This window comes from Pygocentrus nattereri, chromosome 29 (assembly GCF_015220715.1).
Source record: "Pygocentrus nattereri isolate fPygNat1 chromosome 29, fPygNat1.pri, whole genome shotgun sequence".
Classification (NCBI taxonomy): domain Eukaryota; kingdom Metazoa; phylum Chordata; class Actinopteri; order Characiformes; family Serrasalmidae; genus Pygocentrus; species Pygocentrus nattereri.
The window spans coordinates 9,493,100-9,555,213 of NC_051239.1; the positions used below are offsets into that span (position 1 = coordinate 9,493,100).

The 62,114-nt window shown below is 40.9% G+C and overlaps 2 protein-coding genes, 1 long non-coding RNA gene and 1 pseudogene across 5 annotated transcripts; 3 read left to right on the forward strand and 1 right to left on the reverse strand.

Annotated features, from left to right (window-relative positions):
- Positions 1 to 1,830: 1,830 nt before the first annotated feature.
- Positions 1,831 to 5,136, reverse strand: LOC108426627 (beta-microseminoprotein). Its single transcript, XM_017696264.1, has 4 exons — positions 5,060 to 5,136; positions 4,270 to 4,354; positions 4,048 to 4,165; positions 1,831 to 2,277 (listed from the first exon to the last, which is right to left on the reverse strand). The coding sequence occupies exons 1-4, from the start codon at positions 5,060 to 5,062 to the stop codon at positions 2,151 to 2,153; spliced, it is 333 nt and encodes a 110-aa protein (XP_017551753.1). The 5' UTR covers positions 5,063 to 5,136; the 3' UTR covers positions 1,831 to 2,150.
- Positions 5,137 to 8,229: 3,093 nt separating this feature from the next.
- On the forward strand, positions 8,230 to 9,940 carry LOC119262799. Its single transcript, XR_005129902.1, has 4 exons — positions 8,230 to 8,288; positions 8,460 to 8,550; positions 9,149 to 9,266; positions 9,520 to 9,940. It is a non-coding gene; the product is annotated as an uncharacterized LOC119262799 (long non-coding RNA).
- Positions 9,941 to 13,074: 3,134 nt separating this feature from the next.
- kansl3 (KAT8 regulatory NSL complex subunit 3) lies at positions 13,075 to 35,465 on the forward strand. 3 transcript variants are annotated; one of them, XM_017696336.2, is made up of 22 exons: positions 13,075 to 13,167; positions 14,885 to 15,178; positions 15,836 to 16,006; positions 16,126 to 16,216; positions 16,541 to 16,726; positions 16,983 to 17,114; positions 17,455 to 17,571; positions 17,807 to 17,905; positions 18,480 to 18,551; positions 18,630 to 18,704; positions 19,256 to 19,413; positions 20,168 to 20,231; positions 20,410 to 20,598; positions 21,832 to 21,988; positions 23,159 to 23,236; positions 25,016 to 25,195; positions 26,559 to 26,646; positions 26,980 to 27,107; positions 27,378 to 27,466; positions 28,541 to 28,748; positions 30,737 to 30,849; positions 34,763 to 35,465. In XM_017696336.2, exons 2-22 carry the CDS (start codon positions 14,964 to 14,966, stop codon positions 34,763 to 34,765), a joined length of 2,613 nt encoding a protein of 870 aa, XP_017551825.1. In that variant the 5' UTR covers positions 13,075 to 13,167; positions 14,885 to 14,963; the 3' UTR covers positions 34,766 to 35,465. The 3 variants fall into 3 exon arrangements, with proteins under 3 accessions (XP_017551825.1, XP_017551824.1, XP_017551826.1); XM_017696335.2 differs by having other exon boundaries at positions 13,097 to 13,308; XM_017696337.2 differs by lacking the exon at positions 23,159 to 23,236 and having other exon boundaries at positions 13,098 to 13,308.
- Positions 35,466 to 46,774: 11,309 nt separating this feature from the next.
- On the forward strand, positions 46,775 to 46,898 carry LOC119262865 (annotated as a pseudogene).
- The last annotated feature ends 15,216 nt before the right edge of the window (positions 46,899 to 62,114 follow it).

Consider the following 62,114-nt stretch of genomic DNA (forward strand, 5'->3'; position numbering starts at 1 on the left):
GAACAGCATGATAACCGCACCTCCTCCAAATGAACAGGTACTGTGTTTGTCCACTGGTGATGTGCGGAGAACTCTGCACAGAGTCAACCCACGAAAAGCACCAGGATCTGACAGCATACCAGGCAGAGTGCTCAGAGAATGCACCGAGCAGCTGGCTGATGTTCTCAAGGACATATTCATCTCTCTGAGCACTGCAGTCGTTCCAATGTGCTTCAAGTCCACCATCATCATCCCTGTGCCGAAGAAGTCTCCAGTGTCCTGCCTCAATGACTATCGCCCCCCGTCGCACTTACTCCCACAATCGTGAAGTGCTTCGAGAGTCTTGTCATGAGACACATCAAAGACCACCTTCCTCCTTCACTCGACCCACTGTAATTTGCATATCGCCCCCACCGCTCAACAGATAATGCCATCTCCACCACACTCCACCTGACTCTCACCCACCTGGACAATAAAGTCTCCTACATCAGAATGTTGTTCATAGACTTCAGTTCAGCATTCAAGACAATCATCACTCAGCAGTTCATTGGTAACTGAGCCTGCTGGGCCTGAACACCTCCCTCTGAAACTGGGTCCTGGATTTCCTATCTGAGAGATCTCAGTTAGTCAGGATAGGTAATAACATCTGTAATAACACCACCACACTGAGCACCGGTGCCCCTCAGGGCTGTGTGCTTAGTCCACCGCTGTTCACTCTACTGACTCACGACTGTACCTCAAAGTACAGCTCAAATCACATCATCAAGTTCGCTGATGACACGACTGTGGTGGGACTGATCAGCAAGAACAACGAGTCAGCGTACAGAGAGGCTAACGGCAGTGGCTAACGGACTGGTGTGGAACCAACAACCTGTCTCTGAATGTGGACAAAACTAAAGAGATGGTTGTTGACTTCCAAAGAGTGCGAGGTGTCAACCCTCCACTGAACATCACTGGCTCTGCTGTGGAAATCGTCAGGAGCACCAAGTTCCTCTGTGTCCACATCACAGATAAACTCACCTGGTCCCTCAACACCAACTCCATAGCCAAGAGAGCCCAGCAGCACCTCTACTTCCTGCAGAGACTGAAGAAGGCTCATCTCCCCCCTCCCATCCTCACCATGTTCTACAGGGAGACTGTGGAAAGCATCCTGAGCATCATCGCCTGGTTTGGGAATTGCACCGCCTCTGACCACAAGACCCTACAGCGTATAGTGAGGACAGCTGAGATCATTGGGGTCTCTCTTCCCTCCATCATGGACATCTATTCCACACGCATCTGCAAAGCCACCAGCATTGTGGACGAGCCCATCCATCCCTAACATGGACTTTTCTCACTGCTGCCGTCTGGCAGAAGGTAATGGAGCACCCGTGCTATCACTGCCAGACTCTACAACAGCTTTGTTCCTCAAACAATCACGTTTTTGACCGAACTGTAAGCCCCCTCACACACACATATTCTACACTCACACACACTCACACATGCACACACACACACACACACACACACTCCTGTTTTAATGCTTTTTTGCACTAATACAGTGTAGTTGCACCAAGTACTGTGTATATCCCACCTCAGGAACTGCTGAGCTCATGTATGTTATCTAAGTGTTTTTACTCACAGATCACAGCATGTTAAATAATCTGATCATTCTGATATAAAATACCTGCATATCTGTTTTTACAGTGAACCCACATTATTCTTTATTGATCGTCCTCCCACATCCATTTTAAACTAAAGTCCAAAACAGGTTTTCTATTGGTTCCTATATGAAAAAAATAGCACCGTAAATGAACTATACAGCACTTATACACAAGACGGGATCATTGAAGGAATGACAGCACAATGGAGCAGAGAGGAAATTGATTCATTTTAATGTGTCAAAAATCTGCAATACTATTAGTGTTCAAGGCTGTAATGCATTTTCTTTAAGCAAGATTAGCTATGCAGTATTTAAAGTGTCCATGTTTCTGTATGTGAATGAGTTCTTATATCCTGTATCAGGACTAATTGGCTTAAATTACTTATTCAGTTATACTTGCATACTTTTGCAGATATTTTATGAATATAGATATCTGAGTACTTGTACTTCGCTTGAGCTTGATTTCTAAGAATGCTTCGGTCAGAATGACCTGGTGTACAGCACTACTGAATGCTGCATTTCTTGATGATCACTTAAGAACAGCAGCGTGAGGGCACTCAATTGTTGGATCACTCTTTTTGAACACTTTATATGTGCAGGTGTCATAATTGTACTCCACGGTGCAGTCGTCTGCAAATTTCCCAACTCTTGGCATTCTGTGAAACAAATAAATTCAGAAATGAAAATAGAGCTTCAGAGAACATGATGTATAAGAAATAGGTTTTATCTGACTACTTCAGAGCAGCTGGTCTTGTGTTTTGATGATCTGAACTGAAACTAAATAAAGAAAGTCTGAAAAAAGCAATCATTTGTAATGCACTATGCATTTATTTTCTAGAATGGACATTTTAACATTTACCTCTTCTGAGAACAACACCGTGTTACTTGCTATACATACAGAACGGTGGCAAAGTCAGAGGGCAACCACTCATTTATTTTTCATATGTATATTGTAGCACTCATTGCTATTAAAAGAGACTTTCTGCTGCTGGCAAGTAGTGCTGCTTTATCCTCCAGCTGTTGTTGGCCACAGCCATGCCATACACAAGCCAAACTTTTCCCTGTCTAATACCTTGTACACTACCCACCTCACATCTCTCACGCCCCCTCTCTCTCTGCTCACATACACATATACAAACACCCCTGGGGAGGTTCCTAGCTCCGCTCTCTGCCATAAGAATCCATAGCAAAATGAACCAAGTGCTAGAGAACACATCTTCTAAGCCGTTTCCACCTCAGGGTCATGGTGAGGGGTACTGGAGCCTACACCAGCTGTCATCAGGCAGAAGGCAGGATACACCCTGGACAGGTCACCGGTCCATCGCAAGGCAGACATACACTTTCGCTCACACACACACACCTAGGGGCAATTTACCATGTCCAATTGGCCTAACAGCATGTCTCTGGACTGTGGGAGGAAACCCACACAGACACGGGGAGAACATGCAAACTCCACACAGAAAGGACCCTGGTCACCCAGCCGGGGACTTGAACCCAGGCCCTCCTTGCTGTGAGGTGACAGCGCTTTATCTGATGGGGACAGTGTTGGAGGTCTACCAGGTGTTGTAGGTGGTTTTTAGGAGTCCCATTTTCTCTGTAGCCTTTAATCATTTTCCTTCAACACTAGTTTTGGGAACTCCTGATTTTTCACTTATTTTCCTTTGACTTTTTCTTTTATTGGGTAAGTGGATTACATTTAATCTAATAGCCTCAAAAATATCTCCACTACCCATTTCAGGTACACATGAGAAAGAAATCTGCAAGGCAGCTGAGGTGAGTTTGTGTAGTTGTTTGTGTGAATATCAATGCCGATTTGATGTCAGTGATGTCATAATGTCAGCGACACTTTTAAGAAGCTTTTGTTGGAGAGATGCAGCTGATTTAAGTACAGAACTTGGTAACTTAAGTACAGAAAGTGGCAGTAAGTGTACGAATGTAAAAAGTGGACAAATTAAGTATTAATAGATTCAAAAGTATACATTGCGTTGGAGGCTTTAGTGTAGACATATGTTTCCTGCTTTTCTCGCTGATGTCTGGAATACCATGAACTTTTCTGGACTGTAAATTCAGTAAATGAAAGGGTCACTGACTTTTGCACAGTCCTGCATGATAGATTCTCTGAAAAAAGCAGTCAATTCACTTAATTTCCTTCCTGCATGACTAAATATGTGGAGCAGAACAAGCATGAATCCTTCACCGATTCAGGTTGTTTATGTTGTTTAACCTTGACACAGATGTGAAACTGAAAAGTGCTGTTGGATTGGAGTAATATGAAAGACGTGACAGTAGATTAAACATGTCTGAAGTCTAAACGGAGACTGAAAATGTACTGTGTTGTAAACAGCACATCGCTTTATTTGAATGAATTGAATTTTCTATAGAACTGCTGTATGTTATATGCGCTGTGCAATCTTTTCCACATTTACCCATAACAGCAGGTCAATGAAGCACTGTCACAGTCACACTGGACACATCTGCTGTTGGTCCAGGATGATCCCACAGGGTGCCAGGTCTTATCCACACCATCCTGACAATGAGTCGCACCTATCAAAGGTCAAATTTCCACACAAAAACCAGAGTTTAGTGAAAAAAACATACAACCATATTATGGCATAGCTGTGTCTTTGTATGTGTTCATGCGCAAATACCCTTTTTAAGCACGCCGTGCCAGCAGCCGGCCTCACTCAGAGGAATGAGAGCAAACAGGGCAAACTCCACAAACACTGACCTCTTCTACACGGACAGTGAGACAACAAGCAAACAAGCACATTTGGCAGATAACGGTTTCAAACCTCCAGCCTAAGCCTGGACTGAAAAGACATTTAAATGGTGAAACACAAACAAAACACAGGTCTTCAGATTGACGGCGAATGTGCTGTTGATGGTTCTATATAGAAGGTTTTACAATAGGGTTCTCCTATTGTTAAAAGACTGACATCGAAACAATAGAAGAACCCTCTTTGGCGCTATATAGAACCATTCTTAAAAAGGTTCTATACAGAACTGTTTCGGCACCTTTCATCATCAATCTGAAAAAACCCCTTTAATGAAACAAAGAATTTGATCATGCAAAGAGTTCTTTGGGGGTTCGTCGTTCTGTATAGAACCGTTTTCTTTACTAAAGAACACACACACACACACACACACTCACCCATTTAAAAACCTTTTAAATTACATAGAAAATAAATGATTACTTATCTGATTTAACAAGAAAATCTCTGGATTCTACAAATACACTGGACAACATGTTTAAAGTAGATCATTAGAGCCCCCCGGTAGTTTGGGGGTTCCGAGCGATTGCTTATATAACCTTTTGGCCAGAAGCAACAGTTTAACAACTGCATGGAGATTTCTAAACGCGACATCATCAAACTGCCCCTGTAGAGATGAACAGATGCCAGCTGACTGAAACAGATGTCAGTAATAACGTGCACTCACCATGGTCCCAGTGATACAGTGAGCGCGTCCTTTATTCCTCTCCCTCGTCTTTTCCACTCCGCTCCTACCTCCCTTCCTCTTATAGGCGGGTCGAAGTGTCACTCTTCACGGTCTCCTTTCGCCCAATCAGAGAGCACGATATGACCAGGAGGGGCGGGACTTCGACTTTAAAAACTGCGCCTCAGCCCCGCCGCTCGCTCGCTTGTCTGGCTGAGGCTCTGCGGCTCTGTTTACTGGAGAACGCGGACTTGTTCAGTTATTTAGTCTGTTATACACAGTAACTCTACTGTTCTAACACTGTTAATTCCTTTACTTGGCGAAGTCACTGTCTGTTCTAACTGTTTTGGGGTGGGTTCCTCCGGGAGGAAGAACAGCTTAGAACGTGCGCGCGCTTACGTTGCCACGCCTAGTTTACCAGTTTAGCCGTTTGGTTTCTGTTAGCTAGATAAATGACCAAAAATACAGCCTAGCGAAGTTCCTTTTCTTCTCTTTGGGGCCGTCTAAGTTCTCTCCCAGGCTGGTTCAGCCCACTGACCCCCTGGTTTTCTTGTTTACCTTTGTTTTGTGTTGTTATGGTGCCTTCTGGGGGTATGACTAGCTAGCATGAACCCAAAGTCAAGCCTGTCCAATAGGAGAAGAGCTGTGGGACATTCCCATTGGACTGTCCTCATCTTTGGACTTATATTATCCGGCTAATTGAGATCCTGCGTTGTGGTCTACCTGTCTGGTTTTATGACTGTGTTTATGAATAACTGCATGATTATAGTAACTGGTTGGTTACTTCACTGGTTCGCCGTTACTGCCCCCACACTGAACTGTAGCCTGTAGCCTTTTGTGGGGACGTGAAACCAGGTTTAGTAGATGTTCTAAAATCAGAGACCACTGGTAGATGTTTCCTTTTAACTGGTGCAGAGGGGGCTGGGCTGGTGACAGCAGATACATATTTACATTTACGACAGATGCTCTCATCAAGAGCGACTTACGAATTGAGCATTTTTACACAGGAAGGCGAATGTAATGTTAGGAGTCTTGCCCAAGGACTCCTTCTGGTATAGTGCAGGGGGCGTTTGCCCAGGTGACAGTTTGAACCACAGACTGCAGCATATTTAGTGCTGCTGTTGCTTCCAGAGGTAATTTGGAACTCTGTAGTGAGTGATGCAGCAGAGGACGGGCGATTTTTAAGCACTATGCCCTTCAGCATTTGTGTTGACGTGACTTAAAATAGTGAAAATAGCAATACTTTTCATGGAATTAAATCATAGCCATCTTTCTTTTACTCCACTTTATTTCTTACGAAGTAAACAATGTAATAATAAATTACATTTATTTAGCTGGCTACTGTTCTTTCAGCATGTTATTTTATTATAATTTAATAACAGCCATGTTAGCTTTGTTGTTATTTTTGGTGAATTTAGCTAATGTAAGCTAATGTGTCTGCTACAAGTGTCTGTTTGCTAATTTATCAAATGTTGAAGGTAAGCTAATGCTAAGGAGCTGAGCCAGTAAACCCTGTGAATCTCTGGTGCATTTGAGCTGCACTTGAGCTTTAGGTCACAAACTTATGGGCAGATATTCTCCTTGAGGATTTTCTGATAGGCAGCAGAATTCATGGTTCCATTGATTATGGAAAGTCATCCAGGTCCTGCAGAACCAAAGCAGCTCCAGACCATCACACTACCACCACCAGTTTTGACTGTTGGTATGATGTTCTTATGATGGAATGCTTTGTTAGCTCTGCGTCAATTCTAATGGGACCAATATGTTCCAAAATTGTCCACTGTTCACTCATCAGTCCACAGAAAATGATCCCAAAACTCTTGTGGGCATCTCGATATTTTGGGGAAAGTGTGAGACGAGGGAAGTGAGCTCTGCGCTTCTTTAGATGTTTGTCTGGTTTCTTTTTCGGCCTCTTCTTTTGTTGATGCACTCGGTGAAATTTGGGTAGGCCAGCCTCTCCTTAGAACATTCACCACTGCTCCAAGTCTTCTCCATTTGTGGATAATGGCTCTCATTGTGGTTTTGCTGGAATCCCAGAGCTTTAGGAATGGCTTTGTAACCCTGTCCAGACTGGTAGATTTCATCTATATCTGAATCTCTTTAGAACTCTTTAGTTTTTTGAGACTTTCTAGCCTGCTTCACGTTGCCGTTGCCAGACAGGTTCTATTTAAATGATGCTTATATTCAACTAGTCTGGCAGTGATCAGGTGTGGCTGGTGAAATTCAATCCAATAATCAATTGAATTTGGTTAACTTGTTGATTTAATAACTAAGGGGGCGATGACTTTTTTTCACACAGGGCCAGGTAATAATATATAATATGTAATGTTATATATGCAATGTTTATAATCAAATCATCATTTAAAAAGAGCATTCTGCGTTTACTTGGTTTTGTCTTATATTGAAAGTAGTCTGATGATCTGAAACATTCCATTGTGACAAATATGCAGAAATAGAAGAAAGAGGCAAATACTTTTTCACAGTGCTGTACTTTTGTCTAAGTATACTTCAGTATGTTAAGAAATACATTTGAGTTCATCACAGAATAATAAAGTATAATTTAAAATGTGTTACTTCAAAAATATACGATTGGTATAAAAGTATATTTTGAGTGTTTTTTCCACAAAATACATGACGTGAAAATGTATTTTTTGTTTTCTCTGTGTGAGTCAAGTGTACTTTTGATGTACTTAAAACTACGTCTTTTTTTTGCAAGGGTTAACGTCCATTTACAACCCAATATGTAATAAATGAAGGGTGGTGACTTTTGTATAGTACTCTATGTTAAAGTCCGGCCTGGCCGTCATTGTTCTTCTGAACAACTTGAATATTGTGCCCTCAGTCTGAATGCAAACCAAACCACAATTCAGGTCATTGAAATTGATATATTATCCAGCTGTCACAAATGTAGGTTAAGTTTTACCGTAGTCTATGTTTGTAGTCTAGTTGCTGTTTGTTCTCATTATATAATCAGTCCCTTTACAATGATCTTGCTCGTAATTGACATGCCTTGATTTCTTTCTCACGGTGCCACCCATGTTAGTCTTACACTGTTATCTTCTATTTATCTTTCTATAGAGTCCCGCCAAGTTTACTCGATCATTCACTCTAACTTCACAACAAAGTTATTATTTTTCTTGCTGATAATGACGAGTATAAAGGCAAGAGTTTAGGCCATTTGCATTCAGCTCACGCTTTTGAGTGTTCGATACCAAGAGCTACTGCAAACATGGTAAGACAGCAGAATTTTCTTAAGTATTTTGTCTTGTGCCTGTTTTGTTTTATAGTAGAATGCATAGCCTGATGAATGTACTGTTTAAAACTATAGTAAATTTATACATATAGTCAGATTACAAAATAAAAGTCCAGTAGATTCACGCTACAGTTTCATGTATGCTTGCAGAAGTGCTTGGTCCTGGTTTTGGTTCTGGGTTTAGTCTCTCCTCTGATCAGAGGGGAATTTCCAGACTGTGAAACTACATTTCTCAACCCAGGTAAAGAAAATAAAATAATAATAATAATAATAATAATAACTTTTTTTAATGTATCTTTGGTTATCATGATTGTATGTTCAATGTTGTACTTATTCTACAAACAACGTAGTAATATATTTAATATTATTATAAAAATACTCAGGGGACAAAACAAAATCCTAGGACTATTTCTGAAAACTTGAAATAAAAGACATGTAATACTTTTTATTGTCTATATTTCACTGTTGTGTAAATTGTTCCTCCAGTCACATTTGTTCATTTTAAAAGTAATTCTGAATTATAGCAAAATAATAAACATATGAAAGTTCAAAATGCATTGAATCAAATTGTTGTGAGTGCAGAGGTTTACGTCTTGTACCACGTTAAAAAAAATTGTGGTACCATTTGCAATAAAGTTGACTGTTATTAATAATATTAGTAAAACACCTTCTGGTGAGTCCAGACTTTTACTACCTTATATGACTTAAAGTAACTTATCCAGTCAGCACTGGTTCTATGTAGTCACATAAGCCCTGCCTTATGATGTAATAAGTCAGGATCTTTCCAGATAATTTTGTTGTCCATATATTTCTTTTTTTAAAAAACACTCCCTTTCTAGGTCAAACAAACTGTATTGATGAAACTGATGGCTCAGAGCATGGAATGGACTCCACCTGGACGAACTCACAGTGTTACAAATGTCATTGTTCCTCTACTGGCATGACATGCTGTGACACGTAAGAACCGAACTTCTCCTTTTTCCTCTCAATATTGCAGAATCATGCAGCTTCTGTTTGTAGTATCTCTGATCTGTTTCCTGCAGATGATGCTGCAACTTGAATAATCTTCGGTAGAGAAAAGAAGTATAAATCAAACCGCCGGTGTTTCTTGTAGATTCAATGTCAATGTATTTTTTGTATATATTTGAATGCGCTTCTGTTTTGAGTGCTTAGATCTACAAAATGACATTAAATGCATATTTGCTTTCAGGATTGTTCCACCAAGTAACCCAAATCCTACCACCTGCACTGTGGTGTACGACTATCAGACCTGCCAAGCCAACCTTGTGAGCAGAGATGACCCATCATTACCATGCTAACTGAAGACTGGGACTCCATCACAGCTGAAGCTCTTTAGAGATGCTGTATATTCTTGCAGCACGAAGTGAAAAACAGAACTGTACTCATACCCAGTAAAAACAACGCGAAGTGCAGTGCGATCCAAAGTTATTGGCTTAGCTAGGCCATGTGCTGGAAAACAGGCAGCCTAGTAATATAAGCTTTCAAAACTTTGATCACTTTTTAAATTTGGAATAAATAATACAACATAAATAAAACTGTACGTCCTGTATGTAACTAAATCTAATTCTAATAAAAGTCTAATAACAATATCAAATAAGCTTGACTCAGCTATTTATCTCTGTTTAACACACCTTAGATTCAGTGCACCATGAACACACCGTAGATTCAGATTCAATATTTCATGAATAGCTGCTATTAACCTACAGATTGAGTGGCCTCACAGATTTGCAGCACCTTCCTCCAGTAACCTGTTCAGGCACAGTAAATAATGCATTAATGCCATAGAGAAAAGAAAAGTGTGTCTGGTCAGAAACTTGCTAACTTACCAACCTAACTTTGTTTAATGTGGTTCAGAAATTCCTACTTTTACAGCCTATAAATCGCTTTATGTTAAAGATGAACTCCAATGTAAAATTTCTTCTCTTTTTTGTTAGATAAGAACAAGTGTAGGAGAGCATACTTAGCCTCACTCTCTGGGGGGGGTAGGATGGCCCCCAGTCTCGCCTCACCACTCACCATGATGCTAGTCAATGCAGGTGTCTATTAGCTGACATAGCAGAGCTGGCAGTTGACGCTTCCCTCTGAGCGCCTTCGGCTATTCAATGATGTTGGGTTAGTGGGTTTAGCCCCAAAAAAGCAAAGAAAGGTGAAACCTTGTCTTCAGAGAAGCAAAAACATAAAAGGCAAAACTAACTCAGGACAGGCAATGATGGAAAACCTGACCGCCATTGTAGATTCTACTACACACTTGGAAAGGGAGGGGTGAGGGAGGAAGACTCAGTTGGTTGCAATCTGCAACCTCACCACTAGATATCACTAAACCTCCTGCACTGCACATTTAAGTGTCTAAATATTAAATTCATGCAGTTATTTGTCAATTTGTTTGCAATGTCTGCGTTTGACCATTTCTGCTGTAAATAGTTGATTGCAGATTTTGTTCCTCATGTTTTGTGCATGCTGAAATCCTTGTGTATGAAATGCAACCAAATGAGGAACTGCCAGTTGAGCCTCATTGCTAGGCTCATTGAAATGATAACTAATCTATATTCTGACCTCACTAGACAAGGCCAGCGCGTAGCTAATAGGGTAACAGGCTGCTTCAGTAAAATTAGTATAATGTTATGCATCATTTGAGTATTGGCTGCTGGAATGCATCTTTGGCTAAGGCTTATATTGTGCATATTAGCCTATGAGTTACTGCTATTGTAGCCTACTATGGTGTTTTGGAGAGGAAAGATGTTCCGTTTGAGCGTTGATTAAAATAAAATAGCACAGATCAGCATGCATTTCATGCTAGCCTAAGCCGCTTTGTGCTGGTCAGCATACTGGCATCCAAAACACAACATATGCCAGTTTTGGCTGGTTTAAGCTGTTCTAGCAGGGTGTCAGGCCATGTGTCGGCGCTGATGTGGACTATGTGATAAAAGAAAACATGGACCCAGTGATGCATATGTTTTCTTTCATGCACTGTTTCCCGGACATTTAAATCAGCCAAGTTGATGGCCGTTGCTACAGATGTATCTTCATCAAGTCTATCCTAAGGTGAATTTTATCATTTAACTTTACAGACTGAAATACACACACACACACACACACACACGCACACATACATTTTCAAAGCCGCTTCTCCCTCAAGGTCACAGGGGGTGTCTGGACCCCACCCCAGCAGTCATTGGGCGAAAGGCAGGATACACCCTGGACAGATTGCCAGTCCATCACAGGGCCAAACTAAAATATTTGTTGGGAAAAGTATTTCACTGCAGATAACAGCCAGTAATTACTTTTACATGAGGTTACATAACTGAAAGTAGGGCACACACAGGATCTACTGACCTTTGTCTTTCACACACAAAAGAAGAATTCATAAAATAATCTTACAAATGATTTATGATGACATAATATATAAGTACTTCTGTGTGAATCTGTTTCCATTCATAAGAAACCTGCTATTGGAGAAAAAGCAGGAAAGCAAAAGCAGCACAAATGGATAAAACAATGTTAAGTACATTTTTCCTGTCATGTTAAAATGATGTCAGTGTTTCTATTTCACCTTTGAAATAAAAGCATGATGCTAGTAATCAAATGTATTAAACAATATGCCATATTGTATCCTCTACAGATATTTAGAAAGATTTGATTCTGTTTTACAAAATGTTTTACATAGTTAAATAACTTCTTTTGGACTGTCTCCACTCATCACCCAAACCCAAAATGTGCCAGTCCTGTTTGCCACCTTCTTCCTTAAGCCAGACATTTTTCCTAACACGCTGTAAAAAATTGCTGTGAATATACAGTATTTTTTTTTTCAAAATACTGTAAATTTACTTGTTTGTTATTTTTTATGATCATACTGTATTTGATTGATCATTTACAGCAGTGCATTGGTTCACAGTAACATACCAGACAGTGCAATTTACAGTAATGTAGTAAAACACTGTAAATTTACAGTGAATAATTGTTCATTTAATGTATATATAAAATTAACAATTATTCACTGTAAATATACAGTGCTGTACTGGCAACTCTGCTGCCAGTAAATTACTGTACATTTGATTTTTACAGTGCAGTGTTTCCCAATCCCAATCTTGTTTTCCTGCACTAACACGCAAATTTAAAACTCACTAAGCCCTTGTTAATTACCACCAGGTTGCTACAGTAGGACAGCATTAATGTGTGCAGAGCGGGGTAGTACAGAAGGATTAGGAAAGCACCTCCGAAAAGTCCAGTCCGTGTCTTATGTGATCACGTTATTAAGATAAGATAAGATGCGTTTATTGTCATTGCACAGTGTACAAAGAAATTGAGCAGCAATCCAACGGCACTTCCTACATACAAAACAATTTAAACATAAGGCTAAAATATATAACGTGCAGATTTAAACAAAAAAAGTTTCAAAAATCTTAAATATAAAGAAAAAGGACTATAATACTATATATTCTATAACAGTCAATAGACAATAGACAGGTGAGGTAGCAGTTGTAGTTGCACATTCCTTGGACAGCTTATAGCGTTATATAATATTGCACATCTAAGAATTATTGAGTGCAAATCCAATTCACCTGTAATGCAATGAAAGATGCAGTCCGTGTTTTGTAGCATCCTGCCGTTCGCGATGGATAGATCCATTCCGGAGTTTACAGTATAGACACCCCACGGTCTTTAAATATCCGGTCCGAGTTTTGAAACACCCCACCCTTTTCCTACAGAAAGGCGGGGAATCCAGTCCGGCGTCTCTTGTAACGTTGTGAGAGATCCAGTCCGTGTTTTGTTTGCTCCCGCAGAGGCGCGGTAGTGGCAAAACAAAAGAAGGCGGCCATCACGTTACGGCTAGAACATCGTGAGGTTTTTTTTTTACCTTCACTTTTTCAGCTTTCCTTTACCTTCGACACAATTTAAAGGACCCAGTTCAGATAACAATGACGTGAACATACGCAGTTTTATTACACTGGCCTGAGAAAGTGCGTAATCAAAGTGAAAAGTAAGTACGTTACACGAGCTAACCTGCTAAGTTAGCTTTCGTGCTAGCAGACGCGTAGAGGGGAGATGTGGCGTAGGCAGCCAGATAGCGCAGTAAAACGGTTTATAACAGCTGTTTCAGTAATGTCGGACTCCGGGTTATATGCGGGATGTTTGACATATTCTGCAGCAGTTGACGTGTCGATGTCTGAGCTTTGTAGCCAGCCAGCCAGCTAGTAAATACACTTGACAGTGGCGCCAGGCCAGATAACCTAGCAGCTCTACGAGGGGCTGCGTTACTGAAAGCGTCTGTTGTGCGAGACGTTATAACGTTAAGGGTTATAAATGGGATCTGAACCGGATAAATTACCGAGTTAAATAATTTGGGTAAGGTTTTAATGCGTAAATAAGTCGGTTCTGGAAGTCGAGGCTGTTGTATTCGTTGCGCATACAACCTTAGATGCTTGTTTGACTGACGTTAATAGGTAATGGATTATCTAGATCAGGATTTTATACCTCATTTTAATCCCGGAAATCAAGGACTAAAGAGTTCTGTTTACCTACTTATGTGTTGGGAACTGAAATACAGTAAAATGTTGAGTGGTTGTAAACGCTCACCTACAATCACTGAGCACTCTGTTGTGTATACCTCCTGAGTTTCATTCATTGTCCGTTTTATCAGCTCCTCTTTCTATAGTAATGTTCTGTAATTACAGACTCTGTCTGTTTCTCTTTATCCCGCTTTTATCCCGTTTGTTAACGGTCAGGACCCCCACATGAGCACTACTGAGCAGGTGTTTGGGTTGTGGATCGTTCTCAGCACTGCAATGGCTTTCATGTGGTGGTGATGGTGGTGGTGTGTTAGTGTGTGTTGTGCATGTATGAGTGGATCAGATACAGCAGTGTGGCCAAACACTGTGTACACTCACTATTAGACACACCTAACTTGTTGGTTCACCTTGTAGAGTCAGAGTCAGAGACGATAGCTCATCTGCTGCTGCGCAGTTTGTGCTGGTCATCCTCTAGTCCTTCATCGGTGGTCACAGGATGCTGCCCACAGGACGCTGATGGCTGGATATTTTTGGTTGGTGGACTATTCTCAGTCCAGCTGTGACCCTGAGATTTTTAAAAACTCCAGCAGCACTGCTGTGTCTGATCCACTCAAACCAGCACAACACACACTAACACACCACCACTAAGTCACCGTCACTGCAGTGAAGAGAATGATCCACCACTCAAATAGTACCTACTCTGTGAGGGTCCATGGTGGTCCTGACCTCTGTAGAAAAGGGTGAAAGCGGGCTAACAAAGTATGCAGAGAAACAGATGGACTACAGTCTGTAATTGTAAAACTACAGAGTGCAGTTGCGGGTTTGATCAAATTTTCACTGGGTGTAGATAGAAGGTAGATGTATCTAATAAAGCGATCATTGAGTATTGATTCCAGGTAAACATCATTCAAGTTCATTGTTTGATAACTTTACCAGCTTTCAGTTTAGAAGAACTTCATTACAGAGACTTCTCATAACATTGATCTTGGAAAAACATTTGTCATGACCAGAAGACAAGCCTTTTCACACCCTTTTCTCTCTCCCCAGTCTGACCGATCCTATGTTTGTGCTGCATGCACTCCATCCTCCTGGGATCTGCGAGGCTCCCACGAGGAGCTAGAGAACTATGTACCGCGGCAGTGGAGAGAGGGACTTCCAGACGTCAGCCCGTAGGATGGGAACGTCGCTGCTTTTCCAGCTATCTGTACACGAGAGAGAGCTTGATCTGGTCTTCCTGGACCACAGCTATGCTAAGCCATGGAACGCTCACCCAGATGCCAGCAGCGCTCGGCCCACCCGAATGCTGTTTGTCACCCCACGGCGGCAGCCCGATTCCTCTGTGTGAGTCATATTTAGTGCTTGTGTGATGTTTAAACATATTTAAAGGCCCATACAGGTTTTTAGAGGTTCTGAGGATCAGTAAATGTAGTTTTGTCTAAAACCCATTTGTCAAAGACAATCTTATGCGGCCTGCAAAATTATTCTAATTTTTTATTGATATTAGCCTGTTTCACAATGCGCTACACAATAGTCCCCAGCATGCACTGCAAGGTAATATCTGCTCTGACTCACCTACCCCTACAACAATCTATGGGTCAGCAATTACGCATCAATTCTACACAAATCTGTGCAGCTCCACACCAGTCATATCACCAAACACACTAGTTGCATTTCAGCTGCTTTTCAACCAAAATAAACACCTAATATTAGCTCAGAAACTGAGCAAGTATCAATGAACTTGACTTAGTGACGACCCAGTCTCCACAGTAACAGTGATGGGATGTTAATGCCATTTGTAAACGTGGCTGTTAAACTAAGTACTGAAGCTTATCATTTTGTAATTTCTTATTACAGGATCATATCTTGCCTAAGCCTACCTACTAAAATTCTTGACATTATCCGGGCTGATTCCAGTGAGAGCAGCACAAGGGCTACTCTAAGCCATTATAGGTCCATTGGTGGGCATAACTTATGTGTTAGTATGATTGCTTTTTCCAGGGACCTGGACTTGTCCATTGATGTGGAGACGGTCACACCGACACCCATGCCTCTCTATGACAACCACAAGGCACGTAGTGTTATGAACGAGTGTGATCGTCATGTTCTGTTTGCCCGAACTGTCGCTGACGGACCTCCACCTCCAGATGACTGGGAAGAACACATTAACAAGTAAGAAAGAAATAGATGTAAGGATATTGTTTTCTCAGAGTAGTACTGTTATGCCAGAAGACAGAATAATTGTTGATGCACTGTGTTGATGTTGCTTATCGTAATCTGTGTCTCTCTAGGACTGGGTGGAGCATGGCTCAAAATAAGCTGTTCAATAAGGTCCTGAAGGCTCTGCAGGCTGAGAGACTGGCTCGGCTGGCCAATGAATGCGTGAGTTCCCCACAAGCCTCAGTAGAAGATCTTTTAGACCTAACAGTTAACTGAACACTAGCTGTGGCATAGCTGTGTTGACAGGATAAATGGTTACTAGAGCAAAGCATAGATTAAGCTTTGTCTGCATATCTCCTTGTTGATCTCATGTTGTTCATGACATTATACACGGAAAAATTGTCTCATTTTCCTCCTATTAGTACATTAAAGTATTTTCTGCATGTGAAATATTTTGCCTTGCCAAATTTGTGGTCACACTGGGCTGTAGAATACATACATATAGATGAATTTGGATGTGCCTGACCTCTTTTTTCCTCATTTCAGGCTGTTAATGAGCCTGTCTTGCGTAGGATTGCAGTAGATAAATGCGCCCGTAAAGTTCGGCACGCGCTGGCTAGTGTGAGCTGGGACACCAAGTTGACCCAGTGGCTCCACATCACCCTTGTGGAATCTCTGAGCCTGGCTATGCTGGCAGCTTACTTGGATGTCCTGCAAACACTCAAAAGCAAGGTGAGCCACTTCCACCCCCACCTCTTTTAAATAACACGGAGTTCTGATTCTGTCTGTGTCTGAACTTTGTCATTTGCAGACTTTACTATTTGCTTAATATCAGTTGTTTTTGCTTATGTTTACTTTGTCGCTTGCCTTTATCTTTGTTATATAATGTGTGTTGTGTGTGTAAACACACATACATATATGATCATTAGTACCAGTAGGGGCTTGATTGACTATTTTCATGCTTTTCTCCTTATCTGTTTTCTGTTAGGTCCCATCTCTGATTGACCGGATGCTGCAGTCTTCGTCGGCCAAAACGGGTGCAGTGGGGTCCGAGGCGCTCTCCCTGTTGCTGAAGCGACCTTGGGACCCTGCTGTGGGTGTGCTGTCCCAGAACAAACCTGTATGTTCAGGTTGCTCTTTTTTTTTAGTCACTGGCTTTTAGATGTGAAATGAATGAAAGACTGTAGCCGCATGCTAACCTGGTGGAACTTGTGGTATGTTAATTGCTGTCTGCTGAGTTTCATTGTTAGCACCATCTATTCTTGCGATTAAATGATTCCTATCTCCAAAACCATCCGGCCATTTTTATTTTAACTGTACATATGGAAACAGTCTGGTCCGTTAGTGACTTTCATTGAGATTTTGTCATTTGTGGATAAAGTACTTTTGAAGTTTGACTGTATGAGGTTTTACAGTGTGATTACTTGTGGGTATCTCTCCTTGTTTTGCGGAATATTTAGAGTAAACTTCCTGGCTCCCCCCTAATCCTGCTTTGTCCATCCTCACCAACGATCCCCACGTTCTCTGCTTCACGACGAATGAGATTCTGGCAGTCACAGCTCTCCTGCTTAGGAAAGGCAAGTCATTAACAAACAAACTGTGCATCTCAAATATGATGATGTTTGTCATGTTGCTATGTCCCCTTGATTGACAGCCACTTAATAAGAGCTCTTCTCTTCCATTTCAACCAAAATTGGTAATTTTATTCCTTAAACTGTATGTGCACTGAATCATGATGCTGAATCTGGTGTATATTTAAAGGAAATCAGTCTCTGATTAAAATAACTTAACTCTGGCCTTCTGTTGTTTCAGGTCATCCCTATAACCACTCATGTGGGCAGTGGATCTAACCTGGGTATCACTCAGTGTCTGGAACACATGGTCGGCACAGTCCGAGGGAAGGTTATGGAGGTGAGACCTCTCTCATTTATAGGGTTAAATGGTCTTCTTTATATGAGTGGGCTTCATAGGAACTGAAGTTTTATTTTTATTTGTGTTTTTATTTATTTATTTACAAATTTTGTCAAAAACCGGAAAACTACAATAATGCAAAAGGTTTGGAGATCTAATTCCAACAGTAACGATGTGTATGGGAAAATATAAATGATATCTGTTCCAATTGGTTGTCCTGTATTGTGTGTTGTGCTTGATTGAAAAAGCAGGCTGAAACACTCCAGTCACATAGCTTGATTTGTGATTGTTTGGTGCCCAACCGTTGTAGGCTGAATAGGTAGATAAAGGTAAACATACTGGTTTTCATGACCTCACAAAAATACTGAATTTAAAAGTCTCTGCATATGGACTGTATAAACTGAGGAGGAGGGAACAGTGTGTTTCAAAACTGTAACGCTGTTTCCTGTTTAAAAAAGGAAAATTCAGTTGTTTAATATATTGTTTCATATTTGAAGTTTCCATTTATTAACCATCACATGCTCAGTGGCAGTTAATTCCACTGGTGATTAATTGGCTTTGTTACTGTGTCCAGGTTCACAGTCACTTCCCCCACAAACCCATCGTCCTGGTGGGCTGGAACGTTGGTGCACTAATCGCCTGTCATGTAAGTCTCGTAATTAATGATTTGGGCAACTCTTCATTCCTTCAACTGTAAATTATTTACTCATTTCTCTCTGTGCAGGTGTCCCTTATGGAATATGTGACTGCTGTTGTATGTCTGGGATTCCCTCTACAAACAGTCAATGGGCCCAGAGGGGTAAGACAAAGTAGACTTTGAGAAGATTCAGGTCAAGTGTGATGATCTTGGATCAAGGGTTTTATACTTTGGGATGGTTTTTTTTTTTGTACAGGGATTAAGCTTAGTCCTGGACTAAACATTTTTCAATGGGTATTCTCCACTGAAAAGGACAGGTAGTCCAGGACTAGGCGTAATCCCTGTCCAGGAAGCCGACTTATAGACAGCCTAGCTGATGTCTGAGAGGGCTCAGCTATGTATGTCCAGCCCTTAAAGGACCCGTGCATATGAAAATATAATCTAATGCGTAAGACGGGCATGAATGGTAGTTGCATATGACAACTAGTTTTACATTGTGATAAATAACACACACCCTGATAATTTAATGTGTCTTTTGGGCAAAACCAGCATGAAAGATTATTCATATCTGATTATTCATTTCATTTAGGTTCTTATGTTTGTGGTGTAGACATGTGATTTAACTTACAACCAGATGATGTTCAGAGCAATAAGTTGTGCATGTTGCTACATACATACGTGTGTGTGTTGTGTTTTGTGTGTTTTATGTGCAGGATGTGGACGACCCCTTATTGGACATGAAGACCCCTGTATTGTTTGTAGTGGGCCAGAATGCACTGCAGTGTGGCGTAGAGAACATGGAAGAGTTTAGGGAGAAGATCCGAGCAGACAATAGCATGGTGGTTGTTGGAGGGGCTGATGACAACCTCAGGTGGGTTGCTGAGTGGGTTGTTATACTAGCTGACTTGATAAGCAGTTACACACCAGTAGTTAATATACATTAGATTTTATATCAGAATATACTCACTGAGCTGCTACTTTTTTTTTTTTTTTTTCTTTCTTTCTTTTCTTTTCTTTATATATGATTTTTTGGACATTTTTCCTGGCGTAAGAGCTGCACTGTTACAGAGAAAAAGAGATTGTGCCTCATGTTAAGCATTCTATCAAAAAGAAATGGAAAACAGGAATGGTGGTATTAAAAAAAAAAAGAAAAGTGGGAGACTCATTTGTGGATAACATTCATCGTGAAGTTAGGTAATTCACATTGCAAAGTAATGTGATGTACTAGTCTTTTATACAACCCTTGTAAAAACATTCCCCTGCGCTCTGACGGAACAGATGGGAAAGTGGTGAACGTTTGTGGCAAACCTGTTCTGTTTGAATAGTTAAATTTGAACGATTTTGAAACGTTTTGTTTCAGCGGTAACCCTTCGTCCAGCTGCCCTGTATGTTCGTATAGCGCTACCTTCTTAAACTGTTACCATGTGGTGCTAAATGTGCGCAGAGAACAGAGACCCGTTTGTAATCGCTCTCCTATGTTCGCCAAATTTAAACCCGGGCAGCCTCTGCGCCAAGACAACGATGCAGTGTTTAAAACTGAGCGTTATCTGGAAAGTCAACAGTGCTAAACAACTTGTTTTTGTGTATGCAGCTCTAATTTGTTCACTGTTTTGTCCCCACTGCAGGATCAGCTCCTCTAAGATGAAGACGGAGGGCCTGACGCAGACCATGGTGGATCGCTGCATTCAGGTTCTTGCACTCAGTTGATGTCAATTATGAGGACTAGGGTTGTAAATCTCAGCGCTCACGATATTTCAATTTGAATGTAGTCCTTTAGAAAATGTATCCAGTGCAAGTCCAAAATTTCACTATGATCTGATTCTTTTGGAACAATTTGGAACTAAAAACAATGATTTGTGTCCTTCAGGATGAGATTGTGGACTTCCTGACAGGAATCTTGACACGAGCAGAAAGCCCAAGTCTCACCTCGGGAGAAACACGGGACCTTGACACAGAGAAGAAAAAGAAGCCTCGCCGTGAGTTGCCCTTTGATTCTGAGAGGTCACGACCCTCCTCACCTGCCATCAGGGTACCAATCTCGCCCTCAGGATCAGAGGTTAGATCATTTTGGATGATGAACATTGTGGAATAATTAAATGGTCATTATAACTACAGTGAAATGGCCCAAAGGATTTTGACCCAGAGTAAGGAAATGGATAAGTGGTTAAGCAACGATGTTCAACATTCAGGTTACGTGTGTCAGACTTTGCACCCTTCTGATTTTAGGTGCTTGTGAAATCTGGTAGATGATAGTGAATCTGACTAGTTTTGCATCTCTTTTTTTGATGAAGCAATATTTCAGCCCCAGTGACCAAGTATTGCTTTGTCATCTGTGGTTCTTCATACAGATCATTCTTTTGGATATAAAGCATTTAATAGGTTCCCTGCTTTCAATTGCTTCTTTTTATTGAGAGGAGCAGAAGCAGAGCCTTGAGTTTCTCCACTGCTTGTTATTCACCTTCAGTTCTTGTACAAGTCAGTGGAACTCCCTGTGGTGTTGTCTTTTCTGTAGAATGTGTGAGTGTCTTTGTGCGTGTGTGTGCACGTGTGTGCTTGCGTATGTGTCTTTCAGTTGCAGTGCTTAAAAGAAAAATATGAATCTATCATCATTTATCATCCATTATCGCTTTTACTATGGGATTCCTTTCTTCTGTCTTTCCAACGTTTTCAGTGTTTTGACAAAACAAAATAAAAACAGCTCTTGGGGTGAGCACTGCGTTTTAGTATTGCGTCCATTTTTTAGTCTGTAAAAATCGTACTTGGAGTGAACAGGCCTTTATCCTGCATGCACAACTCTTTTGACAGTGTTGTAGTTGTGATTTAATAGTGGGAACTGGGGCTATCCATGTGCTACCATGTTTTCTGTCACTATATAAGATATGCATGAGGGTTCCTTATTGGATGTACCTTGCTTCTTTTTCTGAGCGAGTGTGCAAATCCATTCAGAGTGCAGATTGAATCAGTGAGCATTTATTATTGATTGGTTTAATCAGAGTAATGATAAATTGTGACGGTTGTGTTGCGTGTATTCCTGTTAATCTGTTTTCTTGTTCAAAAAGTTAGTTTGGGTCACAAACTAATTTAATTAATTAAAAAATCTGAATTTTAATTTTAGATATTCTTGACACAGAAAATAAACGCAGCAACAGCATTCGGAAATTGTGTTTTTAATAGAAAAGAGTGGATTAAATGGCAGAACTGGTTACATTTGTGCATCAGCTTTGAAGGGTAATAGTCAGATTTAAATGCAGAAGGCAGTAAATAATGGAAGTTTTGGGTACTTGTCTAGGACATGTCCAGTGTATGCAGTAGTCCTACAGCCAGTCCCAAGCCCAAGACTACCGGTTTGTCTCCAGCCCAGAAGTCCAGCCTCATTACTGCCACCCAGCTGCTTAAGACCCACATGCAGCGCTCTGGAACTGTGCTCACACACAAACAAGCTCAAGGTGTGTACATACATACAAAACACACATTCAAGCTGTATGGAGGTGTGAACACACACACACACACGTGTGAAAAGTTTGGGGACATCTGGCTTTTCAAAATCTTTAATAAATGAACACTTTCTTCTTTAAAAAACAAAGCTTTTTAAATCTTGCCATTTCTGTGAAAACAGTGCAGATATTAAAAAGAAAAAAGCCTTAATTTTTATTCTTTGTGTGATGTTAGCTTTCATCAACACTTAAACCTTTATTTAGGTGTATTTAAAACACCTCTGGGCCAAAAAGCTAAACCGTTGCAAACTCTTTCTTAATGTACTTGATTTCAAAGCAACAGTGAAATTCAAATATTACTCTGTAAAAGGGTCAAAAGATCGCAGGATATCCCCAAACTTTTGACTGATAATCTACAACATGAGTGTGCTCTCACAGAGAAAAGATGTTTATCTTTGTTCTTCTCACACACACATCCTTAGTTTTAGTTTCACTTTGTCATTGAGTTGTTTAATTGTGATTAGTGGTAGCTTTACACCTAGTTAGCTTTAAGGGGGGGATTCCACCAGTTTTTCAACAATTTCTCCAAGTAATTTCTCCATGTAAACATCCTGAATTGTAAGGATGTAAACAAAGTTATTTAGGCTGGTTTGATGCGAAACGCTTAGCTCTAGTTCTAACTGCTGATGTGAAGAAAGGTCAGAATTATTCACAGTGGCGGTGATGGAAACCAGGCATCTGTTTAATGACATCTTGATGCCTCTGACATTGGTTTTCAATAGTTTGGGCCTAAAATGTATTTTTAAAAACATACTTATGGAGAGGTGCTTGCTGCATATTGCGAGGCAAAGAAAACGTATCTTTTCTAATTTATCTCTGGTTTACCATTGTCAACATTACATATAAAATATTAGATAAAATGGCTGCATTTGTGTTGTAGACATTGTGACCTCTGGTTGCTATTACCATTGTTAACGAACTAGAATAGAGTAAATGCGGAAATTTTGAAAAATCGGTGGAATTGCCTTTTAACCATGTTGAACATGTTTCCCTCCTCCTTAGATTTAAAGCCATTCTAGTGCATCCCAGCTCCCCCCCTCTAGTTTGCATGTGTGTTTCCTTTCTTTCCTGTCCCCTTTCCTTTTCCCCCTTCACTCTGTCCGTCTCTTCCATCCGCTCCAGCTCAGTTCGCTGCCTTTATGAAACAGAACATGCTGGTGAGGAAGAGCATTCCTCCTGGCAGTCCATCCTGTCTGTTTGGTGAGTATGTCTTCTCTCTCCCCCTCTCTCCCTCTCTTTCTATATACCACTTGTCCAACTTTTTTTCCCCCTTCTTTCTTTCTGTCTTTGCATCTCAGAAGGTGAAACACATCTGTTTGTAGATTCTTTTGAAGTCAGCATGTTCTTCACTGTGGCTAATGAAAAAGAGATGTTTCACTGAATCGCATTTGCTATTGTTTAACAATAGCAATGGATCTGAAACACATTTCCCTACAAAGTCTACCCCCTGCCAAACAAACTTGAACTTGCTTTTGTGAAGCTTTGTCGTAATTTTTAACTTGTTTAGTATTTTTAAAATGCGGATCTGTTTCTGTTAGTAAGGTTTTCACCCATTAGCTCACATCCAGTCAGGTTTTGTTATCTATGTGTTTAATACCCTATAGCAATAACCCAACATTGATAGGTTAAAGAAACGGAGCTGTGTACTCACTCACTCACGCTTGCTTTACAGTGGTGATTTTAGCAAGAATCCAAATGTAGACAAATGGACAAAAGAACATCACCTACATAAAAATAGTAGCAGCAGCATTTTGAAGCCAGAGTTGTAGCGATAACAGTATCTTCTTTTTCCATATTTGAGCATGGAGATTAACCATTTCAGTGGCGGTTCAACACAGAGCGCATGCAAGCCATGCTTAGCACGTAACTGTGCTCAGGGCTATGTGGCTATTTACTTGTTGGTGTTGTGCCACCAAAACTTAAAAGCAAACAAAATAAGTTGAGTTCACATACACAGACATCATATAAATTAAAACGTTGCACAATTTTCAATTAACCATTCGATTAATGTCAAACCTTCAGTCTAGCAACAGTTGCTAAAACGAACTGGTTAGCAGTCGTTTAGCTAGCATCCTGCCTGCTCTGCACCACTGAACAGGTTTGATTCCGTCTACAGAAAGTTTGGATTGATGCTCAAATCTGAGGGAACAAAGTAGAGTGGCTGGTGTTGAAGGGACAGAAATCTGAAATGAAACCTCTTCTGTGGTGTCTGGATGTGTAGCTTCCTAGCTAGGCTAATGCTAGTCAGCTCCTCTAGCTCAGTTTGCTTATCTAGTGCCTGACCCATCCAAACACCACAGTAGAGCTTCCGTTCTGTGTATGTGTTGCTCTGATCTTACAAGTGTAGATGATAAATATGACTGGTGGTGGAGTAACATGCTGGGCTAGACTAACACTAGCAAAGCGTTCACTAGCAGGCTAACAGTTCCACTCACTGTAGAGTTGGCTCAGCACCAGCTAACTCATGCTCATATAACACCCGATAAAGAATGTGAGAGCACAAAATTGAGTAGGTGGCATTGGAGTGCTACCTGGAAGTGAATGTGTTATAGTTATTAGCCTGTTAGCTGTTGCTGAGCCACTCTTCTGTATAGTTTTCCTGAGGATTTCCAGGTTCTGATTTAGCAGCAGAGAAGATGGAAGAAGAAACTGACCCGTTTTATGAGTCCCTTAAAGAGTAGGAGTGCTGCTGGTTTCAGATAATTCCACCAGATAATTTAGCTCTGAAAAATTCGCAAAATTGGAAAGGACTGACTACAAAAATGGTTGTCAACTACAAGCTTCCATTAATTATTAACTACATTAGCCTCATAGCACTAGTGCAGAAATCTAAGCAGCAAACTTCAGACATATCTTGACTGACTGACTACTTTTGAAATATGGGCAAAATTGTATGAATTAAATTTTTGGCCAAATTGACACTTTACAGTAGAGAAACAGCGCCGTGTTACATATTTTTTTACATATTCCGTGTGACAGTACCCGTGTCGGGCGAGCAGGCGGAGGGTTTGGATCGGGATGACCTGCGGCTTCACATGAAGAGGAGACAGACGCCCAGCCCCACACCTAGTAAATCCTCCAAACGAGCCAAGATCAAAGTCACCATAGTCTCCCACGCTGACACCGCAGGGGCCACGGCCGCCTCTGCAGCTCAAGAAGGTAAATTAAAGGCCTTTCTGGCTTCATTAAACCACTGAGCTGCTATTGTAATGAAACAGGGTTGACAACAGCCATGCACACCTAATGAAATCGAAGGTGAACCGAGGATTGCGGTACTGAGCCCTTGAATATTTTGTCCTGCCCCGACCACCCCCACCCCCTCCAACCTTAAACTGTCAAAAGTAATCTTGCTGAAGAATTCAAGAGGCCTGTTTATCTGCTGACATGAAGAAAAATATAGCTAAATATAGCTAGAGGATAACGACCTGTTTTTGATGGACTCTTTTGATGCTTTTCTTTTCATTGCATTAGTGAGTAGTGTTCTGAACCCACAGGAGCTTGCAGAAATTATTATATTAAGTTACATTTTAAAGCAGCCTTTACCAAAATGCTATATATTAGGAAAACAACAAAAAAAATACTAAGAATTGGAGAAAGAAGAATGATGAGCGGTAAAGATAATGGTCTTAGATTGAGCTTTAAAGGAAGAGACGGTAGAGCAGTTCGGTGGCAGAGTTGTAAAGTTTAGCAGCAGCAGCACTGAAAGACCTGATGCCAACTGATGAGTCTTGTATATGACACTGCAAGAAGACCAGTGCCAGAAGATAGTGTGAGAGAGGGATTTCCCAAAAAGATATTAGTTTTGTCTGCCTTGAGTTTCAGGAAGTGTAGGGAATGCAGTGCTAATGTAAATCTGAGTATCGGCATAACAGTGAAACCTAAAGGGGAATTGCACCATTTTCTTCATAAATTCTATATAATTAAATGTTTAAGCTGTAAACGGAGCCATCCAGAGTGGTTTTCTCCGTTTTGCAATTTCCGTCTGGGATCTACTCCACAATTTCCCTCTGGGGTCAATAAAGGATTCTGATTTACAGAAACGTTTTAGAGTCTGAATTGTTCACAGTGGTGGTGATGAGAACCAGCCGTCTGAAGAGTTTAAATCATCCAAAATCTCCCTCACAGAAAGTTATTACATGAAATGTTTATGATTATGCTGTCCCATCTAGTTTTACGATAGTTTAGTGGTAACCTTTTGGCCTAAAACATCTTGTTAGTCCATTTATTTTAACACATTTATGACAGAGGTGTACAGGCAGGGCACCCTGGACGGGTCACTAGATCTAAGGGCAATTTAGTTTTGACCAGGCAGGCCAACTGGTAATATTAGATTTTAAGAATTTCATTTTTTCACTTTTGTTTTAATGCACAGAAAAGTGGCACTGTGACAACTTTACTCAAGCAGGTGTTGCACATCTCTTCGAATAAACATCACTCAATGTGAGGGGGGAAAAAATAAAAAAGGAGAATGTTTTTAACATGCGCTCTAAATTTTATCTCTGTCTTGTTTTGGTCTTTAAAGTTGGAGCATCTGGAAAGCCCCTCACAGTGACCATGGGCCAGACTGTTTCAGGAGCTAAAGAACTTTCTGGACTTTTGACCGCTCAAAGGTTTGTGTGTAATTTATGTGTTTTGCTTTTTCACAAACGTTTGACAACAAGAGTAAGAGAACATATGATGTGCAGATTTGCTCTACATTTTAAAGATGATTGGTATGGTTCGTGAAGTTGTTCAGAACAGAAGAGAGGACCTGATATGGTACATGTTTGTTTTCACAACCTTTCACCGTGAATATTTCAACACTCATTTCCATCTCCACTTATTCACAAACAGAAGTCTATGAAGGAAAAAATGCAGAGTGGATCTGTAGATCTATTTCTGCAAGTTGTATGGTGGTGTTACAGTGCTGATGTGTGCTTGGTCATGTTCACGCATGTCTATAGGTCTAGTGCTCTGACAGATGTGCCTGGAGGTCTAGGCTCTAGTGGAGGTTCCTTCCACAGCCTGCAGGGGAGTGTCATATCTGGCTCGTCCTCTCCAGTGCAGGTTCAGACACCTGCAGCTGCACAAGGTAACCTCAACCCAATGCATGCTAGCCCTCTAACCCTCATCCTTCAGTACCCCTTACTGCACAATTTAAAGTTAGGAAAACTCAGACTGAGTCAGACCTAAAAGGAAAGGGCTTGTCATTGTGCTAAGTTGTTGGATCAGGTGTGTTGGAACAGGAATCACACCAAAATATGGAAGCTAGGCCCCTCCAGTATGGTTCCATATTATAGGGTTTTGAATTTCAGCATAGAATTTCTGGCACTTTCTGATTGTGTGTTTTGACTCTGTGCAGCTCCCTCTGCCAGTAGCCTGTTACAGGGCCTCAGCTTCAGCCTGCAAGAGATCAACACCAAATCCCCGGGTTTGCCCTCCAGCGCACAGGTACTGCCCCAAACCTCTATCTATATATATATATATATATATATATATATATATATATATATATATATACCCTATAAATGTAAAGTTCATTAAACAAAATAAAAATGAAAAACTTAAATTGGCTTCCACTTTTCTTTAATGGACACTTAAACAAACGGTATCATGTACCACCTCAGCAACAGCAATTATGCTCAACCTGTCATAAGTCTCTCTCTGAAGTACGCTCTTCTCACCAGGGATAAACCCTAAAGCTGTGAATTCTGCAGCTGTTAGGTTTTATGAAGATTCGTTGTTGTATGCATAATGCCCTCTAGGGGGCAGTCAAGGAGCTTGTGAAATTTTGTGATGTTTTTGGACTTGGAAGTGGTGTGTCAAGCTCATTCTCTCTCTCTCTCTCTCTCTCTCTCTCTCTCTCTCTCTCTCTCTCTCTCTCTCTCTCTCTCTCTCTCTCTCTCTCTCTCTCTCTTTGATTGATGGTGTCATTTCACATATTTGGAATTCTTTCTTCAAAAGCTTTTGATGGTAGGCAAAAAAGGCTAATATAAATATTCTATAAAGAGTTTAATATAAAGTAAATGATGGTCAGCAGTGTGGATGATCAGCCTCTTTTAAGTTTTCTTCAAAAACTGATGTAAAACATGTTGAATTTTGTCAACTTTCCTAAGTGCGAACATCAGACATGACTTATGTGTGTGCTTTTTAATGCATCTGTGTGAATTCATGTTAAAATCACTGAAATGTTCTCCTGATGGCGATGCTACGGGCCTCTTCTCAACTTTTTCCTGCTCATGAGCTTTCATGTCTGAACAGGTAGAAAGAGGAGAGAAAGAATGAAACTGCTGTTGCTTTAATCTCTGGTGATGACCCAGTTGATTAGACGCTCCTTCAGTGTGATCTCACATACATCAGAGTGCTTTAGCGTTAACACTACAATTGTTATTTGGGCATATGAGTCTCTGACCACCTCAAAAATGATCATCATATAGACGCAGTGGCCATCTGAACAGTCAGGGTGGTGCACAACACTCGTTGCGTCACTCATTGTTTCCCTCCATCACTTGCTCTTTCTTTCAGGCTCCATTAGGGAAGTTGCAGCCTCATGGACAAGTGCTGACCTCTCTCAGTGCAGCAGGGGGCACTCTAGTGCGTGCAGTCCCAGTCGTGTCCACGGGCTCTGGAGTGACCAAAACCACAGCCATCCACCAACTGCTCACCAACGGCGGCCTGGCTAAGCTGGCCAATAGCCTGCCGGGACTGGCTCACGTGTCCAATCAGAGCGCGGGTACGTCTTTGTCGTCTTCGTCGATGCAGCGCTCCAGCAAACAGAGGCGTCCACGCTGAGTAGGAGCCAGGGGGTTGTACCGTGACAACAGGGTCAATGGTCAAATTCGGGCCGCCACCACTGCATGTAGTATGAGTTAGTGTAGCACCCGGAGGTACCAGTCACGAAATGAGATGAGACTGGAGATAAAGACAGCGTGCATTGTGGTAAAATCAGTGATGATCTTATCAGTGATAAGATGTGTAACTCTGTGCTTGTACATATAATGAGGGAAACGTTTGTCCTGTTTATTCTCATGCCGTGTGATTTGTATTAATGTCAGTTAAAACAAGAGAACACCACTGTTCTCCCCTAATTTAAGTGGCAAATGAAAGTTGTAAGGACCACACGTTACTGACGAAGAGTCGTTTCTGTGCTGTCAGCTCTGTTCATTCTTTCTGCAGTGTATCCACTGTTCCCAGCTCATTATGTTTCTGTTTCTGTTGGTTTCATTTTTGTCCATTTACATTTTATCTTTATTTTTCTGTGTGATGGACAACTGCTGTTTGTTTTGGCATCTCCTTACAAATGCATTCATTAAACAACCAACAGCAAATGAGTGTCAGCGATGTCCATTTTTTTTTCTTGCCCTTTTTATTTGTGCATTTTCTGCTAAATGTCATTGCATTTCTGATATGTTTGTAATTATTACATTCAAATTTAGTTATAATTTAATGTCATTCGCTTCTCTTTGCAAACTCTTAAGTGTCTGTCTTGTAAAACTTTTTTTTGCCAATTTACGCTGCTCTGTTTTTTCTGTTTGTTGTTTTATCATGTTGCCACATTGAAGTGTGTGTGTGTGTGTGTACGTGTGTGTATGTTCTCTAGTTAGACTCATTTATTTCAGCTCATTAATGCAGCAGCTCTTTAAAGGTAGGTATATAATCCAAAAACCCAACACAATCCGGCTGCTAGTATGCAGCTCTGGTTGGTCTCTATTTGGTGAACTGAAGTGTCACCTGGACACAATAGAGAATTCCTACAGTGAAACACTTGTTAGGTGGGGGTAGTGGGAGATGGTGATTCATGGTATTGGTCAAATGATTTTTTATGTCATTTCAGAAACGGGTCATTACATTTCTGATTTAGGATAACTCCACTGTTTTTTCAAGATGTTTGTATGAGAAGGTGTGGATCTTTAGCGTGTAGTCAGGATTATAGAAAAACCTGCCGAGTGAACTGTTCGCAGTGGTGGTGAGGGCAACCAGGCTAAGCAGTTAAATGCTTTAGAAGCTAATGTAATGTACTGAATGGTATTACATTAAAATGGTTATAAGTTTACTGCCTAATGTCTCACACATTAGTTTTGAGTAAGTTTTGGCCTAAAATGTTTTCCTTGTTAAAGTGATTTATGTTGGAGAGGTTAATGCAGGGTGTTTAAAAAAAACGGTGAAAGTCACTAAAAAAATCCATTTACCACTTTTCTTCATCTGTTATGTTTAAAGGCTCCCAACATGTCTAGGTTCACTGGTGGGATTGGACAGTAAATAAAACAGCTGTGTTTGCGCTCTAAGCATCATGACGCCTGGTTCCTATCACCACTACTGTACAGAAATCGGAGTCAGGACGTTTCCAGCAAACCATTTCACATCAAACTGCTCTAATGAGTTTTCTTTCCAACAAATTGAGACATTTTGGCCATTTGAAAGTGACCACCCCTATGCTGTAAAGATTTTTAGTTCAAGCTGACTATAACACCGTTTCTGATCATGCCGTTTAATTGGGGAGTTGAAACAGTGTCATGTAGATTATTGTTTTCTGGTCATAGTTTCATGTTTTTGAGCAGAAGGAAAGTGAAAACGGTGCAGGTGGACTGTATCACTGGCACTGGGAATTTGTCTAAATATACCTCGATCTGTACATATGCTGCAGTTTTGTTTATTATTTTAGCTACAGACTTTGGCTCTACTGATGCAGACATTCTCATTTGTGTGTTTGTTGAACAACAGGACTCAAAGCCCCCACAACAATCACAGTGACCCTGAGAGGACAGCCAAATAGAGTTCCAGCTCTCGGCCACACTGGAGCCATACTGCCACCCCACAGTGCACCTGAAAACCAGGTGTGTTTTCCGAATTCGCACCAGCTCCCAGCAGAACCACAGTTTGCAGTGGTTAAAGTGAAGATTTGGACAAAATTCAGATTTGTGTTTTTTCCCCCCAGACCCCCAAATGTCGTCGGAAGTTTGTTGTCCTAAATGTTCTTCTTTAATTATACACTGAGCTACAGGGCTATTGTGGTTAGTAACCACATAAGCGGTACTTGAGATTACTTTAAAAAAAAAGGACATTCTGGTCTAACACTAGCCTCATTGTTTTGACAAGTTCATGATGTTTCCATTTTGCCTTTTTGACTGTCAGTCACAAAATCGAAACCACAAAATCTCAGTCTCGGGTGTATCAGGGGTGTTGTGGCATAGCAATGGTTAAATTTGATCTTGGCCAGTGTCCCTTAATAACCACTATTGGTTAGGTGATTTCTCAGGCTGTATGTCAGTGTTTTCAAGAAAAGTGGGCAAAAGTATGCTGCGTATCTAAAACCAGTGGGAGCACGCACCTTAAATTGTGAACTGTGTCTGTACTTGTCTCCATTTTTACAGATAACAGTCCGTGTCAGCAACCAAATACAAACCAACGTATCAGTTTGACAGAATTTACAGTTTTATATCCTTTCTTGTTTCATCAGTGTTCTACTACCATACCCAGCATGCATTTCACAAGTACATCATATTTCCTCTGACTATGCACCCACTGCCATAATGTAATCCAGACTGCTAGTATAGCCCCTTATGTAGAAGCTGATAAATACAAACCTGTTGTTTGGATTCGTTCCTCTTAACCACCTAGAAAAAGCATTTCAGACAGCTCTCAAGTATATGCACCACTGTGCGTATAAGTTTTTCAAACTTTGCTCCCACCTTCAAGACACATCATCAGAAGTGGGGGGGTTTCCTTATCTTTAAGGGAAACCTCTTTCTAGACCAAGGGTGTCAAGCTCGACCAGGAAAAGGGCCGTCTTTAAAAAAAATAAATCTCAACATCTTATCAAATCCTTTGATTAGTGTTGTGCTGTAACCCAAACTGGCAGTTGTTTATTCAAAATAAGAAAAAACTTCAACAGTAAAATACTGGCACTTACCCTAGACCTTGAAATATTACATGGACACTGCTCTGCTTGAACTGGACACCTGGCCTCCTTTCTTTGCTGCAAGACTTGGGCTCAACTTCTGAGCTGCTACGCTAATGTTAGGTGTTTATTTTGGTTGAACTGCAGCTGAAATGCGTTTTGGTGATATGACTGGTGTGGAATTGTGTAGAACTGATGTGTAACCAACGTCCCACAGACTGCTGTTGGGCTGTTGGGCGGTCTTATCCAGAGCGACTTACAATTTGATCATTTTACACAGGTAGGCCAGGTGGTGTTAGGAGTCTTACCCAAGGACTCTTATTGTTATAGTGTAGGGTGTTTGCCCTGGTGGGGGATTGAACCCCAGTCTATAGTGTAGAAGGCAGAGGTGTTACCCACTACACTAACCAACCACTGCTATGGACTGTAGTGCAGCACATTGTGAAACGGGCTAATATTAATAGAAAATTACAATACTTTTTTCGGCTGGATAGGATTGTGTGGCGGATCTGGTCCTTGGCCGTTTGTTCAAAACATGGGCTCTAGGTACCACTTTAAAAGGTGGGGAGGCATGTTTACAACAGATAAACATGTTTACGACAAATACAGCAACATGTAGTCTCATTTTGGCTGGAGTGACGCTTTGTGTAATAAGTGTACACTCTTACAAAATTATTCCACAAGGTTTCTTTAGTAAATAAAAGGTTCTACATAGAACCCTTTGCCATATTAAAAGGATCTTTTCATCATGAAATGGTTCTTCAGATTCATGGACAGTGTGTTGTATATGGTTCTATATAGCACCCAAAAGGGTTCTTCTATTGCTACAATGTCAAACTTATCAATAGAATTACACTTTTTTCAGAAAGGTTCTATATAGAACCATCTATAGAACATTCAGACACATTCTCTGTCAATCTGAAGAGCCTTTTAATCATGCAAAGGGTTCTTTGAATGTTCATGGTTCTATGTAGAACCAAAAAACGCTTGAAGAACCTTTTGAACGCTTGAAGAATCTTTTTAAAGAGTGTAGCCTAAAGACAGTAGCAGCCATCCTGAAGCCTAGTCTGTACTTTTGTCCACATTTCTAGATGACTGTGTTTCATAAAGTGTCAGAAACCACATTTAAGTGCCTTAACTTGAACCACTGCTTTAAAGCTGGTTTATTTTTCTCGTGTTGCACTTAATCTCCACGTCTCTGTGCGTGTATAGTATGTAAATGTTTATACAGTAAATGAAACGGTTAGATTTTCAGTTACGTATGAATATGAAGCCCCAGTACGGTGTGTAAGCCAGGGCGGTTGTTCTTCCACTTCTTTTATTTTCCATATTTAAGGGCTTGCGAAATCCGTTTGATGTCGCCTGTCATCCGTTATTTCGCTCAAATCAGTTAGATCGGCCGTCATTGATGGCGATGTGCTTTTTTTCCTCCCTCTTTCGAAGTTTCTGTTCCACCATTTATCACAATTATAGCCTTTTCATTTTCAGCTGTGAAATCAATTAGTTTCATCAGGCCAGTTGCCGTAGTAACAAGTCTCTGTGACGACACAGGAATGAGAGTGTAATTATTTGCTTAATTATTCTGACGAGGATAATTACACGCCTGTCACTCCCACTCCTGGATGGCTAAGGGCAGTGGTCAGGAGTTTGGGGTATTTCAGAAGGTTCTGAGTTTAGAAAAGGCTGTAATTGTTTGATATCAAGCTTTTCTTTCGCCTGGACTTTTAACCTCGCAGAGCTCGGTAGAACTGCTTGACCGTGGTGATGGTGGAATTTGTGGATCACTGAAAATGACAAGTTTTATGATGCTTTTAGACCAAAAAGTTATAAGAATTGTAGTACAAATTGCATGAAGGCCAACAATTAAATAAAGAATTACTGAAATGTAATAAACATTTGAAGCCCTGGTATTCAGTATGATGGCATTTATCAGCCAATATGAGTTGCAAGTATATACAGTACTGCGCAAAAGCTTTATGCACCTGAACACATTGTTTAAATGAATTTATCTGGGTTATAAGTGTGTTTGTGCCTGTAAAAAAAATAATAAATTAATAATGTATCATTAGAATGAATGCAAACAAACATAAATACAAGTTAGTTTCCATCCAGATTTGTACTTGATGCCTCCAGCTATCGCATGGATTTGTTCAGTTCCGTCACCAGCGCCCTTGATTTAACATAACGAAGCATTGACTATCTAAACCAAGTATTGGATGATAACTACGAATAATACAGGGCTGCCACAAGGATAGATTAGCAATGGTTAAGTGAGCCTCTTAACAGTCACTGGGGCAGTTCCCCTCTTGTCACTGGGGTGGGACCCTCAAGGGTACTCGGTACCTTTTAGTCAGGGAAAATAACTGAACCATAATCCACTGAAATTATATTTTCTGAGTTGTATTGAGTTCACACCCCGTCTCGTCCCCAGGCTTTTTATTTTATTGTTCTGTTTTAAAACATTTTGGTTATGAAAAGGTACAAATGCGTACTTTTCACCTGGAAAAACTGATTTAAAGTACACAACTGGACCTTAAAACCACTGTTGTACCTTTTGAGGGAACATGTACTATTTCCTTTTCTCAGTATAGGAATACAGTAAAAGCAACAGGAATTTCTTGGTTTCTGTAGCGATATTGATATCTTGGTTAGAAGTCTGCAGTTACAAGAACACTATTTTTCTAACCAACTTCCAGCAGGTCTGATTTAATTTAATGCAGGATTGATTTGATAAGCTAGGTTTTTTTGATGGTAACTGTTAATACTGGCTTGAGGAGAGCTTTAGATTTGGTTAAGCAGTTTGTTTATTTGTAATTATTCTGCTTTTCTCCTTCATCTCTTTCTTACAGTGACCAAAACCTCAATGGGAACCACCCATGCTGTTTGAAGCTGCAATACCATGGCTCATGCTGCCTGCTAAGGCTCTGGTAGGCTCTGTGTGGTGTCCTCACCGGTGCACGGAAAGCAGATGCACCCTCAGCTATAAAACGACTGACTCGATGGTTTTGCTGGCTAACCTGCTTATCTGCCTCAACACTCTGGAGGAGCCGAAGGAACAATTATGGACCCCATTCCTTTTATGATCACATCTTACTGACAAAGAGTAGGTGTTTCAGTGTCTTGCTGTGTGTAGGATGGTCGAAGTTTAAAGTTAGTCGTTGAAGGCTCTGGCACTCAGTACTGGTGCTGTGATACGCTGAATGTCTAAAACTGGGCTTTAGTCTAAACGCTCTCGCAGGTCTATATGTATGTGTGTGCCTCAGAGTAAGAGCCATGATCTAGGAATGTATACATTACTTTTCAAAAGTTCAGAATCACTGAATATACATTTTTTTGAGTTTTGAGTTTAAATTTCAGATGAATTAAGGCAGTTTGCTAGTCCTGGGCGATGCAGTGCAATTTTACAGCAGTGCTGCTAGGCTTTAAACACTGTGTCCACCCACTGACACTCCCACCTTGTTGGACCTCCTTGTAGATCTAAAGTCAGAGACAGTAGCTCATCTGCTGCTGCACAGTTTGTGTTGGTCATCCTCTAGTCCTTCATCAGTGGTCACAGGATGCTGTTGGCTGGATATTTTTGGTTGGTGGACTATTCCTAGACCAGCAGTGACACTGAGGTGTTTAAAAACTCCAGCAGCACTGCTGTGTCTGATCCACTCAAACCAGCGCAACACACACTAACACACCACTACATTAGTGTTACTACAGTACTGAGATTGAGAATGCAGTTATAACAGAATCTAAGTTTAAAATAAATAAATAAATAATACGTTTGGGACTAGATTGAACTGGCTTATCATTACGAAGTGTAATATTTATTAATAATAATTATTTGGCACAGGTTAAATGCACATATTGTAGCATAACAGTGTCTAAACATTCTGCTCTTCCATATTATAGTAAATCCATCCTCAAATAACATTTAGCAATATTGGTCAAATCTAAAGGATTTGCCCAGTCCAGTGTAAAGCAAATGTATGCTGATACTGATTGGATTCTCAAGTCATTTGTCACACTTAATATAGAAAAATCACACACATTCGTAATGTAAGTGAATCCAAACTTTTGAACAGTAAAGTTTTACAGTAAAAGTCCATAAATTGTGAGACACTTGATTAAATTGTTTTCCACAATCTGAGACATTCTGACCTACAGACTTGACATTTGTTTCTATGTCATTTTTTTTTTTATATAAAAACACCATTTAAACTCCAGCTGTGCTGGAATGTGTGAACATCTTGATGAATGCATGGAAATTTTCTGTTTTTTTACCACAATGTCAAAACACTTCAGCTCCCACCAAGGTCTCAGCTTATCTGTATCTTCTTCATCTCGGTTGGAAAAGCATCTCAGGCGGCTCCTCGTGAAGCTGCTTGAGAGCATGACGGAGAGTGTGTGAAAGGGGGAGGTGCTGCTTTAAAGAATCCAAAACAGAAATTTTGATTTGATTTTTGTGATGCATTTTTTGGTCCATGTGTGTTGTGTATTCACGTTTTCACCATTATTCTAAGATGTGGAGCATAACGAAAATAAGGAGAACCCTTTAGGAGCAGATGTCCACATTTTTGACTGTCACTGTTTGTTAGGATATAAAAGACGAGAGTGACCTTAGATCAGCAGTTACTGAGGATCAATACGTATGACCCCTGACTTCTTAATGAAACAAATTAATTTGTGCTTTTGTCCCTCCTAGAATTCTTAAAATGATTCATCTCTTTACGTTTTTCCCCTTACCACATGTGGGAGTGTTGCCTCATTGCGTCCTGCTTTCAGATGAGTGGACAGACATGGCGTAAATGTGTTTGCTCTGTGCGGAAGCCTGTGGGGAGCATGTACTACGTGTCCTTACTGACAAGGCAAGCTGGATATAATAAATAAAGGCAAAAGTCAAGTTATGACACAGTTGAATTATTTCCAAAAGCAGCATGAGTCAATCGACTGCAATTGCACTTACAGCTCATGTCGAAAGGAGACAATTATGTCAAGACTGGGAAAAGGCATTCACAGGTTTTGGATGGGAGGTTCCCTAGTTCCAAAAATGGTCAGCAGTATTGCGTTTGACTGTTAAAGGGGCATTCCAGGCTAAAACATGAGTGTAATGTTATTTATCCTGTAGCTCAGCATTGATCTTCATCAGAATTCCCATTTTCGATCTTCTCTGACTATAATAGATACCATGCATCATGCAAATGTCATAAAACCATTGAGAATCCCTGCTGTGTCACCCAATCGTGACTGCAAGCCACGGATCTATAGGCTAATAAATACAACCAAGCTAGCATCACTGTAACTCTTGGGCTGCTTTCAGCTGCAAGTGGGGCTGTAGTTTTTCCAGAGGAGGGACTCGTTCACCCACTATGCGTGTTTATCATTTCTGAAATGGATTTTGTAGTTTTATAGCTAGCTGACATCGGTCTTGGCCTATTTTACTGGTGCTTTAAACTCATACAACACAATTAAAATATGGCGTAACTGTTTGTATATTTAAAATTCACTTTATCGGATTTATCACTTTATGCTCCACGTGACGACTTGCTTTTATCTTCCACTGTGACAACAATAGGTCTGCCATCACAGCTCGGCCATTGTGTGCTGTTTTGCAAATGTCCATGTACCCACCTTCTAAGAGCATCCGTGTGGTACATCCTATTAGGAAATCTTTCTTACCTCAGTCCTCGGGCAAAACACGCAAAGACAGCATTGATTTCTGTCGTTATTCTGTCCAAAATAGTTACTAGTTTTTACCTTTTCAGCAGTGACATTAGATATCTGATTTCAGCTTATCCCCAAAAATCCATCCTAAAGTAGCTGTCGATTTTACAGATTTTTTCCTAGTTCCAAGAAATGTTGTCTGAAGGGAGTTTTCCTTTCCTAACCTGGGAAAAACTCACACTAGAGCAGCAGTGCCCCACTCTGGGCCTGTCCAGCCCTCCAGAAATGGAGCTGCGCACCATTTAGTTATCTTATTTCAAGATAAGCTGTTATCTTGAGAACACGTTTATTAACTTATCTCACGATAACAAAATTGTTACCCTGGGATAACGAATTATCTTGAAATCACAAGATAGTTAAAGTTGTTGTCTTGAGATTACAATTAGCTTCAATCCCTGCACAGGCCCTCAGATTGTCTTGAGATAACAATTAGCTTGTTATCTCAAGACGACAACTTTTTTTTTTTTTTTAATCTTTTTTTTTTTATCACAAGATAATTAACTAATCTCGATAACAATCCAGAAAATTATAGCAACATCTCACAGACTCTCCGGGCTTCCTTAGCCAAGACATATTTGTTAACAAACTTTTGCTTCTTTAGAACTGGAGATATGAGGCTATGGTTGCTAACAAACACTGGGAATCAGTAGTCACCCAAACAGGTGTGGACTCAAGTCACAAATTATATAACTTGCGCCTCGACTTGATAAAATCAAGAAAGGCCTGGACGCCACTGGTGTCCGGCGCAGTTTGATGATTTACCTGCTCAAACACACCTGATTACACTCATCTGTTATTTGCCAGGTTTAGTGGGTGTTTGAGAAATGGAACTACCCAACTGCACCCCTGCTGTAGACACTACTGCAGCTCCGCTGTCGGAAATAAGTAAGTAAGCATGTTCACTGGAGCAGTGGTTATGGGTTTTGGCTGAAGTGCCTCTTATGGCTTTTACATATCAAATCTGATGCATTAATATTAATATGATGATCACCAAAACCTCTCACTTGAACAAGATCAGGAATACTCCTGTGAATCCATTTAAGACAGCATTCCCTGCCCACCGCTCAAAAGAAAGAGATTTTATCTCTTATTATGCAGAAGCGGCATAGTTTTAAGTGCAAGCTGCAGTTCCATCCTGAGCTGAGCCTGCTTTTACTGTGGAGCAGAAGCTGTCCTTGAAATAATGATGATGATTACGATAAGTACTCTGATAACAGCTCTTTGTGATTGTAATGGCTCTGCTGTGATTGTAGAGTAATTAGGGATGGAGTGAGGAGAGGGTGAACTGTGTTGTTTTTTTTTTTTGGCGGAGGATGGCATTAATTCACAATTTGTAGGTACGTCAGGCACTTAACCTGCTACCTCCTGTACGTGCAGCATTAGCATGAGTAGTACTGCTTTCATTCTCAGCAGGAGCGTGATAAAAAATGACTGGCAACAACAGAGAAGGACAATCACTGCACATCTACTGTACGCAGCACGCTTTGTTTCCATAGAGGAGGAGTGAAGCCACGAGAGGGGAGAACAATGGAGTTATTGTTTGTGTGAGTGCGCTGAATTAATCCTGTCTGCATTCACCTCTTATATAATCTTGTCTTTTGTCTTCGGCCCGGCCAAGATGCTCCCTGTAGTAAAGCACGCCGAAGGAGAAGAATCGGGCGTATACTGGAGCCATTACAACATGTCTAGTGCTTCATCATTACAAATCATAGCGTACTAGCCAAGTGCTGTGGTCCAGGCCAGGGAAGGGCAGGCAAATATAAGACAATGACCCCTCAATGTCTCCTGCCTCTTTAAAGGGCCCGTACAGTTAGGCATCAGAGTAAAGGTTTGGTTGATTTTCGTTGACTTATAATAGGTATTAACTTATTTCGTATTATAAGAAATCAGGTAAGGCATGTAGTTATGGCTACTTTATGATTTTTCTGCAGATTTTTAACCACAATATTATATATTATATATAAAAGGAAACATGACCTTAAAAAAACAGCTTTTACATGATTTTACACTCATGATAACAAAAGATAACAAACGCTATCTTGCGATAACGAGTTAATTATCTTGTAATCCCAACATGACAGTTGTTATCTTGAGATAATGAGTTTATCATTTTATCTCGAGATAAGTTATCGTGAGATTACTAGTTAATTATCCTGTGATCTCAAAATAATTATTACTTTGAGACATCGAGTTAACAGTTATCTTGAGATAAAGTTATTCATCTTGTGATCTCCAGGTTAATTATTCAAGATGAATTATCTTGTGGTCTCCAACCTAGCAATGAGTTAACTGTCTTCTGATCTCAAGATTACAACTAGTTAATTATCTTTTCTCAAGATAGCAAAAGTTATCTTGAGAAGTTAATTTTTCCTGTGATCACAAGATGACAGGTGTTATCTGAAGATGATGAGAATTATTTTATCTTGAGATAACAGGTTATCTTGAGACTACTAATTATCCTGTGATCTCAAGATAAATTTATTACTTTGAGATAGTTAACTCAATATCTTGTGACCTCAAGATAAAATTGATATCTTGAGATAACTAGTTCATTATCTTTTCTCGCGATAACAAAAGTTATCTTGAGATAACGAGTTAATTTTTCCTGTGATCGCATGTTGACACTCGTTATCTTGAGATAATGAGTTAATTATTTTGTGACCTCTCTGTAGCCAAGACATATTTAGTGTCAAAATTTAGCTTCTTTATTTTACAACCGGAGCTGTGATGCTAATGTTGCTGACAAACCCTGGAAGTTAGTCATCTCCCAAACAGAGATGTGGAATCGAGGCGACTCAAGAACATTTGATAACCTGCGACTCGGCATGATAAAATCGAGAAAGACTTGTGCCTCAACTTGGACTCCATGACTCGGAAAAACTCAAGACCAGTGTGGAGAGTCTGGCTGCAGACGGACTCTTTATTGTCACTTATGTTTCGTGTGATTGGGTTCATTCCCTGTAGTTGGCAGGCCTGAACTGCTCCAATTAAAAACCGGAGACAACATCGTCAAACATCTGTCACTGTGCTTGTCTTTGCCTTATTTGATTTTGGAAGCCAGGCGAAACGTGAAAAGTTCAAATTTTCCTCAGTTAACTTGAAACAAGCAAAGCATCAATAGCATCAAATAAGCCTTAAACTCCAGTCTCCCTAGAGACCCTTAACATTTCCTCCTGGCGTTTAACCAACGGAAACAGCGAGGTTTGAGCCGATTGGCGATAGTAAGTCTAGTCTCTGATAGTTTCCATCTGTCCTGATGGCCAGTTAAGCTGAACGATTTATATGTCAGAATACAGTGTCCATGGCTTTAAGATGCACAAAGTGATTCCATTTGTCTAACAACCTTTGAATGTCAGTCCTTGTCCTGATTTGTTGTCTGGCTTTGAAGTGTTCTGTAACAGAACATGGTAGAGCACTTTGCCCATCCATTGTTGTGCTTATTGAACTGATAACGCTGTGCAGCAGCCTTCCACACCCTAAAAACATGCGAGGCTGAGCGAATTGCCATATGCAAATATGCTCGTGGTTGTGACATCACAACCATGATGAGTCAGGAGTAGGGGGTGAATGGTGTGCTTAAAACCCTAACAGTGATCTGATATCCTGATTTTAAAAAAGCAAAGTTGTTTTTTTCTGTAATATAGGCTACACATAAGCAAAACAGGACTGTTGGCTCAATATCTGGAGGATTTTGGGTCACTACTGTCCTGTGGGAGATTTCTGCCATTGTTTTATGTATGATCAGCTCAGAAGATGGACTTTCTGAATGTCCCTCTTCGCAGGGAAGCATTACCCCATATCACAGGCTCTTTGTAGGACGTTTGAACAGATTGACATGACAATTGTTCTGAGAGAAAGACAACAGGTCACACCTGAGTCAGTGAAACGGTCAGTGCTTTTGTTCAGTAGATGGTCACTGAACATGGGCTTTCAAATAAACAATAAGAAAGAAAGCACAGAGAGAAAGCAGGTGAGACTGGGACATTCTGTCTTAAAGTATCATATACAGTACTGCAAGTTAGAGACGACCCTTTAACTCCTTTACTTTCCAGTCGAAATGGTCATTAAGTACAAGTTACTTTTTTCTGTTTCAGGCAAAAAGGAGAAAATTATACCAGAGATACTTCTGAGGAGATTAGATATAAGAGGGTATGGAGAAAGAGAGGAAAGTAAGTGGAAATAACTCAAGAAATTACTGAAAGTTAGATAGAAAATTGGACTCCCAACAACCAACTGCAAGACCTGGTAGACACCAAAACTGGCCCCGTCAGAAGGGGCAGTCTTGGGCTGGAGGTTAGGGAACCAGCCCTGTGACCAGATAGTCACTGGTTCAATCCCTTCAACCGACAGTACATGACTGAAGTGCCCTTGAGCAAGGAACCTAACCCTCAATGCTCTCAGGGTGCCGTGGATAGGGCTGCCCACTGCTCTGGGCAGGTGTGCTCACTGCCCCCTAGTGTGTGTCTTCACTAGTGTGTATATGTGTGTGTATGAGGGTGTTTCACTGCGCAGATGGGTTAAATGCGGAGATCTAATTCCTTTGTGTGCAAAAAGTTGGCTGATGGTTCTGAATTCAGTTCAGTTCAATAAACAGCACTTGAAGCTTTCTTCTTTGACAGAGGGGAAAATCAAGCTGCTTCAGATCTGAAAACATCCACAGGTGTTTCTATCCATCCTTCCACCGTGAGAAGACGACTCAGTGCCATGGGTCTGAAAGGTCGTGTAGCTGCTTAAGAAGAACCTCGCTGAGAAAAAGAGAAGGACCGAAAAAAAAACGTTTGCACTAAAACGTTTGAGATGTGGATGATTTTACGAACTAATGAGTCTCATTTGTTATTGAGATTATTTGGATGGTGAGAAGCTGAAAGTTCCACCAACGTCTGAGACTGAACTTTGGAAGTGTGGAAAAATATCCCTGCGGATTTCTTTAAAAAACTAGAAGCGAGTCTCCTGATAAGAATGGAAGCTGTAATAAAGGTGAAGGTTGGATTGTAAAATCTGTTATTATATTTAGTTGTGGAAGCTTTTGTGTATTTCCTGTGATGTTTACCCTCATTGACATGCAAGTGACCCATTCAACCAAGATCCATATTGATTTTCACTAGTGTGTGTACCTTCATGTCTTCTCATATGTTAACATTTTAAGAAAGTTTATAGCACATTACTCAATTCGTTTAATAGAAGATGAGGGGAGTCAAACACTGCGGTGGAACATTGGTTTCCTGTAGGCCTCAGTGAGCTGCTTTGACTGGAAATTAAACAAATTAAAGGGTGGTCTCTTAGAAAAAGTATTGAAGATTAACTAAAAAAATGAAACTGTTCTTGTTTTACTGTGTTTGTCATATTTTCATTCAGACAGGCGTCTAATTGGCTGTTTTGTAAGGTTCTTGGCAGGGCTCCTTCAGCTGCTGGCTTATTTTTCAGTGTCATTTTAATCGGTAAAGACATGGAGGGTGATTTCCCTCTTGACTCGAGAGGAAACAGGAGGCTGACACTTGAGTTTGGACTATAAACAGACCAAACTGGGTCATTTGATTGCCCAAACGCTGAGAGACGCACATAGAATTAGTCAGAAGCAGCAACTCGGTTGCAACTTCTTTACAGACAGTTGATGATGAACTGTTTGTGATCGTTTCTGATCATTTGGATTTCTTGGTCACTACATATGACTCATCACTGACTCATTTGATGGGATGTGTTACACTTAAAGGTTTTACGTTTGGATGGGCATCTTCCAACATTTGCTGTAACAGCACTGATTCAGGAAGGATTATAGAATTATTATGAAATGATGCTTATGTGTGAAATAATACGTTGAGTTGTGTCAGAGAGGGTTTAGGAAGGAACCTGTGGTCAAGGGCGCAGTATGTGGTCATATTCTGGGAAGAATGTTCTGCACGGATGTTATGACAGTATGTTATGAGTAATATGATCAATTGCATTAGTTTTGTGATGTTTCATGAATGCCGTCAGTACTTTTAGAGCTCTGACCCACTGAATACATCATACACTGACAGATTTAGGCCAACTGTGCATGTAAACAACAGCGACCAGTATGTAGTAGCCACAAAAACTACATGCTAACAAGTAGCTGATTGGATTTCAGTCCATTTTGAAGATGATATTGATTGATTTTTCTCCTTTTCTTCTTTAATGGTTCATTTTTGCAAATATTGAATGAAACAATCATTTGAATAATAGCCTTTTCAGTAATAATCTGGGCAAAAAATCGAATTGACCAAATTTTCCCCCTAACCACAGATGTAATCGATCAACCAAGATGTTTGAAGTCCAAATGTTGCTTCTTTACTTTAGAGCTGGAGCTTTGGGGCTAATGTTGCTAACAAACACTTGAACTCAGTAGTCACCCAAAAAACCCAACTCGTTTCTGTAAAAATACAGCACCAAAACTTTTCTCAAACTACATTCGGGTCTTTTTTTAAGGTCAAATATGTGGTTGAGAGCACAGTATTCTTTAATATCTGCTACAGAAATGAACAAAAAGCCATTTCAGACAACAGCAGGCCTGGTATTCACTAAGCAAGACTTCTTGGTTTTTATGACGTTCATTGTCACAAATACTGATTTCTAAATGAGTGCTTATACACCTGAGGTGGTTTGTGAGTTGTTGTCTAAAGTGGCTGCTTGCAATTTTTTGGTTTTTTGGTGAGGTATTTTTGCAGAAACAACTTGGGCTATTTTGGTGTCTATTGAGTTTCAGTGTTTGTTAGCAATGCTAGCCGCACTGCTCCAGTTGTGAACGAACAAAGCAAAATTTGGACTCTAGACACGCCTCAGACGATCAACTACATTGGGGGGAAAGAGGAAAATGGAATCATTTGAATTTTTTGCCATGCCAGTCCATACCTTTTTATTTTTGGGAAAATTTCTAGTAAATTTTCATTCAGTAGAATGTTTGTATTTAAATGGCAAGTGTTACAGTGTCACTGTTGTTTCATTGTTAACCTTTGGATGGAAACAAAGGGGTTGAATTCTTAAAACGAATGAGTGGAAACTTGGCCAATCGGGAATTGTTTTTCTCAGTGGTATCTAGGTAGATATAGCTGAGCAAGCTCTCCCATTGGTTCATATGTCTATGTTTAACCTAGAACGGCCAAGAAATATTAGTGAATTTGCATTAGCTTAGCGCTAACAATCTATTAGAATGCCATAGGGACGCTAGCAGAAGTTAGTATTAATGTAGAGGTGAATTTTTCCTCATGTTTTCACGGACATTTGACAAATATGGCTGGAACGGAGGGCCTCATGGTTCACCGCTGATATATATCTCATTATATTCTTACCATATCGCCCACCCTTAGCTTGAAGCCTATTTTCCCATCCATGCTGTACAAGCGAATCCCTGAGAACGTGATGTGGGCGAGGGCTAATTTCAGAGTCAGAGTAGCAGTCGGAATAACATGCTGTTCCGTGCAGCTCCTGCGCCGATGACTCACAACACGGAGACTGAGGAGCGAAGCAGGCAGCTGGACCTTGCTTACATTCAGTCTGTGCTTTTTAAGGCTGGATACTTTAGGCCCGTCAGGCTGGTTTCAGCAGAACTGAAAGCAGTATTTATGTTATAAAATGGTTTTATGGCTTTAAATTAAAGGTGAGGTCACAGGTCACCTAGTGACACCATCCATCCAAATGTAATGAACATCAAAGCCCATATTTAAACACTGTAATAGTGCTGACCCAGGATCACCTCCAAACTGACCATATTACTGTTTAATTTGGGTGTAAAAGGCAGAAATTGGTCTTTGATCACTGTTAGTCTTAGGCCCAGTCTCCGGTTTCATAGAATATTTAGCATAAAGAAAGTGATTAAGGGAGTTGCACAAAAGGCCTTAACCCCTCTATTATGTTGTCAAACTGTTTCAAAGTTTAAAAATACAGGAGAAATATTTTAATAGTTTTTGGAGCAAGACGTCCTTCCTGCTGGACTTTTATTGGATCATTTATTGTGTTTTGAATTGAAAGGGTCAGAAAAAAATACAACAAAAATTGTTGAAAAAGTCAAAGAAGAGTAAATAAAACAAATGTGTTGAATGTATTTTTTGAAATGTACAGAAAAGAAAAACACTGATAATCATTTTTACTAAAAACAGTATTATTATTATTATAAGTACATATTGACCTAGTTTACAGTAAATAGTGATTAAATTGATATTAATTGAGCTAACAATAATGTTCAAAGAGAAAATCCATATTTTAACTATTTTCAGATAGTTAGACATGCATCGGCTCAATATGACCCGGGAACATTATTGTTGTTCCTTACAGTTGAACATAACAGGAGGCTTTTATGGCCCTTATGCCAAGTTTACCATATATTTTATTGTACCAAAAAAATCATAATTCATTTTTACATTAACCTCTCTATATTTCTTAGAATAAAACAGGTTGTTTTTATTTTTGTTCCTTTAAGACTGCTATATGTAAATGATGTCTGCTCTAATTGGATATCCAGTTTTGTGTCGCATTCAAGAAGTAGTCTAGGCTGAAACGCCACTTATAACCTCAGAGTTTTAGGCCAAGTAGGCCTACAATATATACAGTAGTCCTGCATATATGTGAACATGTTGGTTCTTGTGGCATCATAAAAATGAATTCAGTTTTGCAGTTTACTTTCCATATATGGACTGCATGGAGGAGTAAATGTTACATTTTGAAACTTGGAAAAAAGGAGTAAAGTGACATTTTCCATGATAACGACCCTCTACCTTTGTTATACGCCATAACGGTGGATTCTAGCCTAAAACAAGCGTTAATTATGTTTAATTAAATATATCTTTAAGTATGTAAATTATATTTTCTATAACTAAATTCTGTAGTGCAGCGTTGCACCCCTCAGCTTCATCGGTGTAATGGAATTCACAGTTTTGTGTCACATACAATTTTATCCATTAGTGTTCTCACAATACAGTACCCAGCATACATACAACCATTGAGAGTCGCTGTGGTGTCCATCAATCCTGTCTCCTAGCCAGTGATACAGAGGCTAGTAAATACATCTGTGGTGCTAGCTAGCACAGTGATAAAGCTCTAATCTCAACTGGGCATCAAACTTAGTTCTGCTTTAAAAGAATCATTTAGGCATCTAGGGAAAACTAATTCAAAGAGCTCCTAAACATTACTTACCTACAATACTTACCAGGCCGAGGCTCTGCCATTGCACTTGGGTGGTGCTGACCCTTGCGAATTCCCCAAATGCGGGAATCTCGACTGCATAATTTCTGGTAGTGTGTGTGTGGTGTTTCACTTCACGGATGGGTTAAATGCAGAGGTGAAATTTCCCCATTGTGGGACTAATAAGGGTCACTTAATCTTAATCCCAAAACACTTAGTCCCTCACAATATACAGTGGGGAAAAAAGTATTTAGTCAGTCACCAATTGTGCAAGTTCTACCACTTAAAAAAGATGAGAGAGGCCTGTAATTGACATCATAGGTAGACCTCAACTATGAGAGACAAAATGAGGAAAAAAAAACATTCAGAAAATCACATTGTCTGATTTTTTAAAGAATTTATTTGCAAATGGTGGAAAATAAGTATTTGGTCAATAACAAAAGTTCATGTCAATACTTTGTTGGTCAAACATTTTCTGTAAGTCTTTACAAGGTTGGCACACACCGCTGCTGGTATCTTGGCCCATTCCTCCATGCAGATCAGTGATGTTTTGGGGCTGTCAGTGGGCAACACACTCCAGGACCTTGAAATGCTTCTTATGAAGCCACTCCTTTGTTGCCCTGGCAGTGTGCTTGGTATCATTGTCATGCTGAAAGACCCAGCCACGTTTCATCTTCAATGCCCTTGCCGACGGAAGAAGGTTTGCACTCAAAATCTCACAATTCATGGCCCCGTTCATTCTTTCATGTACACGGACCAGTCGTGCTGGTCCCTTTGCAGAGAAACAGCCCCAAAGCCTGATGTTGCCACCCCCATTCTTCACAGTTGGTATGGTGTTCTTTGGATGCAACTCAGCATTCACTCTCCTCCAAACACGACGAGTTGTGTTTGTGCCAAACAGTTCTACTTTGGGTTCATCTGACCACATGACATTCTCCCAATACTCTTCCGGAACATCCAAATGCTCTCTAGCAAACTTCAGACGCGCTCGTCTGAAGTTTGAAGTGCCCGTCTGGCACTGCAAGATCCGAGTCCCTGGCGGCGTAGTGTGTTACTGACAGTAGCCTTTGTAACGTTGGTCCCAGCTTTCTGCAGGTCATTCACTAGGTCCCCCCATGTGGTTCTGGGATTTCTGCTCACCATTCTTGTGATCATTTTGACCCCACGGGCTGAGATCTTGCGTGGGGCCCCTGATCGAGGGAGATTAGCAGTGGTCTTGTAGGTCTTCCATTTTCTGATTATTGCTTCCACAGTAGATTTTTTCACACCAAGCTGCTTGCCTATTGCAGATCCAGTCTTCCCAGCCTGGTGCAGGTCTACAATCTTGTTTCTGGTGTCCTTCAACAGCTCTTTGGTCTTCACCATAATGGAGTTTGGAGTATGACTGTTTGAGGTTGTGGGCAGGTGTCTTTTATACAGATAACGAGGTCAAACAGGTGCCATTAATACAGGTAATGAGTGGAGGACAGAGGAGCCTCTTAAAGAAGATGTTACAGGTCTGTGACAGCCAGAAATCTTGCTTGTTTGTAGGTGACCAAATACTTATTTTCCACCATTATTTGCAAATAAATTCTTTAAAAATCAGACAATGTGATTTTCTGAATTTTTTTTCCTCATTTTGTCTCTCATAGTTGAGGTCTACCTATGATGTCAATTACAGGCCTCTCTCATCTTTTTAAGTGGGAGAACTTGCACAATTGGTGACTGACTAAATACTTTTTTTCCCACTGCACTTCTACCTTCAAGGTACATCATCAGAAAGGACGTCACTGGTCTTTAAACTGGAATATCTTGCTTTAGAGACTACTGTGAATTAAGTACATTTACAACAGATTGTAGCCATAGTTAAAGCTTTCGTTTTAGCCAGAGTGCCCCTTTAAGTAAAGCCACAGTCATATGCAGAAGTTTGCATGCAAAAACGTTTGCATACACCTGTACACTTGCTCTTTAGCAGATTATTAAAATCAGTCTTGGAAGCACTTTTGAAAGAGCGTGATTCTTATTTTGCAAAAGATTTTAGACCATACACTGAAAAATTAAGCAATATTGCAGAAATGTTGTGTCTCTTTATTTTTATTGTACTGGCTTTGCCTAACTACAAGTATTAGCACACAGAATGTTAGCCTACAAGATATCCATCAGTCAAAGTGTATATTACAGTCTGTCACTTCAGGGTTTCTCTTACCTAAAGGAAACACTTAAGAATCTTTATGGCTCATGCTTATTTAATCATCGAGGGAAATCTGACTCTTGGTTAAGGAAATAGTGAAAGTTCTCGTGTACAACCAGGCGCAGGCCTTTAGAACATGTGTGTTTGTTTTCAAAGCTGTTTGAATTTTGCCAGTCATTGTCACTGCCGACATAATCACTTTCAGACCAGGTCGTGGAGGTCACATCCCAGTTGGCTGAGGTCATTTTGGGCCTTAACCTTTGAGGTTTTCACCCTGAAGTCGATAACAAGACCAGCAAGGCCCCTGAGCAGTGTTTCACAGTTGAGGTAATGAAGACTCGGCATGACATCACTGTGGTAATGCCTTTATGCAACATACCATCTGATACCAGAACGAAAAAAAGAAAAGGAAATTCACATCATAAATGATTACACGGCAGTGCAATGACCTGATAAATATTTGTACAAGTGTACAAGCCACAGTGGAAGTAGACCAGAGGTTGGTAAACCCATGTTCAACTTACTTTAAGGTTTGTACTTTAACCTGACTTATACAGTTAAATGAAAAAACTTAAATGCACCCTGTCATATGGGTTTAGTTGCAATGACTTTAGCACAGAGGCCACATTTTAGATTTGATTTTTCTCCAATGTTAAATCCAGCAAATGAACAGTAATTGTGCATTAAAATGTGCAGAGACAGTCTTATTCTCACTTTGAAATTCAACAAAAACATGACACTCAAACTTTCACACTTTTTTGTTGTATAAATGACTGCGTGTATAACATATATTAAAGTTATTTATTCTTCCATACAGTACATATTCTGTAACTGTGTTTGCCAATTGGCTGTCCCCATAACCTCTAATCTATCACATTTGGTCACTATATATACATATATATTATACAATATATATACAATATATTGTACTATAGTTTGATGTCCACTTACAGTAGCTCACAAAAGTGAGTACACCCCTCGCAGTTCTGCAAATATTTTATTATATCTTTTTATGGGATAACACTATAGAAATGAAACTTGGATTATAGATTTAATGTCCTCTGAATGTAACTAAACACACAGCCATTCATGTGTAAATAGCTGGCAACCCAAGTGAGTTCACCTCACAGTGAACGTTTCCAAATTGTGCTCAAAGTGTCAACATTTTGTGTGACTACCATAATTATCTAGCACTGCCTTCACCCTCTTGGGCATGGAATTCACCAGAGCTGCACAGGTTGCTAATGGGCTCCTCTTCCACTCCTCCATGATGACATCACGGAGCTGGTGGCTGTTAGACACCTTTTGTTCCTCCTCCTTCCGCTTGAGGATGCCCCACATGATGCTACCACCACCATGGTTGACTGTAGGCAAGAGACAGTTGTCTTGGTACTCCTCACCAGGGCGCCACCACACATGCTGGACACCATCTGAGACAAACAAGCAGATCTTGGTCTCCTCAAATCACAGGACATGGTTCCAGTAATCCAGGTTCTTGGACTGCTTGTCTTTAGCAAGCTGTTTGCGGGCTTTCTTGTGCATCAGCTTCAGAAGAAGTTTCCTTCTGGGATGACGGCCAAGCAGACTGAGTTGATGCATTGTGCGGCGTATGGTCTGAGCACTGACAGGCTGACCTCCCACTTCTTCAACCTCTGAAGCAACGCTGGCAGCACTCATGTGTCTATTTTTTGAAGCCAACCTCTGGATATGACGCTGAACATGTGGACTCAACTTCTTTGGTCAACCCTGGCAAGGGCTTTTCCGAGTGGATCCTGTCCTGGAAAACCTCTGTATGACCTTGGCCACCATGCTATAGTTCAGTTTCAGGGTGTTAGCAATCTTCTTATAGCCTAGGCATCTTTGTGGAGAGCAACAATTCCATTTCGCATGTCCTCAGAGTTCTTTGCCATGAGGTGCCATGTTGAATATCCAGTGGCCAGTATGAGCGAATTGTACCCAAAACACCAAATTTAACAGCCCTGCTCCTCATTCACACCTGGAAACTTGTAACTCTAACAAGTCACATAACACCAGGGAGGGACAACAACACAATTAGGCACAATTTGGACATGTTCACTGTGAGATGGACTCACTTGGGTTGCCAGCTATTTAGACATTAATGGCTGTGTGTTGAGTTCTTTTCAGAGGACAGTAAATCTATACTGCTATACAAGCTGCACACTGACCACTTTAACTTATATGCAAGTTTAATTTCTATAGTCTTGTTCCATGAAAAGGTATAATACAATATTTGCAGAAATGTGAGGGGTGGTACTCAATTTTGTGAGATACTGTATAATGCTTGTACTGTTTTGTACCAAACATAATTCAGTTTTACGTGAACTTTTTCCAAACTCTCTTTATATTTAATTATTAAACAGGCTATTTTGTTACCGTGCCTTTAAGACTGATATGTGTAAATGGACTTTGTTTAGTCCAGACTGAAACACTCCTTATAACCTCTGTGTGAATGTTCAGAACTATGAGCTTTATTGTTCCCCTGTGTCTTGTAAGTGTTGTGCAGTTTGATGAGCCCACATCTTACTTTATAATGAATTGGATTAGAATCTTTCTGGCTAATTTCACACAGCATCGATTAATGCTATTAACACAAAGCTGTGGCGATACACTGAGATGGTGTACAAGAACGTCAATATCACACTCACAGACAGATCTGTCAGATCAATAGAGTCTACTGTTGCTCTGCATACCAATTAGCCAAGCGCTGTTTGCTGATACTCATGCATTTGAGAGCGCACAAGAAAGTAAGCAGCATATCTGCTAGTTTTGGGGCGTGACGGCACATTATGCATTCTATTCAGACTCATTTTAGCATTGACTGTGCGCAGCTGTAACTGGTGTCCATCTCTGCTCATTGTTTGTGCACAAATACACACATACACACACACCCACATGGCTTTGTGTGGGGATTTGGTATCATGTTACCATGGAGTTTATAACAGGAATATTTTAAGGCACCACCACCTGATTATTACAGGCAGGTTATTCAGAGTCCAGCTGGGAAATCTTGTAAAAGTAAAAGACATCACCCTGTAATATTAGTAGAGGGGGGGCATCTTACCTTAAATAAAGAATAATAATAAAAATAATAATAATAATAATAATAATAATAATAATAATAATAATACATACATACATACATTTAAACCAGCCATTAGGGGTGTACTTTGTGTACTTCTGGTGCCGGTCCCAAGCCCGGATAAATGGTGAGGGTTGCATCAGGAAGGGCATCCGGCGTAAACTTGTGCCAAAACTATCATGCGGATCACAAATATGATTGCCATACCGGATCGGTCGAGGCCCGGGTTAACAACGACCGCCTCCGGTGCTGTTGACCAGCAGGGTGCCGGTGGAAATTGGACTACTGTAGGTCGAAGACCATCAAAGAGGAGAGGAGGAAGGCGGGTTAGAAGGAAGCGAGAGAGAAGGAAAGGCAGGAGTGTGGAGGTTAGAGTAGGGACTCTGAACATAGGGACAATGACTGGTAAAGGCAGAGAGCTTGCAGACATGATGGAGAGAAGGAAGGTAGATATTCTGTGTGTCCAGGAGACCAGATGGAAAGGAAGCAAGGCCAGGAACATTGGAGGTGGATTCAAACTGTTCTATCATGGTGTAGAGAGGAAGAGAAATGGAGTAGGGATAATCCTAAAGGAACAGCTTGTGAAAAGTGTTCTGAATGTAAAGAGAGTGACAGGATCATGAGCCTGAAGTTGGAGGTTGATTGTGTGATTTTGAATGTGGTCAGTTCATATGCACCACAGGTTGGTTGTCAGTTAGAGGAGAAAGAGGAATTTTGGAGTAAGATGGATGAAGTGGTAGATGGTGTCCCTAGAGAAGAAAGATTGGTGATTGGTGCAGACTTCAATGGACATGTTGGTGAAGGAAACAGAGTGGATGAAGAGGTGCTGGGTATGTATGGTGTGAAAGACAGAAATGCAGAAGGTCAGATGGTTGTAGATTTTGCAAAGAGAATGGAAATGGCTGTGGTGAACACATATTTTCAGAAGAGGGAAGAACACAGGGTGACATACAAGAGTGGAGGGAGGTGCACACAGGTGGATTATATCCTTAGCAGGAGATGCCACCTAAAGGAGATTGGAGATTGTAAAGTGGTGCCAGGGGAAAGTGTAGCAAGGCAGCATAGGGTGGTTGTCTGTAGAATGAGATTAGAAACAAAGAAGAGGAAGAGAGTGAAGACAGAGCCAAAGATTAGATGGTGGAAGCTGAAGGACAAGGATGGTTGCGGGCAGTTCAAGGAAAAATTGCAACAGGCCCTTGGGGGCAATGAGGAGCTACCTGAAGACTGGGAAACTACAGCTAAGGTGGTGAGAGAAACTGGCAAGAATGTGTTGGGTGTTTCGTCTGGTCAGAGGAAAGAAGACAAGGAAAGTTGGTGGTGGAATGAGGAAGTCCAGGAGAGTATTCAGAAGAAGAAGGCAGCTAAGAAAAAGTGGGATAACCAGAGAGATGAAGGAAGTAGGCAGGAGTACTGTGAGGCTAGTCGCATAGCAAAAAGAATGGTGGCAAAGGCAAAGGATCAGGCCTATGATGAGCTGTATGAGAGGCTGGACAGTAAAGAAGGAGTAAAGGACTTGTATCGTTTGGCTAAACAGAGAGATAGAGCTGGAAATGATGTACAGCAGGTTAGGCTGATAAAGGATAGAGAGGGGAATGTACTAGTGAGTGAACAGAGAGTGTTGAGTAGATGGAAGGAGTACTTTGAAGAACTAATGAATGAGGAAAACGAGAGAGAGGAGGACAACGGGAGGAGAGATAGTGGATCAGGAAGTGCAGAGAATTAGTAAGGTGGAAGTGAGGGCAGCTTTAAAAAGGGTGAAGAATGGAAAGGCAGTTGGTCCAGATGACATACCTGTGGAGGTATGGAGATGTTTAGGAGAGAAGGCAGTGGACTTTTTAACCAGGTTGTTTAACAAAATCCTGGAGAGTGAGAGGATGCCTGATGAGTGGAGAAGCAGTGTACTGGTCCCCATTTTTAAGAACAAGGGTGATGTGCAGAGCTGCAGTAACTACAGAGGTATAAAGTTGATGAGCCATCTGTGGTGAGGTGTGCGAGTGACAAATGGTTTCAAGGTGAAGGTAGGGTTACACCAGGGATCAGCTTTGTTTGCAATGGTGATGGACAGGTTGACAGATGAGGTCAGGCAGGAGGCTCCATGGACCATGATGTTTGCAGATGACATTGTAATCTGTGGTGAGAGTAGAGAGCAGGTGGAAAAGAATCTGGAGAGGTGGAGGTTTGCACTGGAGAGGAGAAGAATGAAGGTCAGTAGAGACAAGACGGAATACATGCGTGTGAATGAGAGGGAGGCAGGTGGAAAGGTGAAGATGCAAGGAGTAGAGGTCGTAAAGGTGGATGACTTCAAATATCTTGGGTCAACCATCCAGAGCAATGGACAGTGTAGAAAAGAGGTGAAGAAGAGGGTGCAGGCAGGATGGAGGGGTGGAGACGGGTGTCAGGGCTGATGTGTGACAGAAGGATAGCAGCAAGAGTGAAAGGGAAGGTTTACAAGACAGTAGTGCGTCCTGCTATGATGTATGGTTTGGAGACTGTGGCTCTGTCTAAAAGACAGGATGCTGAGCTGGAGGTGGTGGTGATGAAGATGCTGAGATTTTCATTGGGAGTGACAAGGATGGACAAGATTAGAAATGAGCAGATCAGAGGGACAGTGAAGGTGGAGCAGTTTGGAGATAAAGCCAGAGAAGCCAGGTTGAGATGGTTTGGACATGTGTTGAGGAGGAATAGTGGATAAATTGGGCAAAGACAGGGAGATGGTTGATGTGAAAGTAGAGGAGGCAGTAGATAGGGCAAGATGGAGGCAGATGATCCGCTGTGGCGACCCCTAAAGGGAGCAGCTGAAAGAAGAAGAAGACATGCATACATACATTTGAAATGAGGTCCACCTTAAGGGTAAACAAAGTCTACTACTTTAAGGGTATAAATAACAACCAAACAAATGTGAAAACTAATAACCACTTTCAAACCACAAAGTGAACCTACATCCATCCATCCATGAATAAATAAATAAATAAGTCCTTAGGGGCTATAAATAGAAAAAAAAAAAAAAAAAATATATATATATATATATATATATATATATACATATAAATGTAACATAAGCAATGTCTGAACTGGTATATATAAAATAAGCAATGTCTGAACTGGTATATATAAAATAAGCAATGTCTGAACTGGTATCTATCTGAAGAATAATATAAAACACAAAATACAATCAGACAAACAATTACAAATATTTTACACAGAAATCTACTTTAAGACTGAAGTCCACCTTAGGAGTAACTATAAAAATAATAGAAAAAAAAATTAAACACACAAATACAAGAAACACTCCTGAACTGGCATCCACATTAAAGGCAAAATAAATAAATATATTTTATGATCTACTTTTTAAAAAATAAAGTTTATATTTGCGGTAACAATGAAAAACCAGACAGACAGACAGACAGACAGACAGACAGACAGACAGACAGACAGATAGATAGATAGATAGATAGATAGATAACTTTTAACCGACATCCACCTTAAGAGTAATGTAAAGTAATAAAGTACAGAAATAAAAACAGACAGACAAGTTCGACTTTCAGTGCAGGCTGAGGTTAACACTGGTGTGTGAGTGAGTGAGTGAGTGAGTGAGTGAGTGAGTGAGTGAGTGAGTGAGTGAGTAAATAAATGAGTGAGCGAATAAGAGTGAGTTAATGAATGAATGAGTGAGTAAATTAGTGAGAGAGTCAGTGAATAAGTGAGAGAGTGAGAGAGAGACTGAGTGAGTGAGAGAGAAAGACTGAGTGAGGGAGTCAGTGAGTGAGTGAGAGAGACTGAGTGAGTGAGAGAGTCAGTAAATGAGAGAGAGACTGGGTGAGTGAGAGAGTCAGTGAATAAGTGAGAATGAGAGAGGCAGTGAATAAGTGAGAGAGTGAGAGAGAGACTGAGTGAGTGAGTGAGAGAGACTGAGTGAGTGAGAGAGTCAGTGAATGAGAGAGAGTGACTGAGTGAGTAAGAGAGTCAGTGAATAAGTGAGAATGAGAGAGAGACTGAGTGAGTGAGTGAGAGAGGCAGTGAATAAGTGAGAGAGAGAGTGAGTGAGAGAGGCAGTGAATAAGTGAGAGAGAGACTGAGTGAGAGAGTCAGTGAATAAGTGAGAGTCAGAGAGACTGAGAGTCAATGAATAAATGAGAGTGAGAGAGAGAGACTGAGTGAGAGAGTCAGTGAGAGAATGAGAAAGACTGAATGAGTGAGAGTCGGTGAGTAAGTGAGAGTAAGAGAGACTCAGTGAGTGAGAGAGTCAGTGAGTAAGTGAGAGAGTGATAGAGAGACTGATTGAGAGTCAGTGAGTGAGAGAGTGAGAGACTGAGCGAGTGAGAGTCAGCAAGTAAGTGAGAGAGACTGAGTGAGTAAATGAGAGAGAGAGACTGAGTAAGAATCAGTGAGTAAGTGAGACAGCGAGAGACTGAGCGAGTGAGAGTCAGTGAGTAAGTGAGAGACTGAGTGAGTCAGTAAATGAGTGAGTGACAGAGAGATTGAGTGAGTAAGAGAATCACTGAGAGTGAGTGAGAGAGTCAGAGAGAGAGAGAGACTGAGAGAGTGAGGGAAAGAGACTGAGTGAGAGAGTCGGTGAGAGAGAGAGACTGAGTGAGTGAGTCAGGGACAGAGACTGAGTGAGAGAGTCAATGAGAGAGTGAGTCAGTGAAAAAGTGAGAGAGACTGAGTGAGTGAGTCAGTGAGAGTGAGACAGACTGTGAGAGAGAGAGACTGAGTGAGTGAGTCAGTGAGAGAGACTGAGTGAGAGAGAGAGAGTGAGTGAGTCAGTGAGTGAGTGAGGGAGAGAGACTGAGTCAGTGAGAGAGAGACAGAGTGAGTGAGTCAGTGAGAGAGAGAGACTGTGAGAGAGACTGAGTGAGTGAGTCAGTGAGAGAGACTGAGAGAGACAGAGAGAGTCAGTAAGAAAGTGAGAGAGAGAGAGTGAGAGAGACAGTGTGAGTGAGAGTCAGTGAGAAAGTGAGAGAGACTGAGTGAGAGAGAGAATTAGGGAGAGAGACTGAGTGAATCAGTGAGAGAGAGAGAGACAGAGTGAGTGAGAGAATCAGTGAGAGAGACTGAGTGAGAGAGAGATTGAGTGAGAGAGACTGAGAGAGTGAGGGAGAGAGACTGAATGAATCAGTGAGAGAGAGACTGCGTGAGAGAGACTGAGTGAGTGAGAGAATCAGTGAGAGAGACAGAGAGTGAGGGAGAGAGACTGAGTGAGTGAGAGAGTCAGTGAGAGAGACTGAGAGAGTGAGGGAGAGAGACTGAGTGAGTGAGAGAGTCAGTGAGAGTGAGGGAGAGAGACTGAGTGAGACAGTCAGTGAGAGAGTGAGAGAGAGAGACTGAGTGAGAGTCAGTGACAAAGTGAGAGAGACTGAGTGAGTGAGTCAGTGAGAGAGACTGAGTGAGAGAGAGAGACTGAGTGAGTGAGGGAGAGAGACTGAGTCAGTGAGAGAGAGACAGAGTGAGTGAGTCAGTGAGAGAGTGAGAGAGAGAGAGACTGAGTGAGTGAGTGAGTCAGTAAGAGAGACTGAGAGAGACGGAGCGAGTCAGTAAGAAAGTGAGTATAGTACTATCAGGACTATTTCTTCGAAAGCCTTCATAAGGAAATCAGGCATTTCCAGGCCCAGGGCAATGTCCTGCTGATCGGAGATTTAAACGCCAGAACAGGCAACAAGAGCGACATCCTCGACTCTACTGGCAACAAATATATATTCAGTCAAACCTCCATCAACCTCAGCACCATCAGCTCTCTGAGAAATAGTCCTGACCACGTCCTGAACAGGACCGGTAAAGAACTAGTGCACCTCTGTCGATCCTCAGGTCTGTATATCCTTAACAGTAGGATCCGAGGAGACTCTTTAGGGAGGTTTACGTACTGTTCAGCTCTTGGAGCTAGTGTAGTCGACTATGCGATCACTGACATGGACCCCTCCACTATTAGTGCATTCACTGTCCGACCACAGCTCCCACTTTCTGATCACTGTCAAATCACTGTTTACCTTAAAACAATCAGTCAGCATCAAACCATGAAACATGAGCCCTGCAATACATTCCAATTAAACCAATCAGGCATTAATAAAGCTATTACACTAATTAATTGAATATATTATAAATCTGCTAAAATTGCAGGTCTCAAATTTATAAACACCAAACCAAAACAAACAGCTCTAAAGGAAGAATGGTTTGATGAAGACTGTAAAAGAATCAGAAAGGAATTAAGACACTTATCAAACCAGAAACACAGAGAACCAAACAATCATCACATTCGATCAAATTACGCTGCAACACTAAAAGAATATAAAAAGATTTTACGAAATAAAAAACACAAACATTATAATCAATATCTACAGAAAATTGAAAACTCTATTGACCAAAATCAATTCTGGGAACTGTGGAACAACCTGAGCAACAAAAATCCACATAAACTGGCCATAGAAAACCCAAACATTTGGAAAAATCACTTCGAAAAATTATATGAGCGATTATCACCTGATAGTCTTAATCTGCAACAACAAACAATTATAGAAACATTAAACATATTAGAGTCTACTATCAAAAACTATCAGAACCCCATTGACTACCAAATTTCACAGGAAGAATTAAATACCCAAATTAAAAACCTTAAATCCAGGAAAGCCTGCGGACCCGACAGCATCAGGACCAAGATGCTGAAGTGCAGTGGTCCTCAGCTGCAGCAGGCTCTGCTCAGACTGTTCAACATCGTCCTCCAATCTGGCTGCTTCCCTGAGATCTGGTGCAGGGGGCTTATTTCCCCAATCTACAAGAGTGGAGATAAATTCGACCCCAACAACTACCGAGGCATCTGTGTGAGCAGTAACCTGGGGAAGGTGTTCTGCTGTATCAATAACGCCCGGATACAGGCCTTCCTTACCGAACACAGTGTCTTGAGTAAAGGACAGATTGGCTTTTTACCAAACCACCGCACTACTGACCACATTTACACCCTACACACCCTAATCCACCAACATCTACACCAACAACATAACACTAAAGTCTTCACCTGCTTCATAGGTTTTAAAAAAGCATTTGATTCAATTTGGCAAGAAGGATTATATTATAAAGTTCTCCAGAATGGTGTAGGGGGTAAAGTCTACGACATCATTAAATCCATATATGTCGGTAATAAATGTGGAGTAAAAATTGGCAATGAAACGACGGAGGTCTTCACTCAGGGGCGTGGTGTCCAGCAGGGCTGCAGCTTGTCTTCTACTCTCTTTAATATCTATATCAATGATCTAGCCAGGTTTACTGGAGCATTCTGCAAATCCCGGCCTGACACTAAACGACACGGAAGTTAAATTCCTCCTCTACGCAGATGACCTGGTGCTGCTGTCGCCCACAGAAAAGGGGCTTCAGCAGCATCTGGACCTGCTAGAGAAGTACTGTCAGACCTGGGCCCTGACAGTAAACCCTGATAAATCTAAGATCATGATCTTCCAAAAGAAAGCCAGATCTCAGGAAAGCAGACATGTTTTCTATTTAGGAGACACCGCCCTAGACCACACCCTCTCCTATAATTACCTGGGGCTCAGAATCAGCGCCTCAGGAGGCTTCGGTCTGGCAGTGGATGCACTGAAAGAGAAGGCCTGCAGAGCCCTCTACTCAATTAAACACAAATTCAACAAGATTGACATCCCAATTCCAATCTGGCTGAAAATCTTTGACAGTATAATCCTGCCCATTGCGCTGTACGGTAGTGAAGTATGGGGTCCACTCAGTCGTCATGACTACACTAGATGGGACAAGCATCCCATTGAAGCCCTGCATGCAGAATTCTGCAGATTAATTTTACGTGTCCAAAGAAATACCCCAACTAATGCATGCAGAGCTGAATTAGGCCCGATTCCCATTAATCATTAATATCAAAAAAAGAGCTCTCAAATTCTGGATGCACCTAAAATCAAGTCCCACAACAAGCCTACAGTTTCAGGCCCTCCAATCCCAAGAGCTGAACCCTGAAAAGAGTCCCCTGTGTCAGCTGGTCCAGAGACTGACCAACACACTGACCCCTATTAACCCAAACTCTCTGACCAGCCCTGCTTCCCAAACACCAATCAGAATAACCCAAATTATTAAACACAGCAAAAACACTTATCTGGAACATTGGAGAACCCAAACTCATTCCCAAAACAGACTGAACTGCTTTCTGACCCTAAAACATGAATATGCCCTGGCCACGTATCTCCTCACTGTCCGAGATACGAAGCAGAGACAGATCCTCACCAAATACAGACTGAGTGACCACAGCCTGGCCATCGAGAGAGGCCGCATTAAACACTCCTGGATCCCGAGAGAGGACAGAGTGTGTGGTCACTGCAGGACAGGTGAGGTTGAGACAGAGGTGCACTTCCTTCTACACTGCCCCAAATATGAACACAGAAATAAATACTTCAGTCAGTTTGAAAAAGAAGAGAGCGGCTTCAGAGCGCTGACCGACAGCCAGAAACTGACCATTACACTCGGAGAGGGTCCATCAGCCCCCACTGCAGCCAGATACGTACACGAGTGTCACACACTCTGGGACAGTGAGTGAAACACCAACCCCCCACACACACTTTGTATATATTATCTGTATGTAAGTTCTTTCTTCTTCTTGCTTTGTTTGTTTAATACTGTATGTATATTTAATAATTAATTTTATTAATTAACACTTCTATATGTATATTTTCTTTGATTATATATGTATATATATTTTTTATGTATTTATATATATAACAATTAATCTTTAATTAATTTATATTTTTTAATGTATATTTTCACTGTTTATTTATAGTATGAATGCTTTGACAATACAAATATGTGAATTTGTCATGTCAATAAAGCAAACTGAACTTGAACTTGACTGAATAAGAGATAGACTGAGTGAGTCAGTGAGAGTGAGACAGACTGAGTGAGTGAGTGAGAGACTGAGTAAGAGAGAGAGACTAAGTAAGTCAGTGAGAGAGACTGTGAGAGAGAGACTGAGTGAGTGAGAAAGAGAGACTGAGTGAGTGAGTGAGAGACTGAGTAAGAGAGAGAGACTAAGTAAGTCAGTGAGAGAGACTGTGAGAGAGAGACTGAGTGAGTGAGAAAGAGAGACTGAGTGAGTGAGTCAATGAGTGAGTGAGGGAGAGAGACTGAGTCAGTGAGAGAGAGACAGAGTGAGTGAGTGAGTCAGTGATAGAGACTGAGACAAAGAGAGTCAGTAAGAACATGAGAGAGACTGAGTGAGTCAGTGAGACTGAGTGAGACAGTGAGTGAGAGAGTCAGTGAGAAAGAGAGAGACTGAGTGAGTCAGTAAGAGTGAGGGAGAGAGACTAAGTGCGTGAGAGAGACAGAGTGAGTGAGAGAAAGTGAGAGAGACTGAGTGAGTGAGAGAGTGAGTGAGAGAAACACTGAGTGAGAGAGAGAATCAGAGAGAGAGAGAGACTGAGAGAGTGAGGGAGAGAGTCTGAGTGAATCAGTGAGAGAATCAGTGAGAGAGATTGAGTGAGTGAGGAAATCATTGAGAGAGACTGAGTGAGAGAGACTGAGTGAGAGAGAGAGACTGAGTGAGAGTCAGTGACAAAGTGAGAGAGAGACTGAGTGAGTGAGTCAGTGAGAGTGAGACAGAGACTAAGTGAGAGAGACAGAGTGAGTGAGTCAGTGAGAGAGTGAGAGAAACTGAGTAAGAGAGAGAGACTGAGTGAGTCGGTGAGAGAGACTGAGTGAGAGAGAGAGGCTGAGTGAGTCGGTGAGAGAGACTGAGTGAGAGAGAGAGGCTGAGTGAGTGAGTCAATGAGTGAGTGAGTAAGAGAGACTGAGTGAGTGAGAGAGAGACAGAGTGAGTGAGTCAGTGAGAGTGAGAGAGACTGAGTGAGTGAGTCAGAGAGAGAGAGACTGAGTGAGAGAGAATCAGTGAGAGAGACTGAGAGTGAGGAAGAGACTGAGTGCATCAGTGAGAGAGTGAGAGACTGAGTAAATCAGTGAGAGAGTGAAAGAGACTGAGTAAGAGAGACTAAGTGAGTGAGGGAGAGAGACTGAGTGAATCAGTGAGTGAGGGAGAGAGAGACTGAGTGAGAGTCAGTGACAAAGTGAGAGAGACTGAGTGAGAGAGACTGAG

Excerpts from the sequence above, each read along its gene's own strand:
- LOC108426627 (XM_017696264.1), bottom strand. Across the intron at positions 4,166-4,269 it reads GCACGGCGTGCTTAAAAAGG|GTGCGACTCATTGTCAGGAT; the intron begins GTATTTGCGCAT and ends GACCTTTGATAG. Across the intron at positions 2,278-4,047 it reads TCATTGACCTGCTGTTATGG|AATGCCAAGAGTTGGGAAAT; the intron begins GTAAATGTGGAA and ends TTTGTTTCACAG.
- kansl3 (XM_017696336.2), top strand. The coding sequence starts at position 14,964 with ATGTACCGCGGCAGTGGAGAGAGGGACTTCCAGACGTCAGCCCGTAGG. Across the intron at positions 16,727-16,982 it reads TGCAAACACTCAAAAGCAAG|GTCCCATCTCTGATTGACCG; the intron begins GTGAGCCACTTC and ends GTTTTCTGTTAG. Across the intron at positions 17,115-17,454 it reads TGCTGTCCCAGAACAAACCT|AGTAAACTTCCTGGCTCCCC; the intron begins GTATGTTCAGGT and ends CGGAATATTTAG.